This window comes from Bos javanicus, chromosome 19 (genome assembly GCF_032452875.1).
Source record: "Bos javanicus breed banteng chromosome 19, ARS-OSU_banteng_1.0, whole genome shotgun sequence".
Classification (NCBI taxonomy): domain Eukaryota; kingdom Metazoa; phylum Chordata; class Mammalia; order Artiodactyla; family Bovidae; genus Bos; species Bos javanicus.
Window position 1 is genome coordinate 43103855 of NC_083886.1, and position 69376 is coordinate 43173230.

Below are 69376 nucleotides of genomic sequence, written 5' to 3' on the forward strand. Positions count from 1 at the left end.
AGAAACTAAAGAGAGAGAGAGATTGTGGCTGAGACTGTGTCCAGAGTGACAGGAGCCCTATTCTGTGTCCAGGACTCTCTGGCCTCTGACCTCTACTCTGTGTGCTGTATTTAGTTGCTTGTTGTGTCCGACTCTTTGTGACCCCATGGACTGTAGTAGTCCACCAGGCTTCTCTGTCCATGGGGCTTCTCCAGGCAAGAACACTGGAGTGGGTTGCCATGCCCTCCTCCTGGGATCTTACCAACCCAGGGATCGAACCCAGGTCTCCCTCATTGCAGGTAGATTCTTTACCATCTGAGGCACCAGGGAAGCCCAAGAACACTGGAGTGGGTAGCCTGTCCCTTCTCCAGGGGATCTTCCCAACCCAGAGACTCGAACCAAGGTCTCCTGCATTGCAGGCAGATTCTTTATGAGCTGAGCTACCAGGGAACCTCTACTCTAGAAACTCCTAAAAGCCCCCTGACCCACTACTGCAGGCACAATGCCAGCTTGGGGGCTACAGAGCTGACAGGATGCTCCCTGACCACCATGACCCTAGTCTGGGGGGCAAGGGGAAGAGGGAAGATGCTGCTGTGGGAACAGAAAACACCTCCACTTTCCCCAAGCCCACCTTGGACAGCACCAAGTTCAAAACCAATGGTTGAGTTGTGGCTCCTTCTCTGGTGAGAAGAGATCTCCACCCTCAAATGAGCCTCCATTTGGAAGCTAAGGTTCTCTGTGGGCAGAGACCCAAGAAATCAAGCCTGAGTCTCCTCTACCCAGCTCTGACCTGTCCCTCTGACGGAGAAGGCACCACCTGTCACAGTGTGCCCAAGGACCCCTACTCCTCTGAGCTGGTGTCAGAAGTGCCAGGGCCCGCAATGCTCCAGCGGCAATATCGGAAGCAGAACAGTGGACCACGTGGACAGCCAGCTCACTGGGCAGCACGAGGGAGTGAGAGCATTCAGAAAGCCCAGTGACTGTCTTTCTTAGAGTGTCCTGGTGGCCTCGGCTTCATCCTCCTGGTTTTCTCCTGCTCCCTATCCCATCTTTGGCATCCAGACACGCAAGTCCTACAAATTTCCCACCATAAGAAGCATCTAAAACAGGCTGACCCGGTCTGTGTGTTCACCTCTTTAGACCCCTACCCAGAACCCACCCAGAAACAGGGACACCCCCACTGATCTCATCCCCCTCAACACAAGTGCTTTTTCCTTGGAACAAAAAATTTGTTCCAGGGACCAAGTACTCAGGATTCCTGGCTCCTCCCTGAAAAGCAGGGTGACTATATATTCTGTGTCAAGTAACTACATCAAAAGCTCCTGCCAAATCTGCCGCCAGCTGATGTTAGATTCTAGTACAGACAGGCAGGGACAGGTCCACAAAGCTGGAGGAAGCATTATGAGAGAGGCGGGGAAAACCTTCAATTATGACATTTTGAGCCACCAATTTAATTTGTCCAAAGAATCAGAGAAAGGTCTTGCCTCTTAGGTTTTGATGGTGGAAGACTCAGGGCAGTTAGCAAGTCTGCTGAGGGTAGGGTGGCTAGATTCAGCAAATAAAAATACATGCAACAGTTAAGACATGCTTATACTAAAACATTATTCATGTGTATTTACAATTCCAGTTTAACTAGGCGTCCTGCATTTTCTCTGATAATCCTCCATAAGGAAGCATCACTGGTGGAGAACTTTGGCCCAAGAAAACACAGCTGTCCCTTCCCTCCTCCCCCTGTGACTTGTCACCATGACTGGCTGGTCTCAGGAACAGACATATCCAGCTTCCCCTGGAAAATCATGACTTTCTCTCCTTTGTACCCCAGTCTCAGTGGCTGCCATTTTTGCCTTCACCAGCCTGGTGAGCAGGACTCAGAAGAGGAGAGCTATGGTGTCTTTTCTCCCTCGTGGCCACCTCAGTGACATTCCACCTGATGGCAACTGCCTTCAGCCAGCTGACTCAGACCTTCCTCAGCAAGATTTGGCAAGTCCCTCTCTGCTCAGTCCCTCTCTAAGATCAGTTCCTGCTCCCCCAGCCTGTGCCCCAAACTTGTACATACCCCTGCTGTCTCCAGGCCTCACCAGACTCAGGGCACACGATCAGTGACTATGGAGGTCATCCCCACCCCCTGGCCACCCCTCTCCAGGGCCCAGAGCCTGTGCTAGGGGCCTCAGGAGAGCAGGCGAGGTGACTCTTGGTTCCTCCCAGACTTAGGGCTCTGCCAGGCTCCTGGGCACCCAACATCCCAACATTCTGCTCTGTGAATGATTCTGAATCCCCACTGGGCCAGGACCCAATCCTGTTACCAGGCCCAGAATCACCCTGGAACAGCCCCAGACACCCTCATCTCATACTCAGGGTCTTCTGCGGACCCTTAAGGCTGCCCCCCAAAACAGAGGGACATTAAGCACCCAAGGGGGTCTCAGGGATGCAGCTCTGCCCTCAGACTCCCTGCTGCCCAGCTGCCTCCCTAAGGGTTGGAGACTGGACAGGGTCTCATGTTGGAACTCGCATCTCACCCAAAATACAGAAGTACTTTCTCTTGCCCTGGAATATGGTTTTAACAATTGTCTAGGAATCTGCTCCAAATTGCTCTTGCCTTGCTCTCTGAGCCTCCCTGACCCCGATCTTAAGCCATACCTCTCCAGTTCTCTCACACCAAGCTCTGCCTTCCACATCCTAGGCCGTTTCCATCTTGCCCACGGGCCAGCTCTTCTTGCATGGCCGCACTGGCTGACCGCTCCTGTCCAGAAGAGTCCAGAGTCTCTTGCTCAAATCCACTCAGTCCCTAACTCCCCCCACCCAGCTTTTATGGAGAATTCCAGAGCTGTCACTGCTCTCCTTGAAGTCCTTGGAGAATCTGTGGTTTGTGGGAGACACAGGGCCAGACCCAATAGGAGAGATGCTGGTACCACAGTCTCCTGCGTCCCCTTGATTCAGATACCACTTAACTGGACCACAAAGCAAATTCCTCAAACACCCTGTTTGATTGGATTCCAGCGTCTGCATTTACAGGGGCTGATGTGCAGCCGGCCTCACTCTCTTCCTGCTAACAGCGTGTCTGCAAAACAGACTGTGGGCTCCAGGCAGTAATTAACCAAGCTTTATACTGGGGGTTCTACTTTCAAACTCATCTGAGATCCTCAGATGAAAGAAGCCACAGAGTTATTATGGTTGTTCATAAAAATGGGCCAGAAGAGTGAATATCAGCTCTTTGCCAACTCCCCCGAACCCTCCCCCCACCAACAGGTGCCCACCCACCTGATCCTTCCCAAGCTCTGCAGGAGGATGGAAAAGTCTGATGTGTGCTCAGCAATTTGAGAGCCCCTCCCCCGAGACAAGCTGCTCAGAGTGATGCATCCTGCATACCCTTCTCCACTCCAGCCCTCAACAGCCCTAGGAACACCTTCCAGCAGGCGGCAGGTCCCAGCCATCCTGAGATGCACTGACCCAGGCCAGAAGGAAAGAAGGGACCAGTCATTGACATGGGGAAGCTGGGACAGTGCATCATCACACTCCCCACAGCCCTCCCATGACATCTCTTCTCCCACTTTCCTCAAGTGAGACTCCCCTTGCTAGGAAGCCCTGGACACCCTCATCTCATATTCAGGGTCTTCTGTGGAGCCTTAAGGCTACCCTCCCAAACAGAGGGACAACGGGCATCCAAGGGTCTCGGGGCTGCAGCTCTGCCCTCAGCCATGCCCTGCTGGCCAACTGCTCCACGAAGGGTAGAGAATGGATAGGGTCTCATACTGGGATCAGGCCAAGTGCCCTGACCCTCCACTCTGTGTCCCAGCCAGTGGCCAAAGTGGCATGACCAGCTTTCTGGAGTGAGCCTGCCCCCTACAGGGCCCAGGCAGGATGCACAACCCCATTAGGGAGTGTGAGGTATTAGGGAGGGCAGAAGTGCACTGGTCCCTCCACCCAGGGCAGAGTCTTTGGGAGAGGGAGGCACCTCTCGCTGGGGATGTGACTGTACAGCCTAGAGTCATGCAGCAATTAGAAACCTTTGTGCATCACTGCCATGGGGAGGTGCATCCTTTCTGAGCTCTGAGGCACAGGGATGCCACGGGCACGTTCCACGGGACATCTTTGACCCCTAAGTGTTGGGGCTTAGGTGAGAGTTTGGCTTCTGCCCCAGATTCCAGACCTGAGTGCTTGACTTTAACAAAGGGTCAGCCATGGTCTCAGAAAGCATGTTGGAACATGGATCCCAGATACCCTGCTGAGTAGGTCCCTTAACCAGTCTGAGCCTCAGTCTTCAGATGTATAAAATGGGTACAATTGGGCCAACTCAGGTTTTTGTAAAGATGAAACAAAATAAATGTTAAAAAGGTGCCTTAGACAAATGCTGGACACATTATTACTTTCTCCTTTATTAGCATCCTCTGTGTTTTGGCATCTTTTGTATTAACTGTGTTCACTCCCAATCACTGACACAGAGGTTAGTCAGGCTCCATGGATAGGGCTGTTCCTCACAGCCACAGCTCTGGGAAGCAGGGTGTGAGCCTGGGGGAGCGATGGGGCAGGTGGGCACCTGGCCAATCCCTGGAAGGGGCAGTATCGACCAAGCAGACCTGATAAAACTGACCTCCCTTGAGTGGTCACCCCATGCAAATGACTGAGGGAATGAAATGAGTCCTGGATACAAAGAGCAGATTGCCCTCCCCTCCCCCAAGCCTCTCCCACATCTCAGTGGTAAAGAATCTGCCTGCCAACGCAGGAAGATGTAAGAGACGCAGGTTCGATCCCTGGGTCAGGAATCCCCTAGAGGAAGGCACAGCAAATCTTCCCACTATTCTTGCCTGGAGAATCCCCATGGACAGAGGAGCCTGGCGGGTTACAGTCCATAGGGTCACACAGACTCAGACACAACTGAAGGGATTTAGCACACTTACACCCCCAAGCCTCTCCCACATCTCAGGCCAGAGCCCTGGGGTGACTATTCCTGTCCAGCTCAGGAAGGCTCTCGAGTCAGCTTTGACAGTAACACCCTTCCCCCTCCCTTCATGCCCCCTCTCTTCAAGCCCCCTCCCCTGACCTGCCTCTCAGCTTCCTCAGGATTTCTGATTGGCCACAGAGTTCCTTGGATGGAGCCCAGCTTCTCAATCTCCTCCCTGGGGTCTGGATGAAAGGGTCAGGCCAGAGCCCCTGCCAGGCCCAGCGTCCAGCTCATTTCACTGTTTCACGTGGACAACTAACCCCACACCCCACCAGACCACCCAGCACTGGCTCAGAAAAGGAAGAGGCTGCCCCCAGACATCCTTGGTCTGGGTCTCGGGGAGAGGGGCTGCTCCAAGCCCAGCAAACCTGGGATATGGACCCCAGGGGCCCCTGCACCAGCGACGGGGCTCAGCTCTGAGCATCTCCTCTGGTCCAAGCCCCTTTCTCATGCCTGCAGGACAGAGTGCTTGCCTACCTCTTTATTTCCCAGAGCCTATCTTCATTCAGCTCTCATTCCTCCATCCAACACGTTTACTGAGCTCCTATAACATCCTAGTTAGGAGAAGGAGGAGGATGAAACCATCCCTGCCCTGAAGGGAAGAGGATGACAAAGCTTAATTTATTGACCACTTACTACTTACCGTGACTGTTCTAAGCATTTGAATTTCATAACTTCCGAGGGAGGTGGTACTGAACAGGGAGGAAAGTGAGCCCACAGGGGTAAGTGGCTTGGCCAGGGTTACACATGGAGCCGGCGACAGTCAGGATGCCTGCCAGGGGAGTGTGGCTCCAGAGCCTGTGGACGTCACAGCCTGCTCTCCTGAAAGGACCGTGATGGCCATCAGTCCAGGGAGCCTTGGGGATACACTCAGGAGGCTGGTAGTGGTGGGGAAAGAGCGGAGATCTGTGGCAGAAGCTGAACCCTGAACTAAGCTTTGAAGATGGAAATAATTTATTGCTGCGGGCGTCACCTCCTTCTGCCTGTCAGTCTGTGAACTCCCTAAAGACAGAGGCTGCCTTTGTGTGCATCGTTCTCTCTGCTGGATCCAGTATAGCATCTGGTACATGGTGCACTTCATAAACAGCTGCTGATAAAATAAATTAACAAAAAAAAGTAGCCGAGTTTTGGGAGTGGAGGTCATGTCCTCTTCCTCTTTGGTGTCTGAGCTCCTAGGACAGCTCTGGGCGTGTGGAAGAGAACGGAACCACACCTCATTCCACAGTGGGGGTGGGATCTGGGATGAGTGGACGGCCACAGCTTTCCCCTAGCTTAGCGAGCTGGGCGGGTCACCTCTGAGTGACCACTGCGTACTAAACCAACTGCCCGGAGCTCAGACAGGCTCGGGGTGAAGGAGGAGGAAGAAGCTGATGAATGAGAGCAGTGACTATAGGAGGAGAGGACGCAGAGGGAGAAAATGAAGAGGGAGCAGAGAACGGGCAGTTGGCAAGAGTGCCGAGCACCCGTACCTTCTGGCCTACAACCTCACGACAAAACTCAGATGGCATCTAAGAGGCATTCCCCCAGTTCATTCACTGGTGTCTCCCTTCAGTAAGCATTGGCCAAGCCCCAGCAGTTGGCTGGACACAGCCCTGCCCCCTCGGCACATGCGGTCAACAGTCAACTCTGGGATCAGGGTGGAGGGGGACGCAGATGTCCAAACACCCGAGTACACCCCACTCTCTCCCTGCACCACAGAGGAGGGGGTGGCCATCTCCGTCGGAATGTTGAATAAAAAACCTGGTCGTGTCATGCTAAGTCACTTCAGTCGTGTCTGACTCTTTGCGACCCTATGGACTGTAGCCCACCAGGCTCCTCTGTCCATGGGATTTCCCACTCCAGTGGGTTGCCATGCTCTTCTCCAGGGGATCTTCCTGACCCAGGGATGGAATCCACGTCTCTTATGTCTCCTACACTGGCAAGGGGGTTCTTTACTGCTAGGGCCACCTGATCTCCAATAATAAAGAACAGAGGTGGAAGATCAGATTAGACCGAGATCCCTCACTGAACAAGGGCCTGAGAGGTCCAGCCACATGGCTGGGTCACTGAGAGCAGTTTGGAGTGGCAGGACCTCCAGGTGGACAAGGGGGAGGCTAGTGTGGATTTCAAGGTCAGAGAGAGGCCGGAAGAGGCCAGAGCCAGGTGACCTCTTGGCTGGTGAAGAGTCTGGGCTTTCCTCAGTGACCCATGGGCAGCTCTTGCAGCATCTCTAAACCAGGAGGGCTTTTCATTTCCAGCAATCGCCCCAGCTGGTATATGGAGCATGGATGAAGGGGGAGCTCAAACCAGAGGCAGGGAGGCCATAGCAACCTGCCCAGCAAGTTAAGACCAGACAGGTGATGAGGACATTACAAGTAAAGCAGGGATGGACTTGTGAAGGAGGTGAAGGAAAGAGGGAACCAAGACGACTCCCAGGCCCATGATTTGGGTCCCTGGGTCCTCTGAGATGGAGGAGCAGGAAGGCCCAGAACTGGGAGAAGGAGGGGTGCTCCTTCACCAAGTGCATCCAAGGAGGCAGTGGCCGACTCACTTGGGCATGTGAGACGGGAACAGAGAAGAGGGGCCTCTCTGGAGAGTCAGCAGGACACACTGTGACTGCAGATGTGCTCCAGATGCCCCACGGGGCAGAGGGGTGAAGAAGAAAAAGAAAAAAGCGCCTACATCAGAACCCAGGAGACCAGTCCCAGTAAGGAGTTAAGGGGAGCCAGTGGAGGCTGCTTATCTGAGCCGGGACATCCAGAGAAGCAGGGGGAGGAGGTCAGTATCAGCACGGTCTGAGGTCCCTCCTTGAGTTGTGCAGCGGGTCACTTAGTGACTTGGAATGGTAGGAACTTGGGGTGAGCCAAGGGGTGGAGGGACTGCAGGCCTGGGCACCCATTATCTCAAAGGAAGCTCTCTCTGTGGGAAGCAGGGAGGCAGTGTTTGGAGCTGGAGTGCTTGTCCTCAGCCTCCTTCTCCCTACATCAGCCCTAGCCCCTTGCACCCTGCCCCAAACCCTGCATACTTCTTTCCTGAATCACGCCATCACCTGACCGTACTAGAACCCCATCACTTCCTTATTACCGGATGTCCTCTAGGGTACCAAACTGGCCCGAGTACCCCTGCAAGTCCACATTTACAGAGTGCCATCATCCATGAGCCACCTGTGTCCCTGTGTTTGTCAGCCCGGGTGCCTTGTGTCCTTCCCAGCTCAGAGCTCTCTGGGCCGAGCCTCCTCAGGGTGGGCCACTCGGCCGGACCACACCTGCCCCCCCAACCCCCACCATCCCCAGCCAGGGCCTTGGCAGGCGCCACCCCCAGAAACCAGGCCAGAGTCAAAAATACGTTTGCAAGAAGCTGGGAAATTTTATTGAATTAGCTTTTCTTTTCAGTGGAGAAGCTGAGGAATCAGAAAGGAGCCAGGTCAGGGAGAAGAGCAAGCAGACCTGGGGGGTGGGGGCAGGGCAGGGCAGGGAGCGGCCACCCTCGGAAGAGGGGTGGCCGGGCGCAGAGTGGCCGAGGCCCCTTGCAGTGCCTCCCTCGCTCCTGCAGGGAGCCGGCAGCTCTCTCCTCCTCTGGGTGCTGAAGACAGAGGGAGGGACCGCCTGGCAGATTTAAGGCCTACTTTCTGGAACCCGGCGACTGGAGTTGCCGCCGGAGTTTCCTGGAAAAGGAAGGAGGCAAAAGACCTTCAGGCTGGAGGAGACCCATCTCAGGCCAGCCTGGGCCCCCCCAGGAGGGCCCCAAACCCCGAGTAGGTCAGGTCGGGGGGTAGGTGATGGGCATTCTGTGTTACTGTCTGAGCCCCATGCATCTGCGGGGCAGCAAGGAAAACGGAGGAGCAGGTGACCACTGCTGCTCCAGCCCCATCCCGCTCCCTACACAGGGGAGCCCAGCCCTGCCTCCTGCCTCCCCCCCACCCCCACCCCAGGCCAATGAATAGGAGCCTGATGGCCTCTGCCACTGGGTTGTTTTCTTACCTCCTGTGGTGAAACCGATCAACCTGGGAGAGAGGAGAGAGGCAGCCATGAACGGAAGGCAACCAAGAGCAGCCGCTTACCTGTCCTCAGCTGGAGCCACTCAGGAGCCCTTGGAGCCCCTGAGTTGGGCTCTTTTCTCAGCTGTGCCCCCAGCCCACAGGGCAGCAACATCAGGTGAACCCAGACCTGTCCTGTCTGTCTGTCTGTCTGTGAAGCCTCAGAAGATGCTGTTGAGCATTTGCTGGGAGTTTTGTCCTCCTTTTGTTTCACTGGACCCTCTACCCTTCCCTTGAGCCTACAAGGATGGCCTGGCCCCTGCAAACAGTCTGAAGGCAGTTCAATCTCTAGTTTAATAGCTTTGTTGGGCTGTCCTGAATCCAAGCTCATATTTTCTTCATGGTCCCTAACCCTGCCAAGTCTAATCCAGAGGCCCAGATGAGAAGGTTAAAAGAAATGCCCCCACAGTCTGATGCCAGAAGACAAGGAAAAAGCTCTGGTCCTGGATTTTGGTCCAAGCTGTTAAAGTGCAGACAGATGCCCTCCCCTCCCAGACACGATCCCTAAGACCCTGCCTGCTCTGAAAGCACAGAGTTCCCCAGTCCCTTTCCTGTGGGACCTACTTGGAGTCCTGGCCCTCTAGCAGGCTGCGGTAGGTGGCGATCTCCTGCTCCAGTCGCGTCTTGATGTCCAGCAGCATCTTGTACTCCTGGTTCTGGCACTCCATCTCACTGCGGAGCTCGCTCAGCTGGGCCTCAATGCTGCTAATGAGACCCTGGATCTGCTGCAGCTGCAGGGCGTAGCGGCACTCCGTCTCCGCCAGCGTGCTCTCCAGCCCGGCTTTCTGGTGGGACAGCAGAGGAGAAGGTCTGAGGGATGCCAGGCCTGGGGGAGGGGCCTCGAGGGGGCAGCCACAAGGCAGAGGGCAGCCGGTGTACCATGCTCAGCTGAGACTGCAGCTCAATCTCCAGGCTCTGGAGTGTGCGCCTGAGCTCGGTGATCTCTGTCTTGCTGGTCTGGATCAAGGCCGTGCTGGAAGTCACCTCCTTGTTCAGCTCGGCACTCTGGAATTCAAGCAGGACAGAGGTGACGGAGGAGCCCAGCTGGATGGCCCAGGCACCCTCTGGCTCGGCCGGGTGAGACAGCCAGGTACCTTGCTGTGGAACCATTCCTCAGCATCCCGGCGGTTCTTCTCTGCCATGGCCTCGTACTGCTCCCTCATCTCTGCCAGCACACGGGTCAGGTCAATGCCCGGGGTGGCATCCATCTCCACGTTGACCTGGCCGACCATCTGTTTGCTGAACTCCTTCATCTCCTGTGGGGATGGGAAAGGAAGACACGTGAAATTCCTCAGCCTGCCTTTCCTCGGCTCTGAATGCTACCAGAATGTTCCAGAAAGTGCTTCAAGGTTCCACTGTGGAGGGCTGAATCTGACCTCAGCAGAGGGCTCCCCGTTCTTACTGGAGGTAATTCAGCCACAGCAGGCCCAGCTCCCCCCTCTCACCTCCTCATGGTTCTTCTTCAGGTAGGCCAGCTCCTCATTCAAGCTCTCAATCTGCATCTCCAGGTCTGTCTTGGTCAGGGTCAGCTCATCCAGCACCCTGCGCAGGCCGTTGATGTCGGCCTCCACGCTCTGGCGCAGGGTCAGCTCGTTCTCATACCTAATATTTTTTTTAATGAAAAACAACATAGAAAGGGTATTAGGAATTGAAGGTTTTGAGCAGAAGCCACACATTGCCCTTGCTTGGCTCTGCAATAAACCTTTCTCTGCTCAAATTAAAAAAAAAAAAGAAAGAAAGAAAGAGAGAGAGAGAGAAAGGGAAAGAAGTGAAATTGGAGACACCCCTACCCTCCTCTGAACTCTGCTCCTTCCCCAAGACCTTCACTCCTGGGATGCTAGGATTACATTGATCAGAGGAACATTTGTCTAAAACAAGAACTGCTGAGTAAGCGGAAGGAGGGAAATAAAACTCACTTGAGCCTGAAGTCGTCGGCAGCCAGCCGGGCATTGTCAATCTCCAGGATGATCCGGTTGTTGTCAATGGTGGCTGCCAAGATCTGCAAAATACAGAAAGTGACCACTGGAGGGTCCACGAGCTCGGGGAGGAGGACTGAGAAAACATGGATTGGACGGGTGGCTGTGCAGCTCTGCCTGCTCCCTGTCCCTGCGAGCTGGGACAAGGCACTTCTCTTTGGGCCTCGGTTCCTCTCTGTAAAGTGAGGGATGAGATAGGTCCCCCTAGATTGTTCTGTCACTCCGGCGTTCTGTGTCTGGTCATGGTGATCTGTATGTGCATTGCAGGGGAGCGACCCCAACAAGGATGTCTGTGGTTAGTCATGTCTCCACAGCCTCACACTAGCAATCTGATAAAGTCACAGTCTTGAGCCCCTTCCTTCCCCTTAAGATCAGGAGAGGGGACTTCCCTGGTGGTCCAGTGGTTAGGACTCCGAGTTCCCAGGTGGAGTTGGGTTCAATCCCTGGTCAGGGAATTGGATCCCATAAGTCACAATTTTAAAATCCCCTGTGCTGCAACTGGGACCTGCATAGCCTAATTAATTAACTAATTTTTAAAGATCAGGAAAGAATCCGCCTCGCTCCCTACAGTTCATAACTTCACTGGAGCTGGCCTCCCCACTGAGCAGAGTGGAATTTCAATAAATATCCACATCCATTTGAATTTCCTGTCTCAACTTTTGTGTTCCAAAGCACTTAAAATCCACCCCACATAGCTGGGACCCAGCCCAGGCAGGTGGATTTCTGTTCCAACAAGCTGGCCTCACAGAGTGAGAGAATCTCAGCATAGCACTGCCTGCATATCCCCCACCTGGTTGAGGCCAGTTAAGAACACTAGTTTAAAGGGGGGCCCTACAAAACAAACCAGTGTTCCCAGACCAATGAATGAACATGTATTCCTTTCTCTGTTGATTTTATCCATTCTTAGTGACTTTTAAAGCTGTCACGGTTTCCAAATAACCCAGTGGGTTAGGATTATAGAGATCAAGTCACTAACAACATAACTGTTTGGAAAGCAGTAAAAAACAAACAAACAAAAAAAATGTTGGCATGAGTAAGAACAATAAAAATGAATAATGAGAGAAAACTCGTAGCATGAGAAAGACCATCTGGAGTAGAGATGCTTGATAGGCAGTAAAAGCCTAGATTTTCACCCAAAGGAAGGGTAAGAACTCCATCTACACTGCATCTGCTGGTCCCTGGGGACCCTGCATTTCCTGGCCATCGAGTCTCTGCCCTGCTCGCAGGAGAACCCTGCTCAACCTACAAGGGCTCACCTTGTCCCGGAGTTCATCAATGGTCTTGAAGTAGGGACTGTAGTCACGCTCTGGGCTGGTTGGGGTCTGCTTCAGGTGCCAGTCACGGATCTTCACCTCCAGGTCGGCATTGGCCTCCTCCAGGGCACGAACCTTCTCCAGGTAGGAGGCCAGGCGGTCGTTGAGATTCTGCATGGTGATCTTCTCATTGCCGGAGAGGAGGCCGCCATCTCCACCGCCGAAGTCACCGAAGCCTCCACCAAAACCCCCACCAAAGCCACCTCCGAAGCCACCTCCGAAGTTGCCTCCGAAGCCACCCCCATAGCCACTACCGGCCCCTCCACCGAAGCCGCAGCTCACACCACCCCCAAAGCCCCCAGCAGATCCCCCAGAGACAAACCGGGTTGAGCAGGTAGAGATACTGCGACCTCCTCCGAGCTGGCAAGAGCCACCCCCGAAGCCACCTCCATAGCTGGCGGAGGAACTCTGCAGGCGGCAGCTCATGGTGAGAGTGAGATGGGCAGAGAGCAGGTGAGGCAGGAGCTTGGCTTGGTCTGGCCGAGGACTGTGGTTCTCCTCTGGAGTGGATGCCTTTTATACACCTTCCAAGGGGTTGGACGATGGCCCTATCTTCTCTCCTCCCTTCCCCACCCTCTGACTGGTGCCAACTGCACCTATGTTTCCCACAAGCTCAGTTACCTCCGTTCTCCAGGGTGGGTTGTGCCTCTGGGGGAAGGGGCCTTTTTTTTTTTTTTTTAATCCTTAACAAAAGGGATGATTCAGAGGGAACAGTGTTCTCCTTGAGACTACCCTTTGACAACTGAATTCTGTCTCACCTCTCCACTTAGGGAACTCACTCCCATCGGCCCCACCCAATGTTAGAACGGGGACTGAGCTGCACCTGCCTGCCAGGGAGCCTCTGCAGAGGGAAGGAAGCTGCAAAGTAGCCCTCTGCCTCCCTTCGTCCTATTTCTAAAAAGCCTGACTGAGATGCTCTGTGTGCTTTCTCGGCACTTCATCTACTCCATTGCTCCTAGCAACAATGATAAACTTTGCTTGGTCCTGTAGAATCAATGACCTTGAAGGTGTTTGGGCTGAGAAAAAAAAGTGGCCCCAAGACCATCAGATAAAGTCACAGTGGCAAGGAACCTTAGGGACCATCTGACACAGCTGGGGAAAGGGAGGCATAGAAAGAGCAAGGGGACCCACACGTGGTAAGAGCTAACACCCTCAGATCACTTGCCATATGCAAGCGCTGGGCTACAAATTTTATGGCGACTGCCTTGTTTAAGGGGCTTCCCTGGTGGCTCAGTGGTAAAGGATCCATTCTCCTGCCAATGCAGGAGACTTGTGTTCAATCCCTGGGTGGGGAAGATCCCCTGGAGAAGGAGATGGCAACCCACTCTAGTATTCTTGCCTGGGAAATCCCATGGACAGAGGAGCCTCCTCGGCTACAGTCCATGGGTTCTCAAAGAATCAGACATGACTTAGCAACTAAGCATGCACACCTTGTTTAATCTTTGCAGTGGCCCAGGAAAGTTGACCCTACTATTATCCCCATTTTACAGAGAAGGAAACTAAGCCTTCAGGGCAGAGTCAGGACTGAAACCCAAGTCTGGATCTGTTTGACACTAGGCTCATTCTTTTTTATTTTTTTCATTTTTTTAATTTAATTAATTAATTTATTTTAATTGGAGGCTAATTACTTTACAATATTGTAGTGGGTTTTGCCATACATTGACCTGAATCAGACTAGGCTCATTCTTTAGGCATATTTTTTCCTACAGCAAAATAGACAAATTATAAGCATCCGGCTTAATGTGGGATCTAGTTGTGGGGATCTTAATGTGGGATCCCCAGCTATGAAATTTTAAGCTACCACTCAGAACATTTCCAACTCCCTATAAATCTCATTGTACCTTTTCCTGGTCAATTGCCATCCATATCCCCCATTCCCCTAATATAACAATAATTCCAACTCCATTACCATAGATCAATCTAGAGGTTCTCAGCCAGGGGCTATTTTGCTTCCCAAGGGACATTTCATAGTGTCTGGAGACATTTTGTTCGTCACACCAAAGGGATACTGTTGGTATCTGGAGGACAGAGACCAGAGATACCGCTGAATACCCTACAGTGCACAGGACAGCCCCTGCCACCAAGAATCCTCCAGCCCAGAAGGTCAATTGTGTCCAGGTTGAGAAGCCCTAGGTCAGCCTGATCCATGGATTTAATGATTTCATTACAGCAGCAGCCTCAGAGGCATAGCCAGTTCCAAAAAGGAAGTCTTGTAATACTGAGCTCTTTCTAGTCCCACAACCACGTGATGCCTGACTCAGCCTGTGTATGTTTGACCAAGAGGCCACATGGAGGATATGACCTAGGGCCCGGGGCCAGGGTCCCTGCCGAGGAGCCTGGGGTGTGCCTGAGACTCAGGGTCCACTTAGGAAGCCCACCAGAGGAGGCCTCACCTTCACGCCTAGTCACTCAGTCATGTCCGACTCTTTGCCACCCCATGGACTGCAGCCCGACAGGCTCCTCTGTCCACGGGATTCTCCGGGCAAGAATACTGGAGTGGGTTGCCATTTCCTTCTCGAGCCAAAAGTAAAGGGCCTTGAGCTGGCCTCTCAGAAGCCCAGAATAGAAAGAGAGGTTCCAGGGCTGAGAATGGTGGACCCAGGACTCAGGCTTCCAGGTTCCACTTACCAAGGAGGCCATGGTGGCCGTGAATGGCCTCCTGGGAGCTGCCCTCTGCCCACAACAGCCTGAGGGGCTTGGTGGGATAGGCCAGGGGCTGGGGTGAGGTGACTTGAGGTTGTCCTGGAAACCCTTTTGCTGATTCTGCAATACCAGAAAGGAAAGTTCTGAGTCAGGGCTTTCTTGGCCTTTGTTGTCTTCAGGTGGGAAAGTGGGCCTGCATCTCCCTTTGCAGGTGTCAGCATCAGGGAGAGAGCCAGGGTGGGCCGCGGTGCTCCAAAACCTGGTGAGACCAGGGATTTAGCCTTACCCCTGACCCTGCCCAGCTCTCCTGCCCCAAACTGATGGCTCAGCTCTCTCGCTGAAAAGGTGTGATTCAGCCCAAAGCAGGAGCCCTCTCTCTCTCTCAGTGGGGATCAAAACAGACAAGAAGGTGATTAATGGAACCTGCCAGGCCTGGAATGACGATCCTCCCGGGGCTGAAGAGCAGGTTCAGCCAACGCCCCTCAGAGGAACAATAATCACAGGTCCTCTGGAGGCCCACGGTGGCCAGGACATGCCTCTCTCACAGGGTCAGGGCACAGCCCCTCCCCACCCCTCCCGAGGAGGGTATGTGATGCCTTGACACAGGAATGCCTTCCTCTGACCATGAAGTGAACCCCAGGACCCACAGAGCCGGGGACACCTGCCAGCCTTCCTAGAGAGACCTGGGCAGAGAGCCATATGGGGGACCCTGTTTCTCCTCTCTCAGCCCTGGGTCAGATGGGACAGGACCCAGTGATGGGGCTGAGGCCCTGCTCACAGGTCTAAAGCTCCCTTCTTTGCTTTCTGGCAAAACTACAGATTTAGTCCCTTCCTCTATAACATTTCCAGGGAGGGGGAGGGAAAGGCCCATGTATGAGTAACCCTGCAGAAGAGGCTCGTCTTGACAGGTTGTCACTGAGTCTGCACAACAACAGGTGAGGGGTTTTATTTGGCCCCATTTTATAGATGAAGCAGCTGAGGGAGACGAAGTCACTAGTCCAAGGTCGCCGTGAAGTCAAGATTTAAGCTGGCATCTGGCTCTTGCTACCTTACCGGTTGGTGTCTCCAAGCCTTGCTGCAAACTCAGTGTCTGATCTCTGAGTATCCCATTCCATATGTGTTAAAAAATAATAGAATAACACTAGCTAACATCTTGAACACTCTGTGAAACGCATTACAAGCATGACTTTATTTGGTCCTTTTAACAACTCTACTATTTTAATCATATCCTTTTTGCAGATGAGAAATTAAGGCCCAGAGAGGCTGACGGCATTGCCCAAACCTGACTATGTCAGAGCCAAGATTCAAACCTCTGGCTCTAGGGTCTGCACCCTTAACCATTGCCTGGTTAATCCCTTTCGGACCAGTGCCAGCACTGTCCCATCCAAAGACGAGCCTCTGTTGCTCTCGCCATTCTCAGGCCTCCTCTCACCCAAGACCCACCTGGTGGATGGTCCTGCAGCCCACAGAGGTTAGGCCTGTGAACTGATGGCCGGGTGGTCAGCCTGTCTGCTGTCTGACCTGATTTCTCAGGTACTTCGGGGGATTTCCCAGGTACTCACTCAGTGCAGAATGTCAAAGCCTAAATCTTTGTAGAAAATTTCCCATTCAACCCCCTCATTTCACAGGTGGGGGAAACTGAGACTTGGAATGCAGAGACCCAGGGCAATGGGAAAGAAAGAAATACGTGGATTTCTAGGTCGACCGCTGATTCATTGGGGGCCTTCCATTGAGATGACTACTAGGTTTCCTTCAGCAATGCCCTCTGGGGCTCTGGTTCTCAAAGATTTATCCAGAGTCACCAGACTGTTCATCTGCAGAGCTGAGGCCTAAACCCTGCTTCCAGCTCCTAACCAGAGTTCCTCGCTTGAATCTTGGATCAGGCTCCTGCCTCCTTCTGTCTCTCCCGGGACCACAGTGGGTCTGGAGCCCAGACTGGCTGTGCATGCATGTGCATGCTCAGTCACTTCAGTCGTGTCTGACTTTTGCGACCCCATGGACTGTAGTCTGCCAAGCTCCTCTGTCCACAGGATTCTCTAGGCAAGAATACTGGAATGCGTTGCCATTCCCTCCTCCAGGAGATCTTCCTGACCCAGGGATCCAACCTGTGTCTCCTGTGTCTCCTGCACTGCAGGCAGATTCTTTACTCACTGAGCCACCTGGGAAGTCCCCAGTCTGGTTGACCACCTCCCAAAGGGTCTTAAGGTTCCCCGACAGGAGAGAGTCACCTTGTAAAAGGCAGACCCTGCCCAGATGGTGGACCCAGGCCCTCTGGGCATCCTGCATCCTCAGAAACACCTGCTTGACACAGCAGGCCTCAGGAGCCTTCTTCAGATTAGCCTCAAAGTCTCAGGGCTTTATATTTCTACATACTCAGCTTTCTAAAATCCCTGTCATTACCACCCGAGTTCCCCAGAAACCCATAGAGGCCAGTACAGGCTTTGAATTAAGTGGACCTGAGTTCCAACCCTACGTCTGCCATAGACTGGCTGTGTGACCTTGGGAAAGTTATTCAACCTTTCAGTGCCTTGGTGGCCATAACAAAAACAGGCATCAGACAATGAGTATCTGAGAAGCACCTGACATCCAGGAGCTCCCAGAAGGCGGAAGGTTCCTCTCCCCTCCCTGTTACAAATGAGGAAATGCAAGCTTCTCATTGTTAGATGACCCATCAGAATATTCTTCGGTCCTCCGTCCTGTACCAACTCATTGCTTCGCCTCCCTCTCTGGTTCCTGCAGCCAGCATGGCACCTGCAGCAGCCAGACAGGAAACAGCTGGTGGCATTCTGGTTTTATTTCCCCCACTCAGTCTTACATTCCCTGAAGACAGGGGCTTTGTCAAATATATCTCTGAATATCTTTCCTGGCAGAGGGCAGCGCTGGCCAACTGCCTGAAAAGTTGTTTCAGAAACACGTCTGCTGGCTTTAAATGAGAAGGAATATGTAGCAGAAATTGTATCCAGTGAGGTCACCCCAGCTCCAAATCTCATGGGAAAAGCTGGCATCATTTTATTTTCCTTCGTGCAGCCAGCTGCCCATGGAGGGACAGGTGACCCTTAGGTGGGCACAAACCCAAGACACCAGTGAATGTCCAGAGCCATGCCTAAGGCAGGAAGGAGCAAAAGAGAAAAAAGTTCATGCACTCATGCAATAAATATTTACTGAGAGGCCCCGCTGAGGACTCAGCTGTGCATTGAGCAGACACCACCCCTGCTGCCACAGGTCTCCCAGGTCAGGCTCCCCTCTGAGGTCTCAGGATGCAGAGCAGCTCATCGAGAACCTCAAGATCATCTTGTCCAATCAGAATCTTCCATGTAAAATGGGGAGATTGAGACCCAGAGGGGGACAGGGACTCAGAGTCCTCAGTGAGAAAGGTGAGTATGCCCCATGCCTGCTCTGAGAAGGCCAGCCTGAACCCAGGACACTCCCAGAGCCCTAATCCCTAGTCCCAAAGCTGCCCTCTCAGCAGCAGAGGGAGGCCTGCTGCCTGCTTCCTGGATTGGCTGGAAACTTAGCCCAACCTCCATCCAGGGACAGGCAGGAGGTGGCTGTCTATGCCCGGAGACAATTTAAGGACTCAGCCTGGCATGCACTCTCCCTGGGAGTGGGCATCTCACTCCAGGGTCAGGCAGGGGACAGAACTTGGCAAGTTGCAAGGGCCTCTCCGATAGCCCATCCTTGAATCCCAGCAGAGCAGGCCAGCAGAGCAGGCAGGGATGCTCCAAGAAGAGAGAAGCAGCCTTCTTCCCACTAGCTCAGGGTCTGGTCTCTAGAGGAGGCTCACTGGATGAGGGACAGCTGAGCCCCATTCTGCCCTGCACTTTTGCAGACGTGGTTATTTTTACAAACAAAGAAGACTCTTCTGTGGCTGTTTAGGCCTGAAACCTCTCAAAAGAGACCTGGATATCAGTGATGTAAGAGCAGTAACCCAGCTACCAGCGTCAACAGTGGGGTGGGAGAGTGTCCCAAAGGAGCCTGGCTGAGCCCCAGGATGTCAGGGACTTGGCACCTGGTGCTCTGGGCTTGAACCGCAGCGTGAGAAACCAAGGTTCCTTGTGAGGACAATCTTTCTGACCATATTGGCTGTGTGACACTTGAACAGTTTGCCCCTAGAAGTCAAGAAATGAGTTTCAGACCAGCACACCCTCTAAGGAAGGTGTCGCCGGCTTCTGTCACACCCCTCCACACCTCCCGGCATCAAGGGAAAATCAAGGGTGTGGAATCAGAGAGACAGTCGCAGACCCAGTTTCACTATTCCCTAGCTTGTGGCTTCATGCGTGTGATTTAGCTTCCCTGGGCCTCAGTTTCCTCTTCTGAAAACTGCTGCTCAAGTCTGGCCTCAATTTCAAAAGCTTTTGGGAGAGGAAATGAGACACCATCCATTGAATGCCCTGTCCAGAGCCTGGCAGGGTGCAGTGTTAGTTGCTCAGTTGTGTCCGACTCTTTGCCACTGCCTGGACTGTAGCCCGTCAGACTCCTCTGTCCATGGAATTCACCAGGCAAGAATACTGGAGTGGGTAGCCATTCCCTTCTCCAGGGGATCTTCCTGACCCAGGGATCCAACCCGGGTTTCCTTCATTGCAAGCAGATTCTTTACCATGGGAGTGTACAGACACTAATAAAATCCCTTTCCTCCCTCTCCCCCCTCCCCCTCCACCAGCCCCAGGGAAATCTGGCCTTGAAGTGTGCATTCGGGAGACACATTCTAGATTAAATCCCTCTTAGAAAGAACGGATGCCACCTTCTTTCCAGCTAGGGTTGCTGGAAGAGGAGTTTCACCCAGTGAGACCCACGGGGTGCCTCTCAGAACACCTGGCCCTCCCCACAAATGATCTGATTCTCAGGAGAACAGCAGCGCCTCCTATGTGATCTTCCCAGCAGGACAAAGAAACCGGTTCTCCCTCTCCCTTCTCCCTCTCCCCTCAATCCTCTCCTGAGCCCAGTCCAACCAGGGCCCAGAGTTCTCTACTTCCTCATTCCCTGCCCTCTATCAGGGGCTATGGGCTTCTCTGGTAGCTCAGCTGGTAAAGAATTCATCTGCAATGCAGGATACCCCGGTTTGATTCCTGGGTTGGGAAGATCCCCTGGAGAAGGGATAGGCTACCCACTCCAGTATTCTTAGACTTCCCTGGTGGCTCAGATAGTAAAGAATCTGCTGCAATGTGGGAGACCTGAGTTTGATCCCTGGGTTGGGAAGATCCCCTGGAGGAGGAGATGGCAACCCAGTCTAGAATTCTTGCCTGGAGAATCCCCATGGACAGGGAAGCCTGGCGGGTTACAGTCCATGGGGTTGCAAAGAGTCAAACACAACTGAGTGACTAAGGACAAGCACATCAGGGGCTATGGATTCCAGAGGAACAGCCCCAGAGCGGAGGCAGCAAATCAGGTGTGTGTGGATGCCACTGCTCTAATGAGCCCTTAGGTAGAAACTGGGGACAGGGGAGCAGGATTTGGATGAAGAAGGGCAGTAAGGGCTGGAGTTGCTTTGGACTTGGAATTAGAGAAATCAGGGAGGGCTTCCTGGAGCTGGTGTCTTTCCCTCTTGGCGCTTTCAGTGCCTTGTAGGGAGATGGCATCTTTGGGGGGATGGGGGCCAGGTTTGCAGGGGGACAGAGATGGGAAGTGGCTCAGCCACTCTAGACGTCAGGTGTGCCCGGCTGGAAAAGAGGGGAAATTAGGGAGCATGTGGTGAGAGCTGGAAGCAAGGGGGAAGGTCCTGGCAATTGGCTGTGAAGAACCAGGGCCTGGGATCCCAGAATAAGCCGTGAACTTGGAGTCATACAGGTGTGGGGCCCAGCCCTGCTACTTACCGTCCAGCTGTGAGGCCACTGGACTAATCATCAGCCTGACTACCTCATTTGTAAGTTTCCCATCTCAGCCCTAAGTTCCCTCATCTCTAAGATGGCATAATAAAGCCTGACCACCAGCAGTTGTATTAAATGAGACCCGTGAGTGGGTGTGCCTAGCCCAGTGCCAACCATACAGTGGTGAACCAGAGCCGTCTACGCAGTCAGTCATCCAGTAAGTGATTAATCAATGTCTCGATGTGTTTACTTTGTGTTAAGTACACCACACCACTCTAAGGAACCCTGTTTCCTGCTTCCATGATCACTAAATGGGGTCAGCCAGACAACAAGTCATCCGATCAGCCTGGCTTGTCCGAGGCGACCCAGACACCCCAAAGAGTGACTGTGCAGGGAAGAGGTCAAAGTCAGGGAGAGATGGCAGCAGGTGGGCCTTGGCCTTTCTCAGAGGCCACCAACAAGAAAAACTGGACATACTACTGAGGGATATTTGCAAAAGGAAAAGCAAGTCTTTATTGCATGGACATGGTACAGACCATGAACTTGTTATACAATACAGCTGTTTCTCGCACCTCCCTGCTCTATCGGAGGCAGGAAAGCTGGAGGGAGCAGGGGAGAGCACGGGAAGCACCCAACTAAGAAACGAAGGACCCCTTGGACCAGACCCTCTGAAAGCAGAGCCTGGAATTTGCTTTTCCGGTCCCTCTGGCCAGCTTTCTGCTCAGCCTGGGGAGGGCAGGGGTGGCAGGGGCATCTCCCCTGCACTGGGCTGTTAGATTTCTCTCTTTCTGGAAGAAACCACCTTCCCGTCCACAGACTCCTCAACGTTGATGCGGACCTTGCCGCCACCGCCACCTCCCAGGGAGGCTGTAGAAAGAAGGGGCAAGTTTGAGAGTGGGAGACGCTCCCTGTACTCCCTCCCAAGGGGGCCAGGGCCTCGGCTGAGCTCTGTGAAGACTGAACAGCACCCCTGAGAATGGCCATCAGCCAATCCTTCCAGAGCTGCCAGGACGACTGGTGCTGAATTACTCATCAAAGAGATGGGCGGGAGTAGTGGCAGGTATGCCCTGCAGTGAGCAAGAATGTCAGATCTTTTAAGCTGCTCATAAACAGGAAGTAATCGTGGGCATCTATCCATAAGTACGGGGCTTCCCAGGTGGCACTAGTGGTAAAGAACCCGCCTGCCAGTGCAGGAGACATAAAAGACATGGGTTTGATTCCTGGGTCGTGAAGATCCCTTGGAGGAGGGCATGGGAACCCACTCCAGTATTCTTGCCTGTGGACATGAAAAGCCTGGCTGGCTACAGTCCATAGGGTTGCAAAGAGTCATACACGACTGACACGACATAGCATGCTGCTGCTGCTGCTAAGTCGCTTCAGTCGTGTCCGAATCTGTGCGACCCCATGGACTGCAGCCCACCAGGCTCCCCCGTCCCTGGGATTCTCCAGGCAAGAACACTGGAGTGGGTTGCCATTTCCTTCTCCAATGCATGAAAGTGAAAAGTGAAAGTGAAGTCGCTCAGTCATGTCCGACTCCTAGCGACCCCATGGACTGCAGCCCACCAGGCTCCTCCATCCATGGGATTTTCCAGGCAAGAGCACTGGAGTGGGGCGCCATTGCCTTCTCCACGCATGCATCCAAAAGTACATGAAGGTGGGGCCTAGGCAGGAGCTATGCCCCGGATAAAGTTTGCTCATCCTGGAAGGTTCTCCATAAATCTTCAACCCCAACCCTACCAGGGACTGACAGAGGTCCCACTGGACGATGAAGTACCTAATGGAATGGGCATCCAAGTAGGGTGGATGCTTGGTCTCTTTCTCCTTCCTCCCCATTCCAAGGGTATTTGTGACTTCAACAGTTTCTCTCCTCCCTCAACTCAGGAAGAGTTAAGCCTCTTACCTTCTCTGGTACCAATGCCAGCCATCCTGCAAGAGAAAGGGAAGCAGATGTAAGCAAAGGACAGAAGCTTAGGTCTGCCTACAGGGAGACAGCTAAGCAGTCTTCTCCACCCCTACCCCCATATCTGACTTCTCTAAAGGCTGGGACATCCTGCAAGCCCTCCAGACCTGCCACCCCCAAACAGATAGATTCTAATCTTTAATAACATCCATCTGTTTCCTGTAGGAAATGGAACCAGCATCAAATCCAAGACTACTAGCCCAATTCTATCATTTACAGAAGGCACACAGGACCAGAAAGGTGACATGACCTGCCCAAGTTAATAGCCGATGACCAGAACAGAGTCCAGAACCTCTGACTCCATGTTCTGCTCTCTTTTCACTGTACACAGGGCTATGCCCTTGAGATGACTCTCCGCCCTAACCCCTTACTCCCCCTCTGCACCCCAGCCCCTGCCTGGAGTCCTGGCCCTCCAGCAGGCTGCGGTAGGTGGCAATCTCCTGTTCCAGCCTCGTCTTGATGTCCAGCAGCATCTTGTACTCCTGGTTCTGGCACTCCATCTCACTACGGAGCTCACTCAGCTGGGCCTCGATGCTGCTGATGAGACCCTGGATCTGCTGCAGCTGCGCAGCATAGCGGCACTCTGTCTCCGCCAGTGTGCTCTCCAGCCCGGCTTTCTAGTGAGGCAGCAGACCAGAGACACCACATCAGGCTAGTCAGGAAGCCATAGTGGAACCTCCCCCAGAGGGAGCTTGGGAACTCCAATGCTTAAAGCAGCCATGAAGCGTGGCAGAGGTGAGGAGGGGGAGGCTTGGCAGGAGGAAGAGGGGCATAGCAGGGAGTCAGACCATGCTGAGCTGGGACTGCAGCTCAATCTCCAGCCCCTGTATCGTGCGTCTCAGGTCTGTGATCTCCGTCTTGCTGGTCTGGATCATCTCTGTGTTGGAGGCCACCTCCTTATTCAGCTCCTCTGTCTACAGGTCACACATAAGAGAAGTGAGCTCCATGGGCCTCCCAGGGCCTCAGGAAGCTGGGGAGAGGCCCACCAGTCAGACCCACCTTGCTGAAGAACCAGGCCTCGGCATCCCGGCGGTTCTTCTCCGCCATGGCCTCGTACTGCTCCCTCATTTCTGACAGCACGCGGGTCAGGTCCATGCCTGGTGCTGCATCCATCTCCACGTTGACCTGGCCAGCCAGCTGGTTGCTGAACTCCTTCATCTCCTTCAGGGTGGGGAGGGTGGGCATTCAGAGACAGAGGGCAGAAGCCAGAGCTAAGTCTGGGGTCCCACGTGCCAATCCTGGCTCCATCACTAATCACTGACACACCACGTGACCTCAGTTCTGCCCCGTACCCACCCTGGCCTGTTTCCCATGCCACATGAAGAGGTTTGATCGCACAGGCCTCTCAGCTCTGAGGGTCTCTCCTCCTCTCTAGTCTCTGGTCCTGCCAAGGGAGGACCTCAGACAGTAGGGCCCTTCTATGAGCTCATGAAACAGATCAAGACAGCAGTGCCCACCGGCCACCTGGCCTGGCGATGCATCAGAGAAGATAAGGAGTCTGGGTCACCAGTGATCCTTCCCTCCATGGGGACCTCTGTGTTGGCGGGTGCATATTTGAACCACTCAGCCCTTCAGCCAACTAAGAAGAGTCCCCAATGGCCCCACCCTGCCTCCCACCAGCCCCAGCCCCTGCCTGATCCTCACCTCCTCGTGGTTCTTCTTCAGGTAGGCCAGCTCCTCATTCAGGCTCTCGATCTGCATCTCCAGGTCAGTCTTGGTCAGGGTCAGCTCATCCAGCACCCTGCGCAGGCCGTTGATGTCGGCCTCCACGCTTTGGCGCAGGGCCATTTCGTTCTCATGCCTGGAAACGAAGAGGAAACCCAAGTGAGGAGGGTTGAGCGGTCTGGACCACTTGAGCTGGGAGACAATGCGGAAGGAGCGTACTTGAGTCTGAAGTCGTCTGCAGCCAGCCTGGCATTGTCAATCTCCAGAATGACCTGGGAATTTTTGATGGCAGCCGCCAGGATCTGCAGGATACAGGAAGCTGGTGTCAAGAGGGCCCCTCCCTCTTCCCTGTTGCTCTCCCTGCCCTGCACCTCACATTGGACCCCTTACTGACCATCTCCCCTCTGATACCAGCAACAGTAGGCGGTAGGGTCCCCAGGCAGAATCCAGCCATCCCATGCCACCCTCCTGGTCTCTGGGACAGGAAAGACCAAGGAGCCAGGGTGGCAGGGAATGCCCTGTGGGAACTGCCTGGCCAGGAGCAGGGTGACTTCTAGGGGTGCTCCACCAGCCTCTCCTGTGGACAACTCATGGTCGCTGGCCTCCTGCACACTTTAACACAGCCATGCATCTATAGAACATTCCAGTCAGCGGGAACCTGGAGGGCAGCTGCGGAAACTGGTGCAAGTGAGTGAAGGGTGAGTGAGGAGCTGGCAGAGTCTATGCCCAGTCCCAGGTCTCCTAAGGCTTTTGCCACCCAAGACATTCAGAGGGTGAGGCAGGCCGTCCTGGCGTTCAGGACTCCTAGGACCAGAGTTTCATCTCTGCACCCTTATTCTTGCAAAAGAAGCAAAGGAGCACTCTAGACAGAGCCCCACAGGTGGGAGCACTGCTCCCATCTCGGCCCCTACTGGTCCAGACCAGATTCGCAGGATCCCCAGCACTGCCAGGCTGAGCAAAGTGTGCCCCCACCCGCATCTGGAACGCATACCCCCCACTTGCCAAGGTTACACATCATTGCCTGGGCAGAAAAGGATTCCCCCTGGGGCAGCTGGTACCAGCTACCTGCTCCCCTCTCCCTAACCCCAGAGTCTTTACCTTGTCCCGGAGCTCATCGATGGTCTTGAAGTAGGGGCTGTAGTCACGCTCCGGGCTGGTCGGGCTCTGTCTCTGATACCAGTCTCGGATCTTCACCTCCAGGTCGGCGTTGGCCTCCTCCAGGGCGCGCACCTTCTCCAGGTAGGAGGCCAGGCGGTCGTTGAGATTCTGCATGGTGATCTTCTCATTGCCAGAGAGGAGGCCGCCATCTCCACCGCCAAAGTCACCGAAGCCACTGCCAAAACCCCCACCAAAGCCCCCTCCGAAGCCACCCCCATAACCACTACCGGCCCCTCCACCAAAGCCACCCCCATAGCCCCCTGCTGACCCCGAGGAGACAAACCTGGCAGAAGAAGCTGAGATAGTGCGGCTCCCACCGCCCCCATAGAGACTCCCCCCACCAAAGCCTCCTCCTCCAGCCAGAAGGGAACTCCCTCGAATAGAGCCACCCCCAAAAGTGGAGGAAGAAGTCTGCAAAAACGTGGTGGCCATGGCCAAGCAGCAGTGCTGAGCTCTCAGCAGCACGAGAGAAGCTGGCAGGAGGTGCGGGCTGGACTGAAACCTGAGGGCTGCGCCTGTCACCCCCAGCCCAGGGGCTCCTTATATACCCCTCCCAGGGGGGTGTGGGATTGCGTCTCCTCCCCCAAAGGGAAGCCAACTCCTTCTGCGTTCCTGACAAACACAGCTGCCTGCACACCTCACCGTGGCTGGTGTGGGGTTTTTCTTTTCTTCCTTTTTTTTTTTTTTTAAATGCAACAAAGGAGATGATTCAGAATGAATGGTGTTTTGCCCCAGGCCATGATTTTAACACTTGGATTACAGGTTCATCTCTACACTCCAGGAGAAAACACGGAATGTAGGAACCTTGCATCACGTCTGCCAGGCCTCCGCCTGCCCTGTTAGTGGCTCAGGCCAACTCCTCCCTCGCCTGTCCTCTGGTGCTTCCAGCCGGGGACCCTCGCCCCCAGGCAGTGGCTCCTGGCTCACAGTTTGGGAGTTCACTTCGCAGTGCTGCTCCATGTGGTCCTTTCACAGATCTGTGTCTAAGCCTGCCAGGCTCTGGGGATTGGTGGGCAAGGTGCATGGAAGAAGCCAGGGGCCGTGGGCATAAACTGAGGATAGGGGAGGGAGCCTGAGTCTGGTACCAGCTGAGGTGACCAGAGGGGCCAGCATCTGTCACTTCCCTGACCCTACAAATGGACTCTTCTCCTCCACCCTTCTCCTCCTCTCCTCCCCCATCCACAGACCCCTCCTACTTCTCCAGCTCCCCCCGGCCCCCTGTCCCTCTGCAGTGGCATTCCCACAAAAGCCAGCCAGCTCAGGGCTGACAAGGGGCTGATTGATAATCCCACCACCTGCCAACTACATGTCACTGAACCTTTACTTGCTCCTGGGACGAGTTGGGGCAAACCTCTGTAGATAAGATGGGAGCAAGTTCCAGAAAGCCCCTGCCTTCGCCAGTGAGAGGCATGTCGCTGCACAGCGGGCCCAGATTAACCCTGTTTGTCCTGTGAAGTGCCGCGGGGCTGGGGAGGGGCTCGACCCAGAGGGCTGTACATGCCTGAGCACTGCTGGGAGGGTGGGGATGGGGAAGCCTGGCAGGCGGACTGGAAGGCCCCTCCAAGATCTAGAAGGTCAAAGCACCACCTCAAAGAGCAGGCTGCTGAAGCCGGAGAGGGGAGTCCAGCACTCAGGAGAGCCCTCTGGTCTGCCACCAGCTCGGGGGCCTAGTGTGTGCGGAGACCTGTGGCAGTGCCACTGGAAGGGTGGCCTGGCCCTCTGGCCTTGGCTCTGGGGTTTAGAGAGAGCCAGGGGTGGAGAAGTGGGCCAGATCAGACTAGAGCACCAGGAGGAGAATTCCTGGCCCAGAGCTGCGGCATCATGAAGCAGACGGCGGTCTGGAACCCCTCAAACCCAGGTTCAAGCCCGGCTCTATCCGTCACTGCTTGGGAACCCTGGACTTGGAAATTTTCAAGTCTAAGTTTCCTTCTGGCAATGGATCCTCTCAACTCCCACTAACGGAGAAGTCCTGAAGCCCAAGAGCCTCCATCCTGTGCCCCATCTTCTGAGGGGCCGGATAGGGGCATGCACGTCCAATACTTAGGACTCCCAAGTACCCCTCACCTGGGGGGACTTTTTTTTTTTTTGCCCTTGGGCATTAGATCTGTGAGTGAGCATCTCACTCTTCCATATTCTTCCATAAACATCACCTATGGGGCAATGCAGATCATTGTCATCATTGCTCTAATAACAGTAATCGCATGCTTCCACTGCACACTTGATAATTTACAAAGCACTTCTACACCCATGCCTCCTCCAATCCTTATGACTCAGAAGATATTCCCTGCCCCATTTCAGAAGGAATGAAAATGGGACTCAGAGAGGGGAAGCCATTTGTACAAGATGGCACAGCTAGCAAAGGGGCATCAACAGGACTCAGTGGATCCTCTGACACTCCAATCAAACAGGGGACAGGAAAAGAAGGTGCTCCCCTCCTCTGCCAGACTCCAGAATCCTGCACCTGGGCTGGGCTGATGGAGGGGGATATCGTCCTGGTGGGGACGGAGAGGGGTCTCCTCCCTCAGCATCATACTGAGCCCGCTGCTGAGTGCTCTGCCCGGACAGTGTGGTATTGTCTTGTGGGTGAGAGGATCTTGTCTTTTCCTCTGAAAGAAAAATAATCAAACTCAGATCAGCCATAGCTCATTAAAGCCTCTGCAGACATGATGGCCCCAGCAATTACCACGGGAACAATTACGGGCCATCACCCTGGGGTGAGGGAGGGCTGGACCCCAGCCACCTTCTCTCTGCACCCTGACTCACCTCCAGCAGCCCCTCAAGGGGGCTTTCCCTACACACTCTCAGGCTCAGGCAGAGTGGAGCTGCCCTGGTCACAAATCCCTGGTTTCGGTCCAAATGGTTCCTATGAGCTCAAGGTCTGGGCAGCCGGGACCTCCTCATTAGCACCAGGAGGGGATGGCCAGGCAAGGGTGGAGATCAAGCTCCATTTGACTCCAGCACAGACTGCAGCCCCAGGCCCTGGAGGCTGTGCCAGTTTCTGTCCTTGGCCCACTCCAGACAGACAGGCGGTCCCCAGAACCAGCTTTCCCTCCTTGGAATAGGACAGGGAAGCCCAGTGGAAAGAGCCTGGGCTGGACTCCACCTGGGTGTGACTAAATAGCTCCGAGCCAGGTTCACAACTTAAAATTGGGTCATTTTCCCACTTACATGAGGTACAGGGAAGAGTCAAAATCATAATGGTGTTGCCAAGGGTGGGGAGGGAGAATGGAGCATTACTGTTTAATAGGTATAAAGTCTCATTTTTACAAGATAGAAAGAGCTATGAGGATGGAGGGTGGTGATGTTTGTACAACAATGTGAGAGTGTTTAATGCCACAGAACTGTATACTGAGAAATGGGTGAGATGGTGAAGTTCGTTATGAGTATTTTGCAACAATAAAAAAAAGGGGAGGGAAAAAACCCACTCACCCCATTAACACCGGCCCCAGCTACCGGTCCACAGTGAGCATTCGAGGCACAGGGGAGTGGGGGGGTCTTCATGGATGTTAGAATCCTCCCTCACCTTCTCCAGTCCCCAGGGAGATTCTCGGGACAGAGAGTGCATGCCCTGGGGCCTGGAGAATTCCTCATTTCTCTTTTATTAGTTATGTGGCTGTGGGTAATCAAGCCTCCTCACTCCGAGCCTCAGTCTACAGGTCGGAAAAATGGAAATAACTCCTGTCCAATCTGACTCACGATAGAGTAAGATGACAGACCGGAAATGCTTGCACACTGAAGTGATTGTGATGACCAACAGGCTGGGAAGACCCTCCCCTCCCCCAAATCCCCTCCACCTTCCTCTCTCTCCCTCTCCTCTACCCCAGCTGCTTCTCTCAACACAGTACCCATAGTTTCAGCTCCCAGACTGAGATGGGAAAGTGACCCCCACCCCACCCCCCCACACACAAAGGAAGGCTTTATTCCTGTCACTCAGACCTGAGACCCAGTCACCAGCCCCACCTGTGTGGGCCCAGACCCCGCCCCACAACCACATTCCTGGAGCCTCTGGGGCATAAGGGAGGGTTTCAGCTCTGACAACAGAGGCTTTCATGAACATGGGACAAATATCTCCGGGCAGTCCCAGCCTCGGGGTGCAGCCAGGCCTCTAGTCTCTAGCTCTGAGGCCTCCACAGTGAGGTGGGAGGAGGGGACCGTAGGTGCCGTTGTCCAGGATGTTGAGAGCGGGAAAAGCTGAGGAGGTGGCAGAAGGGGCTCCTGTCCCCTGGCTGCTGCAGGGGAGGCGGGAAGTGCTGGTCTGGGGTCACCAGTCTGTGATTTGAAGCAAGCTAATGAGCCCCCAAGTCCCATGGGAAATGGTGAGAAAAGCACCTCCTTCCAGATGAACACCCAGTGTGACGGGGTCCGAGATCTCCTCAGGGCAGTGCTGGGCACAGGCAGCAGCAAGAGTCACTGTGTCCAGAGGAGAGTTTCTGCCTCACTTGGCCCCCCCCTCACAGGGTTGGCCTGCTATTACAGACAGACCCAAGGGCCTGAATAGACCCGCTAAGCTTGAACCTCTTGGCTGGGGAAAGTGGGACTTATTTACCTTTAATTGGCCTTGGTTCTTGGCAGCTGAGCTATAAGCCACAGGGGCAGAACCATACCCACCCAAGGGCAGAGTTGTACCAGGAAGCTGGGACGTGTGTTCCCTTGTGGGCCCAGGACCGGCCCCAGGCAAGCCAGTTTGGAGGTCTGTGTGGGAGGCCTGGGTCACAGCTGGGTCCTATTCCAGGCTCCGGGCCCAGGTATGGGCCGGTGGCCGTAAGAGGTTCATACGGGCTGCCAGGGGATAGACGGTGTCTGCACACATGCACATACACGCCTTGGCGGGGCAGCCTCTCCAGCCTGGCTCTGAGCTGAGGCCTGCCCTCTGACCCAGAGTCCCAGTTTGTTTCTCCTTGAGTGTCAGGAGGAACTGCCTCAGGGGATCCCAGTTCTAGGCCTTCACACAGAGCAAGACTGGAATGTATTGAGGAAATGGCACAGGGATTATCATCCTAGGCATCAGGGGTACGGGGTGCACCTGGGTTAAGAATCAGGAAATGTGGATCTGGTCCTAGCTCTGCCATTGGTTGTTGTGTGGCCTTGGTCAAGTTATTTAACCTCTCTGAGCCTGTTTCCTGCTCTATATAGGATGTAACTTGTTAAGTCGTTTCAGTCATGTCTGACTCTTTGCAACCCTATGGACTTTGATTAAATGGCACCTAGCAGGTGTTCAGTAAACATTAATTACAGATAAACACACACCAACCCTTGGGGGCAGTTCAGTGGGAAAAAAGAAAACAATAAATCTAGAAGAAAAAAACAGTTTCAAATCCCACCCTCGCCTTGCATTAGAGCAGTATAGATACACAATAAACATACAAGTCCGACTCTGTGACCCCGTGGACTATAGCCCTCCAGGCTCCTCTGTGCATAGAATTCTCCAGGCAAGAAAACTGCAGTAGGTAGCCATCCCCTTCTCCAGGGTATCTTCCCAACCCAGGGATCAAACTTGGGTCTCCTTCATTGCAGGCAGAATCTTTACCATCTGAGTCACCAAGGAAGCCCTATCCTTCCATAATATGGTAGCAATGCTTATTTCACAAGCTTGTTTTAGGGAACTGGTGAGATAAGTGAAGACCTCTGGAAAGTGAAATTATGGTAATAGCTACACTTTGTGATAGCCCTCCCTTCCCTTTCCTGGGACATGGTGGATTCTGGTTCAAATGAAACCAAGACAATAAAATCTAAACAGTGCCAAAGCCGGGCCCACCTCCATGGACTGAAATAAAAAACCCAACATCCATCTTCCTTTGGGCCATAAAGTTTTATTGGCAGGTCAGGGGGAGAGGCAAAGGTAAGGGTCCCTCCCCTCCCATGCCTCTACCCAGGAGAATTCCTTCTGCAGCAGAGCAGGAAAGCCAGGAGGCCGCCAGACTCAGAGGGCCTTCGCGAGTGACAGGTCGTTGAAGTAGGCGTCCTGGCCCTCCAGCAGGTTTCGGTAGGTGGCGATCTCCTGCTCCAGCCGGGTCTTGATGTCCATGAGGTGTTGGTACTCCTGGTTCTGCCGCTCGGTGTCAGCTCGCACGTCACTCAGCTGGGCTTCGATACCACTGATCAGCGCCTGGATCTGCGCCAGCTGGGCTCCGAAGCGAGCCTCCGTTTCCGCCAGTGTGCCTTCCAGGGCGGCTTTCTGAACGCAGAGAGAGGGAAGAAGGCTCAGCAGAGCCTGATGCCCAGAAAGGGTCCAGGCAGAGCCACCGCCCAGGCTGCCCAAGGCTACAAGGACATAAGTGTGAATCCCACAGGGCAGAGGGCACCTACCATGCTGAGCTGAGACTGCAGCTCGATCTCCAGACCCTGGAGGGTGCGCCGCAGGTCGGTGACCTCCGTCTTGCTGATCTGCAGCTGCTCCGTGTGGCCAGCGACCTCCCTGTTCAGCTCCTCGGTCTGCAATGAAAGGAGGCAAAGGGAATAGCACTGAATCAGACCCTTGCCCGGGAGCATTAAGCCTCCTCTCCTTGCCACCCCTCCAGGGAGCACCTGCCTCCCCCTCCATACCTGGCTGATGAACCAGGCCTCAGCATCCTTCCGGTTCTTCTCAGCAATGACCTCATATTGGCTTCTCATGTCACTCAGGATCTTGGCTAGGTCGATGCCCGGAGCAGAATCCACCTCCACACTGACCTGGCCACCCACCTGGCCCTTCAGCACACTCATTTCCTGGAAAGATACAGCAGAGATGGGCATGTCAGGGCCCAGAGCCTGCTGGCCCTGAGCCAGGTCACTCCCCAGTACCCCAGGCCATAGCGGGAGAGGCTGGTTTTCAGGTGCAGACCTAGGACCCAGCACTGGGGGACAGACGGAGTCACCACCATCTGCTGTTAGAACTCTTGAGAGCCACAATCCACACTCAGGGTCAAGTCAAGAGGGCCACAAATGTGGCCACAGTCAGAGGATACAGGCTAAAAATGTCCTTATCTGGGGAACTGGGCTAGGGTGGATGGGATGCCCAGCATGAAACCCACCTCCTCATGGTTCTTCTTCAGGTAGGCCAGCTCCTCCTTCAGGCCTTCAATCTGCATCTCCAGGTCAGTCCTGGCCAGGGTCAGCTCGTCCAGCACCCGGCGCAGGCCATTGATGTCAGCCTCCACACTCATGCGCAAAGCTTGCTCCGTCTCAAACCTTTCAGAGGAAATAGTCGTAGTCATGCCAGCATTTCCTCTGCACCTCTGAAGATCTCCCCACCTCCCCTGGGCTCAAGGTCCCATGGGGGATGGAGAGTGCTTTAGACCAGCTAGGGTAGGTGAGGGAGGCATCCATTTCCCCCCATGGCTCTGAGCCCCTGAAGGGACTGCCTCCCCTCCCCTGCTCTGGCTTCTGCAGCCCCCAAAGTAGAGACACTCACTTGGTGCGGAAGTCATCTGCAGCCAGACGGGCATTGTCGATCTGCAGGACTATCTTGGAGTTCTCAATGGTGGCACCGAGAATCTGGGAGGTAGAATGCAAGAGGTTGGCACCAGCTCAGCATATGGGCAATGCCCACCCACTTTCTTCCCAGAGAAGCAAAGGAGTGTGTGTGTCCCCGGGCCCCTGGAGACCAAAGCTCCAGCAACCCCAGGCTGCCTGCTCTCTGGGCAGCCTTAAAATCGGTCCAGGCCTGAGAGCTGGAACAGGAGAAAATTACTACCAAGGAGGTTGACCCAGGGGGTAGGAGATGGGCAGGGGCAGGGGAGAGTGGTAAGCCTCAGAGGGAAAAGTCTCCAAGACCTGTACCCAGGGAAACTCTTAATGGTCTTAGGAAGGCAGCCTCTAGTGATCTGCAGACCAAATGCAGCAAGAATAGGGGTTACCCCATTGTCCCACCCCTACTCAAAGCACATTCTGCCTTTAGGGAAGGGAATTTCTTCTGTTGAGCATCTGTTAAGTGTCAGCACTTCGCATGTCCTCTTTGGGGTAAACTGTATTTCCTAGTGTAGGTCACTGTTTTACAAGTGTGAAAGCACTACCCTAGTTGTTTACTTTACTAACTCTCCTCATCTGGAGGACTGGTCTAGGCACCTGGCACCCATCAACAGGCCAGGCACAAGGTGGGTCCTGGGCTATGTTGTGGGGGCTGTGTGTTTGGAGATCCAACATGTCCGCCTACCAATGCAGGAGACACAAGGGACGTGGGTTCCATCCCTGGGTGGGGAAGATCCCCTGGAGAAGGAAATGGCAACCGGCTCCAGTAATCTTGCCTGGAAAATTCTATTGACAGAGGAGCCTGGGGCTACAGTCCATGTGGTCGCAACGAGTCGGACACGACTGAGCACACTCGCAAGCATGCACAGCATATGAGACTGTTAAACGTCCCACTGGCGTTTAACATTTCTTCTGGACGAGCTCCCAGCTCCTGCTCTTCCCCGTAGGGTGGGCGGAGACCAAGCCCCACCCTGAAGGATCCTGAGCACCGCCCAGGAAGAGGCTGGAGCTGGGACCTGTCTCCACCCACAGAGCATTGGGCCTCCGCACCCAGGTTCTCACGAGCTTGCATTCATCACTCTCACTCGGTCCAAGGGCCACAGTGAATGTCCCTCCTTAACCAGGGCCCAGAGGCGGCCTCTCCCATTCTTCCCAGAGGTCCTCGGAGTCCCAAGTGGCCCCCTGGGCAGAGGAGGCCTTTAGCCTGAGCGTGAGGGAAACCAGACGCCCCCCTCCCCGCCCCTGCCCGGAATAAAGGAATGCAGAGGGCCCCAACCGGGGACAGCAGGAGACGGGGCTGGCCTGGTGTGGACCGAATTTCTCCCTGGCCAAACTCTTGCATATTCCTGTTGTCACGGCAACTCGGGCCCAGACCTCAGGGCAGCCCACATTGTGCCCCAACTCCTGCTACTTCCGACCCCCTTTCCCAGGCCTAGCGGACCAGAGCGCCTTCCTCCTCCAGCCCTGCCACACTAACCCGCCCCGCCCTCCAGGCTTCACTTCCTGGCCCATCGTCCTGCCCCTCCTCACCTGCCGGCTTCGCTCAGCCCCACCCTGTGGGCCTCCCACATCCTAACGGGCTCGCTCCCGCCCCGCCGGAAGGTGGCTCGGGCACCCGCCGCCCCCGCCTCGGGCCTCGCCCGGCCCGCGGGGCTGGGTTTCCGCGGCAGGTGCACTTCCCCAAGCCGGGCCACCGCCCACCTGGTCCCGCAGGTCCTCTATGGTCTTGAAGTAGTGGCTGTAGTCGCGGGCGGGCCCGGGCCCCTGCTTCTGGTACCAGTCGCGGATCTTCACCTCCAGGTCGCCGTTGGCCTCCTCCAGGGCGCGCACCTTCTCCAGGTAGGAGGCCAGGCGGTCGTTGAGGTTCTGCATGGTGAGCTTCTCGTTGCCCGCCAGCAGCCCGTCGGAGGTGGCCAGGGCGCCCCCATAGCCGCCGCCGTAGCCCCCGGAGGACGAGGACACGAAGCGGGCGGAGGACACCGACACGCCGCGGCCACCTGAGCCCCCATGGATGCTGGGCGCGCGGAAGGCGCCTCCAGCCCCGAAGCGCATGGAGCCGCCGCCCATACCCCCGAAGGACGAGGTGGACGACGACTGGCGATAGCTGTAGGAAGTCATGGCGAAGCAGGACGAGGCGGCACCGGTCGGAGTGGCTGCGGTCCGTCGGCAGGAGGAGTGGCGAGAGGCCCTCACCTGGCGCCTTTTATGCCCGGGGCGGGCGGGGGAGGGGGAGGGGGGACGGTGTCAGGCGGCTATCTGAGCGCCCTGGAATTTGCAGGCTCCTGATTGCAAATAAGGGCGCTCTCCCCATTGGTCAGTTCCTGGCGGCTCAGCTTCCTCCTCTCCCCTCCCAGGGGCCAGAGGCTCCTGCCCTCCCGACAGCTGCCCCACCCCAGCCCATTCCGAGCCCCAGTCCCGCTAGCACACTCACACTTAGACACCCCCGCAGTTCACATGCTGCCCCCCATTAAGATCACCCTGAGTTTGACACCCCCCAGGAATTACAGTCCTTCTGAGAGTACAGATCACTCACTCAGAGTCCCCCTCCCCATCATACTCCGAGCCCCTTACTTATAAGCAAAATTAACCCCCCCCCCAAAAGTACATTCTCCTGATTCCTACATCCCCCTGGGAATTACCACCTCTCTGAAGCTGTCCCTTGGGTTCGCCCATGCCCTGGCCCCCCCTCAAGTACCCCAGATGGAGGTACTCTGAGCTGCAACCTCCCAGGCCTCCTGAGACAAAGCCACCCCACCCTATTATGGCTGGACAGGGCCCCAGGGTGACAAGAGGCTCCCGGGGACAGCTGTTGGGAGGGTATCTGCAACTGGACTGTAAAAAGCACAATTACCCTGACCCCCAACCTGAGGGCTGATCCCCCGTTCAGCGCCTCTCTCCTCCTACCCACCCCTCTACCAGGACAACCCTCTACCTCCAACTCCAAAGGCATACATTCTGAGCCTAAGCTAGTCAAGCAACTCACTCAGGAGACTTTTAGCACCTGCTGCCCAGAGACAGGATAGAATCCCTCTGTCCTTGTGAGCATCTCCAAGCAGGGTGTCAAAGGCTGAATCCTCTTGAGTCTGTTTGTCCTGTCCTAGTACCCGGATGAATAGATGGATTGCCAGGAAGGGCGCTCACGCTCACCATGGAGAGTTTGGGTAATAGAGGAAGGTGCCCCTCCACTCCACACACGGCCCCAAGCCCGCTCTTCACCCAGTTCAGTAGTTCCACCACCTTTTCGATCACCTTGGAGGCCCCCGTGCCAGACACTGCAAGGTCCTGAAGCAACCTCACCCCAATTCCTGTCCCCAGGAACCTCACTCCTCACAATTGTCCCCACAGTTCCTTCCCATCCTTATGTCAGAGGAGCCACCCAGTCTCAGGACAGAGGCCCCATGCCCTTTTGACAGGGTGGTAGGGACATGGGCCAGTTACTCTCATTTTCCAGTGAAATCTTAGCCCTCCTCTCTGCATATTATCTCCTGGGTCACTTGTGAGTAAATGAAGACTTGTCCCCTGCCTCTGAAACCTGTCCCTGATAAACTATCTTCTGACCACCAATTTATTCAAGAACAGGGGTAGCAACAACATACACACACACATACACACACACACATGCACGCACGTACGTACACACCCTCGCCCACCAGGAGCAGCCCCAGGAAAGCCAGTCTGAGGCTGTTTAAACCAGTGAATCAGACCTGCAAAATGGGTCCTGGGGCTCCCAGGGGGAAGAAGACTCGAGGCCAGCCCTGAAAACAGGGTGTGGCTGGGCCTTCTCAAAGGTTGTAGCCGCCAGAGCTGGTTTGATGTGAGTCACTGTTTGGCCCTGAGGAGGAGGCCTGCTCCTGGCGGGGGAGGGGGAAATTGGCCAGATAGTTGCTAGCATACCAAGCCCTGGCTGAAGTCTCTGCTTCTGAGCCTGATAGGAAGGTTTAGGACGGGACTTTGCATTAGGAAACAAAGAATGGGACCAAGAGTTCTCCAGAGATTAAGTTCACTGTACTTCAGAAGAGCTTACAGTCCCAGCCCCCTACACCAGAGCCATAAGAACAATTGACTGCAGGGTAGTACCTTTTATAAAGCCTTTTCAGATCTCATCGAATCCCCGCAGCCACCCAGTGGAAAAGGTATTCTGATCCCCATTTTACAGATGAGGAAACAGAAGCTTCAAGAGGGACAATGACTTGTAGGAGGTCCACAGCCAAGAGTGTTAGATTCTGGCTTCTGGCCTCTTAACCCTCCTCAGCCCCACGGCCTGAGTTCCTGGGTGCAACCGAGGCTGTGCTCTCCCTTCCAAGGAAGTCCCACCTCCAAAACAACTCCCTCGGATCCCTTTCCCCCAAAATCCTAGGTTAATTCCAAGGATAGTCAGGCCCAGTCTGAGCTGGACAGTGGAGTCCGGGAGAATCCCCTGCTCCCACTCTCTGGCCAGACACTGCCTAGCACCTTCCTATGTGAGCTGTGTGACTTTTAAACACTTCTCTGGCACATCCAGAACTCAAGAAAACAATCTGTTAAGGCTGCCCTCCCAAGAGATGGAACTGAGGAATCAAGCTGCAGTTCCCACTGGGTAAACAGGCTGCCCATGAGCAGAGTCCATGATCTGCCTCTGGCTGTGGGAGGGCAAGAACCTGCAGAACCTGATTGGACAAACTCCCTTCCCAAGCCCTGGTCTAGGGCCCTGGTCTAAGAAAAGATGATCTAGTCCCAGGAAGCTCAGAGAAGTAAAGTGATTCACCTGAGGTCACATGGCTTACTTGTGTCCAAGTCCTGAGGCCAACGGTTCTCTACCTAGACCTAATCTAGACACTTCTCACATGCTAAGTTGCTTTCAGTTCAGTTCAGTCACTCAGTCGTGTCCAACTCTTTCCAACTCCCCCCTGGACTGCAGCACTCCAGGCTTCCATGTCCATCACCAACTCCTGGAGCTTGCTCAGACTCATGTCCAGAAAGTTGGTGATGCCATCCAACCATTTCATTCTCTGTCGACCCCTTCCCCTCCTGCCTTCCATCTTGCCCAGCATCAGGGTCTTTTCCAATGAGTCAGCTCTTCGCATCAGGTGGCCAAAGTATTGGAGTTTCAGCTTCAGCATCAGTCCTTCCAAGGAATATTCGGGACTAATTTCCTTTAGGATTGACTGGTCTGATCTCCTTGCAGTCCAAGAGACTCTCAAGAGTCTTCTCCAACACCACAGTTCAAAAGCATCAATTCTTCGACACTCAGCTTTCTTTATATAAGTTGCTTTAGTCATGTCCAACTCTGTAAGTCCATGGACTGTAGTCTGCCAGGCTCCTCTGTCCATGTAATTCTCCAGGCAAGGAAACTGGAGTGGGTAGCCATTCCCTACTCCATGGGATCTTCCTGACCCAGGAATCAAACCCAGATCCCCTGCATTCCAGGCAGATTCTTTATCATCTGAGCCACCAGGGAAGCTTCCCAGGTGGTGCTAGAGGTAAAGAACCCACCTGCCAATGCAGGAGACAGAAGAGACAAAAGTTCAATCCCTGGGTCGGAAAGATCCCCTGGAGAAGGGAATGGAAACCCACTCCAGTATTCTTACCTGAAGAATTCCATGGACAGAGGAGCCTGGTGGGCTACAGTCCATGGGGTCGCAAAGAGTCTAACACAACTGAGCAACTAGCACAGAAGCTTCTAACACTGGAGCAAATGCAGATTTCAGTTCCCAGAGGAGAGTAATTAGAAGTAGGGGAGTTTTCATCATCCCTGAGGAAATCAAATAGTGTTTGGGACCACTGGAGAGAAGTAAGAGTCTTAGTCCTTGGGTAGAATGAAATGCTGTGACAACAATGACCATAATGCCAACAGGAATAATGATGATGAAGGTGATAACAATGACAGCCAGTCTACTGTGCCAGCCACTAGATTAAACACTTTGTATACATTATTTCAACTAGTCCTGTGAATTAAAGTGTTATCATCCCTATTTTACAGAACAAGAAAATGAGGCTCCAAAAATGTTAGTAACTTGACCAATCACACGAGTAATGGAGGCAATCTCAGTGAGGCAGCAGTGAGTGGTGGCATGAAATGAGATCTTAATTCCCTGCCCAGGAATTGAACCTGAGTAGCCTGGAAAAGAATTAGTAATCCTAGCCACCAGACCATCAAGGGCTAGAGGCCAGAAGTTATTTTTCCCTGGATCTTTGCCCCCAGTGAAAAATGTATTTATCATGGAGGCAGAAACTGGAAATGCAGGTATTAAAATTTATTATTAGAGATGTAGCATAACAACAAGTGGGAGAGCATATAGAGAAACAGTTTAGTTAAGACAGAAGCAAGGCAGAGATGCACACCCAGAGAGAAAGGGCGTGAGCGTTCCCCCTGTGAGGAGGAGCACAGTAAAAAGGGAGCTAAGTCATTTATATAGGGCAGTTCTTCTGGGTCTCTATCTTCCTTCAGGCCAATTATCTGGTTTCTTTTCCATGCCTGACCTACCCTCTGACTTTCCCCTGGGTGCACCTCAGCCTAGATGGATCTCGAAGTAAAGGCTTCTGAGAAGTCACGTTATAGCCTGGGGTTATCCCTTGACTTTTGACTCTCGAGGAGCCTTTCTCGGCATGTGTAGTTTCTCCCATGTCCCCAAAGAGGGAAGAGTGGAGACCCCTTAATCCTTTACTCAAAGAGGGTTTTGCCCCTCTTTATCCTTGCCATGACTATTGCCTTAAAAGTGTTTACCGGCTATTTACCGTTCCTGTTGTTAGTTCCATTTCAGAGGGCAAACAGGGAGCTGATTGTAAATGCCTTAACTGGAGCCCACCTATCTCTTGTCTCAAGAAATGCTGACAATTTTAAGCATCCAGCCTGAAGCCCACTTCTTCATACCTCATGAAATGCAAACAGGAGGCCAGTTGTCAGTGTCTAACCTGGAGCCCATCTGTCTCTTACATTGGACCCAGGATTTAAGCCCAAGTCTTTAACTCTCTAAAGCTATAGTCCTAACCGCAAACACTGTCCCCCCTCTCATGGGTTGGGGGTCAAGGTGCTTTCTTCCATTGGTCTGGAGAAAGGGTCATCAAGTTGGGAAAGGCAGTCTGTCAGGGGATTATAGAGACATTCGTTCTGGTGAAATATGGTAGACTGAATACCCACATTAATTTTTGCTCCTTCTTAAAACCCTATTTGGAGAAGGCAATGGCACCCCACTCCAGTACTCTTGCCTGGCAAATCCCATGGACGGAGGAGCCTGGTAGGCTGCAGTCCATAGGGTTCCTGAGGGTCGGACACGACTGAGCGACTTCACTTTCACTTTTCACTTTCATGCATTGGAGAGGGAAATGGCAACCCACTCCAGTGTTCTTGCCTGGAGAATCCCAGGAACGGGGGAGCCTTGTGGGCTGCCGTCTATGGGGTTGCACAGAGTCGGACACGACTGAAGCGACTTAGCAGCAGCAGCAGCAAAACCCTGTTAAGCTAACCATAAAGAAATAGTTTTTAAAAAAGAAGAGATGGAGAAGGAAATGGCAACCCCACTCTGTCCTGGGAAATCCCATGGACAGAGGAAGCTGGCGGGCTACAGTCCATGGGGTTGCAAAAAGTCGGAGAGGACTGAGCAACTAACACTCTCCATTTAAAAAAAAAAATTGCTGCAAGCCCTAGTTCCACTCTTCCACATATATTCCCAAAGAACCCCTTGTTCATATATTCAGGAAGGTATATAGAAAGATACGTTCTGAAGCATTGCTTATAATAAAGGAAAGCCACTCTGAAACATTGCTTATAATAAAGGAAAGCCAGTAAAAAACACAGGTAGGGGGACATTGAGTAAACTATGTACCATTCACATTGTGTGAGAAGAAATTAAACAAATGAGTCATGTCAATATTTAGTGATGTGGAGAATCTCAAAGAACCAGCTGTTGGGTAAAATAAAAGCAGCGGGAGAGCAATGCATATAACATAATTAATGCTGGCATACACTTAAAAGAGGACATCTTTACAGGTACATACGAGTATGCACCTAAGTACATAAACAGTTCAGTTCAGTCTCTCAGTCATGTCTGACTCTTTGCGACCCCATGAACCGCAGCACGTCAGGCCCCCCTGTCTATTACCAACTCCCGGCGTCCACACAAACTCATGTCCATTGAGTCAGCGATGCCATCCAACCATCTCATCCTCTGTTGTCCCCTTCTCCTCCTGCCCTCAATCTTTCCCCGCATCAGGGTCTTTTCCAATGAGTCAGCTCTTCGCATCAGGTGGACAAAGTATTGGAATTTCAGCTTCAACATCAGTCCTTCCAATGAAACCCAGGACTGATCTCCTTTAGGATGGACTGGTTGGATCTTCTTGCGGTCCAAGGGACTCTCAAGAGTCTTCTCCAACACCACAGTTCAAAAGCATCAATTCTTCAGCGCTCAGCTTTTCTTATAGTCCAACTCTCAGGAAACAAACCAGACTGACCTCAAGGATTTCCCGGAAGATAAGCTAATTGAAGGATAGTATTCAGGGGAACACAAGCTTGTCTCTGCTATTTTAATTTTTACAACAAGAATGTATTTACATATTATTTGTTAATTTAAAATGATTAATGGCTAATTAAAAATAATTTCTTAGGAAACACTACATGATGGACTTTACAACTGGGTATTTGTAATATGGGCTTCCCCAGTGGCTCAGCAGTAAAGAATCCACCTGCAATGCAGGGGCCACAGGATGCCTGGGTTCGATCCCTGGCATGGGAAGATCCCCTAGAGGAGGGTATGGCAGCCCACTCCAGTATTCTTTCCTAGAAAACCGCATGGACAGAGGAGCCCGGCATGCTATAGTCCATGGGGTCACAAATAGTCAAACATGACTAAAGCAACTTAACATGTATGTATTATAGTAAATCCCTCTTCCCCTCCCTGTACACACACCACTGACCTCTGTGTCCCCACTCATGCATGCTGACACTCTAATCTTGAGTTAGGAAAGAAGAGTGAAGTTTGGAAAGAGATCCCCCCACAAAAGGTTTCTAGGCTTCTGCACTTAGCCCAGGTCCTTTGCTTTGATTTTCCTTCTTTATGAGGCAAGGGGGTGAAAAGGGAAGAGAAGGCATCAGAACTTTTCCTTCTTTCTTTTTTTGGCTGCAATGGGAGGCATGTGGGATCTTAGTTCCCTGAGCAGGAATCGAACCCCTGCCCCCTGCAGTGAAAGCTGGGTGTCTTATCCACTGAACCATCAGGGAAGTCTTAAGACAGAACTTTTTAAGAGGGACTTGGAGAGAGTCTGGGTGCAGGAAGGCTTCTTCGGTTGGGATGACTTGGACCTGGAGGGAGCTCCTTCTGTTCTGGGTACTTGAGGATGGGAAACCTTAGGGACACCTTGGTGTCATCCTCTGACAGGGATCTAAGGATTCTGACGATGAGCAGGTAGCCTCCCTGAGTATTGCACGTGATGAGGACAGGTGGGCTGGACTTGGAGTGACTGCCCCCACCTGAGCCTGCAACCAGCAGCCAGCTTGAGAGCACATGGGAGGCATTTTGGGGCAACTTTCTGAAACAACTGGGGGGTTTCCAGAAGTGCTGGAGTGAGTGGCCACTATGTGGGCCACCATTCTAGAACTGTTGAGCCAGTAGCCATGTGGATCTCAAACAAATCATTATGATTGAGTGTGTGGGTGCTGAGAATTGTTCTGGAGAAGGGGCAGGTGGGAGCAACGGGAGGGAGCCCTCATGTCTGCCTGGGAGTGAGGTGCTTCACAGAGGGCACCACCCTAGAGCTAGAGGCTGAAACACCTCTTGGTGTCTGTCAGGCAGGAGGTCCTGGGAGAGTGGGATCACTGCTCCCGGGCCAGTGGTCATTTGGTTTGGTTGGGGACATGCGGGGGAGGAGAAGACCAGGGAAGAGGTCCCAGGTGCTGTAAGCTCAGCCAAGGAGTTGATTTATCCTGAAGACAGTGGAAAGTCATTTTAACCAGGGATGTGATGTGGTCAAATTCATATTTTAGAAATTGCCAAGGGTTCCACATGTTGAATGGGTTGTTGGGATGAGTGAGGCATGGCCAAGGGTAGGGAGAGCAGGTTAGGGCCTGTTGAAATAGTCCCCATTAGAGACAAAGAAGATCCATCAATCCTGGAATGATGATGGAGGGTAACGCAGAGACAAGAAATGACTGGCCATGCTACGAGCAACTCAAGGCCTTGCTCAGGCCAGGTAGCTGATGTCATGGGGACCGAGGCCAACACTGGGGGCAGGAGCTCCCCCGAGTCCAGGTCCAGCTCCATCTGCAGCAGCTCATGGCTGTCACTTCCCCCAAGTGGGAACCCAGGGAAGGTGGGTCATGGCTGTCTGGGCCAGCATGACCCCTGGTGTTCCTCTTGAAGTCCCCAGGGGAGGAAAAACCAGCCTGACGGGAACCAGGGCCAAGCATGGGGAACGGCAAGGAGCGCTGAGTGTTAGGGAACTGCCTGAGGTCCAGGCCAGTGGGGGAGGGAGAGGGTCAGCCTCCCGCTACGTGCCACATTCCACACTCAGGAAGACAGGACTGGCCTCTCCCTGCCCTGTCATCCCCCACAGGGCTGAGCGTACTGACCAGGTTCAGCTCCTCTCCACACAGGGAGGGCACTGGCTGGTCACTTAGCCAGTGGTGCTTCTCTCTGCCTCTTCCCTGGCCCTGGGCTACCTGGGCCCCATTTGGGGCCCTGTGCCAAACCTCAGCCCATACCACATAGACTGGGGCCTGGGGAGGGCCAGACACAGAGCAGAGAGAAAGAAAACTGTCCCACATCTCCTCTGATTTCCCAGAGCCCACCGTGGTTTCCTGGGTGGGTCTTCTGCTAAATTCCCTGGCACCAACATCCTCAAGGGAATCGGCGCTGCCTCCCTAGGGGCAGAGACTCTGGGATATGGGATTCTTTCATTTCAGAATCCCTAGGTGAACCCTACTGAGCCCTAGCTGAGCTCTGCATGACAAGACTCCTGTGCAGGAACTGAAACTGTCTTCCTCAAAATCAGCTGTTTTTTTTTCAGCAAACAACTGCCGTGCACCAGAGGCTAACACGTGGGGGCCACATCCCTGCCCTCCAGGAGGGGAGAGGCCCTTCCTCAGGCCTGGAGCATCCTCCCTTCACACCGGCCTCCTCACTTTACCTGGATGCCAGTAACTCTGGTTCCTCTTTCAGTGCTCAGCCTGGGCATTATCTCCTCCGGGACGTCCACCTGATGCACTCAGACCAGACCAGTTTTTCTCAGCCACCCCTACCCCTGGCCTCCAGACTCGTCCCCTGGACTCACCCCTGCACTCAACCCCATTACACGTCCCAGCTTTGTCTCCGCAGCTAGACAGAGCCTGCTGGCTGCATCTAGCCCCAGGCCGACGCCAGCACAAGTAAATGCTTAATGATTGTTTGCTGGAAAAGATGAAGAAAAGGGAGACCTCTTTTTTCATTCAACCAATAATTACGGACTACCCTGTAGACTCTGTGCTTCTAGAACAAAATGGTCAAAAGCTCCCTACCCTCCTGAACTTTCATTCTGGGTGGGGCAGACAGTGTGATTCTAGGAGTGAGGGGCTCATGGGAAGAAGCAAAGAAGGGAAGGGGTGAAGGGTGATGGGGGGAGCCATGGAAGATGGGGAAAGAAGGTCCCCGAGGAGATGGCATGTGGACAGAGACCTGAGGGAGACAGAGAAGCCTCCAGATCCTTGGGCACCAGGCAGAGTGTACAGCAGGGACAGACGCCCTGAGGAAGAATGCCCGGGGTGGAGAGGTGTGTGCTGTGTGCCAGGGGTTGGCGTGCAGGAGGCAAGGCCTGCAAGAGGCCAACAGACAGGCCTGCAGTCTTATCAGGGAGAGGGCTTAATTCTGAACCTGCAGAAGAAAATGGCAACCCACTCCAGTATTCTTGCCTGGAGAATCCCATGGACAGAGGAGGCTGGCGGGCTACAGTCCATGGGGTCTCAAAGATTTGCACACGACTAACACTTTCACTGTTTTCTTTTTTGTTTGTTTTAATTGGAGGCTAATTACTTTAGAATATTGTGGTGGGTTTTGCCATACATTCACGTGAATCAGCCGTGGGTGTACATCTGTTCCCCATCATGACCCTTCCTCCCACCTCCCTCCCCATCCCTTCCCTCAGGGTCATCCCAGTACACCAGCCCTGAGCATCCTGCCTCATGCACTGTTTTCTTTTATTCTGACAGTAAAGGGGCTCTGTTGAGAGGAAACCTGGGATCCCTCTGGCTCTCCAGACCAGGACTCAAGGAAGGGAGCTGGAGATCTGATAAGAGATTCTTACAAAGGCCACGCAGAGAAGCTGGGGGCTGGTTCCAAGGAGATGTGCAAGGTTGGTGAGAAGTGGTCTGACCTGGGTTGTATCCTGAGGACAGAGGCAGGAGATGGGGCTAATGGAGTCACATGGAGCTCAAGAGAGGGAAGGGAAACCCGGAGGGCGCCTAGCTTGGGGCCTGAGCCTGGGATTTCACCGCAGTCGGCGGACTGGTCTGGAGCCTGACTTATCTGATCCCCTCTCCAGAAGGTCAGTGGTCACTCACCACCCCCAGGGTCATCCCTGGATCCGCTGAAGAAGTCCTGGTAGAATTAGTTTCTGATTGGGTTCTACTCACCAAGCACCCACTGTGCTCACGTCTACCGGCGCTGATGCCCACTATTGGAAGGGGAAAGACAGGCTGTGTCCATGCTGGTCCTGGCCCCACCAAAGCCCACAGTCAGGGCTGGGAGTAGGGAGGCTCCAGGAAAACCAGAATATGCATTTCCCAAAATTTCAACAGAGCAACAAAGATCGTGTATCAGCTCTATAATCAGGGGTGGAGGTGTTTCTATTTTTTCAGTTCTGACTTGCTCCAGGTTCCACCAGTCCCAAGTTGGCAAGTGGGACCCGGTAGATTGAGTGAGGATTGGCCAGGTTAGCCGAGTTCCTGGAAAAACTGCTTCTTCCCCAGAGGAGGGGTGGTGGAAGGGTGTGTGTTGGGGGTGGGGGGTACATTCTTGTGAGCAGCTGAAGTGTCTCCACTCTGGAGACAGAATGCTGAGCCTTGACCCCTCCTGGCTCCTCTGGACTCTTCCTGGCTCTTCCTGGCTCCAGCCGGCTACAGGATAAACATTCATTAAACAGAAACCACAAAGAATCCCATAACAAGGTGGGCTGCCAGACAGAAGCTGGGAACGAAGGAGTGCTGGGTTAGCTGGGGGAGAGGCCCTTTGCCCAGAGAGAAAACAGCTGAGGCCCCATCCTCTGCCGGGAGCCTAGTATCCAAGGGGCATTTTGATCAACAGACAGTCATTTGGGACGGAAAAGACACCCACAAACACACACATACACAGGCCAGTAACAGAGGACAAAACCTCACTGGCTCCCTTGGGCGCCTCACTGTCGTTCTATTCAGCACTATGGGGTGCCAGCCTCAGCCCTCACCAGGGCACCAGAACACCAGCCTGAGGCCTCCCAACCGCCACCAGGGAAGGCTGGGGATCAGCCCTGGAGCCACAGGGCCAGGAAGCCCTCCCAGCAGCCCTGCCTGATCCCCAGCCCCCTCCCATGGAATGTGCTGGGGTTGGGAAGGGGGTGAGAGCTTCCTCGGCAGGCTTGGTCCAGGATTAGGGCAGGGGCCTGTAGAGACCAGAACACCCAGGGAAGATATGAGTCCCAGCTCAGTGAACACACAGAGAGGCCCCCAGTACACAGAAACCGATGCCTTCAGGCACAGAGATCTGTGTTTGGGGTTTCAGAAGGAAGGGTTAGAGTCAGGGAAGGGGAGGAGTCGGGAGGCTCCGGAATCCGGAACTTGCCATTCCTGCCAGGCCTGCCATTACCTGCTTTCCGCCCCCCACCCCCCACCCCCATAATCTTGACCTCTAAGAAATACAGTCAATCTCTGCTACAGGCCTGGTGAAATCAGTCAGATGAAACCCCTACAACCAGTGGTACAGGAGGGCAGAAATCTTCTCGTTTCCAAGTCTGACCTGAGAGGTGCCAGCTGAGCAGACCTGCCGCTGACCATACACACTCACACGTTCACAATCACACACATATATACACCATCACTCACTGTCCCCCAGGTGAGTACACACTGGCTCACTCACACACCCATATATACGCACACATGTACACACTCAAACATGCTCTCATATACTCTCCACACTCAATCACATGTTCACACATACACACACACACACATGCTCACTATCACACTCATTCACTCACTCACCCACATATGCACACACCTTCACACATGTACACATGTGTATATACTCTCCAACTCATATAGTCACATACTCACATGCTCACACATACAGACACACTTACACACACGCTCCTCCACCCAAAGCAGCTCTGCTTTCACTGGTTTTGCACACCCAGCTTCCCATAAAGTTTTGCTTGAGCACAGGCTTCACCCTCTTCTAAAGCTCAAAGACTGGCGCTTTCGCCCAACTCTGTCTGTTTGCAGGTCAGGAGATAAGACAGGAGATGGACTGGGCCTGCCTGAGGTCACGTAGCTGGTTTTCCGCCAAACTGAGACCAGCAGGCAGTTACCCTGGATCCAGGCTGTCTGCCCCCAGGGAAGAGCTGAGCTCACGGAAAAGACAGGGCTAAACACTGCAGGCTCCTGACAAGAGCAGGTGGCAGGCTGGGGACAGAGGAGGGACGTGTATGAAGGGCTGATGGAGCTCAGGGAAGGAGAGCAGCCTGAGTGAGACCTGGGATGAGCAGACCCTTGGGTAAATAGAGTGAGGACACCAAGGTGGCAGATGGGTGGAAAGTTCCAGAAAGGAGCCTGTAAAAACAGCCCAAATGTACTGAGTCCTTACTGCATGCCTGGTTCTCTTCAAGTATGTAGCAAACACTGACTTTTTAAGCCATCAGAGCTCCCCTGGGTTGTAGATACTGTTGCAAACAGCAGTATTCCCATTTTACCCACCAGGAAACTGAGAGCAACTTGCTTAAGCTTCAAGTTTGGTAAGCGGCAGAGCTGGGATTTGAACCCAGGAGGTCTGGCCTTGTGCCTCCTAGTCTAACCTCTGTGCCAAAAGAGAATCAGAGGCTGAAGAACTGGCTAAACTCAGACAATGAAAAGCCTTGCAGCTCAGGCTACTAGATTTGATTTTTTTTTTTCCTGCAGAAGCCAACAATGGTTTTTGGTTCAGGAGGTGACACACGCGAAGTGATGGATGAGTCAGACCACTGGGAGCAGGGTCCCTGAAGCTGGGAACACAGGGCTGTCATCCAAGATGGGTGTCCCAGCACCTCTTTTACACCTTCCCTCTGCTGCCCCATCACCCTAGCCTCATCCTTCAAGTCCTAAGAACGATGGCCTTGCCCTCAGAGCGGATCGCCAGCAACTCTCCCCAGCACCAGGCTCACTGGTCTCAGGCCAGCTTTGATCAAGTCACACTGCTCACAGACCTTCAGCCTGTTCACAAACAAAAGCTGTGACTCTCAGAGTAGTTCTTAGATCCCCTGGGACAGCATCACCTGGGAAGCTTGTTTAAAGTACTGATTCCTGGCTTCCGCCCCAGGGTTGCTGAATCCAATCTCTACAGGTGAGCCTACATTTTTTTAAATTTTATTTATTTATTCATCTATCTGGCTGCAGCGGGAGAAGGCAGTGGCACCCCACTCCAGTACTGTGGCCTGGAAAACCCCATGGACGGAGGAGCCTGGTAGGCTGCAGTCCATGGGGTCGCATAGAGTCGGACACGACTGAAGCGACTGAGCAGCAGCAGCAGCAGCAGCGGGCTGCATCAGGTCTTCATTGTGGCACACAAGATCTTCACTGCAGGATCTTTCTTTGCGGCACGTAGACTGTCTAGTTGTGGCGTGACAGCTCAGTTGTTGGGGCCAGCAGATTTAGTTGCTCGGGAATGTGGGATCTTAGTTCCCCAATCAGGGATTGAACCCATGACCTCCGCGTTGCAAGGCAGGTTCTTAACCACTGGACCACCCGGAAAGTCCATACATTTTTTAGTAAGTCTCCTTTTTCAGTATGCTCCTCCAGGTGATTCTAAGTCTTGCTGAAGTTTGAGAACCACTAGCCCAAGAATGAGATCCCTCAAACTCCTGTTTTGAAACCACCTGGGAGATGCAGGAGAGACCAAGCCTAGCCATAGGCAACTTAACCTGCCAGCAGGGGAAGGCTCTGCTAACATGACCACAGCTCGGGGTGTGGAGTAAGAGACCCAGTTCCAGGCCCAGTTTTGCTGCTCTCTAACTGGATGACCTCGGGAGGCTCTGATGATCAAAGCCTCATTTTGCCCAGCTGTCAAACTGTCAAGAACTATAAGAATCTGAGATTTACTCTTTTTTGCAATCTAACAAGGTAGCCTGCCACAGTTCTGTGAACTCTGGCAGAAGACATGAGTTTCCCAGGTCAGAGACAAAGGATCTCATAACTCACAGTACAACAAGCCACTCAAGCTTCATATTTGCATTGATTCCTCTCGCCCTTCCCCCAATCTCAAGTACCACGGGGACAACACAAGGCTTAATCCAACCAGCTCCTACGTATGCAATGGGTTTGCATCATAGCTGAGAAACCCCAAGCTTTGGGAAACCAAGCCTCTCACAATGAACTACAAGCAAACCTGTGTGATCTTTCCTCCAGCGAAACTAGAATCATTTGTACAGAGCAGTAAAATTAAAAAAAAAAAAAAAAACTTGCCTCTGCTCAAGAGGGAAATGCTATCTCTATCTTCCAAGAAAGTTTACTGCTTTTTTAAAAAATCGAAGTATAGCAGATTTACAATATTGAGTTAGTTTCAGAGGCACAGCAAGTGATTCAGTTATACATATGTCAGTTTTTTTCCACTATAAGTTATTACAAGATATTGAATATAGTTCCTTCTGTGTGTGGGGTGGGGGGAGGGCAGGGGGGTTGTTCAGTCTATCAATCATGTCTGATTCTTTGCAACCCCATGGACTGTAATCCGCCAGCCTCCTCTATCTGTGGATATTCCCAGCAGGAATACTGGAGTGGGTTGCAATTTCCTCCTCCAGAGGATCTTCCAGGCCCAGAGATTGAACCCACATCTTCTGCATTGGCAGGCAGATTCTTTGATCACTGAGCCACCTGGGAAACCCAATAGTTCCCTGTGCTATTTAGTAAATCCTTACTATTGATCTATTTTATATATAGTGGTATGTATCTGTTAATCCCATCCTCCTAATTTATCTCTCCCTGCTCCTGCCCTTTGATAAACATGTTTGTTTTCTGTGTGTCTGTTTCTGCTTTGTAAATAAATTCACTTATGTTTTTCACATTTGACATATAAGTGATATCATATAATAGTCTTCTTTGCATGACTTATCTCGCTCAGTATGATGTTTTCTAGGTCCATCCATGTTGCCACAAGTGGCAATATTTCACTCTTTTTTCCTACCTATGTATATATTATCCATTCACCTTCTTTATCCATTCATCCATTGATAGATACTTAGGTTGCTTCCATGTTTTGACTATGATACATAGTGCTGCTATGAACACTGGGGTGCATGTATCTTTTCAAATTAGAGTTTTTGTCTTTCCAGATATATACCCAAGAGTGGGATTGCTGGATCATATGGCAATTTTATTTTTTAGTTTTTTAGGGAACCTCCATACTGTTTTCTACAGTGACTGCATCAATTTACATTCCCACCAAAGGTGTAGGAGGATTCCCTTTTCTCTACACCCTCTTCCAGCATTTATTGTTTACAGACTTCTTGACGGCCATTCTAACAGATGTGAGATGTAGTTTTGATTTGCATTTTTCTAGTAATTAGCAGTATTGAGCATCTTCTCATTAAAAAAAGTTTGGTTTCCCAAAGCTTGGGGTTTCACAGCTGTGTGCCTGTTGGCCACCTGTCTGTCTTCTTTGGAGAAATGTCTACATAGATCTTCTGCCCATTTTTTTGATTGGGTTGTTGGTTTGTCTGATATTGAGTTGTATGAGCTTAATTTGGAAATTAAGCCTTTGTTGGCCACACTGTTTGCAAATATTTTCTCCCAGTCCATAAGCTGTCTCTCTGCTTTGTTTATGGCTTTCTTTGCTGTGCAAACGCCTTTAAGTTTGATTAGGTCCCATTTGTTTCTTTTTGTTTTTATCTCTTTTGCCTTGGGAGCCTGACCTAAGAAAGCATTGCTACAATTTATGTAAGAGAACATTTTGCCCATGTCTTCTTCTAAGGGTTTTATGTATCTTGTCTTATATTTAGGCCTTTAAACCATCTTGAGTTTATTTTTGTTTGTGGTGTGAGAGGGTGTTCTAACTTCATTGATTTAAGTGTGGCTATCCAGCTATGGTTTTTCCAGTGGTCATGTATGGATGTGAGAGTTGGACTGTGAAGAAAGCTGAGCACCAAAGAATTGATGCTTTTGAACTGTGGTGTTGGAGAAGACTCTGGAGAGTCCCTTGGACTGCAAGGAGATCCAACCAGTCCATTCTAAAGGAGATCAGTCCTGGGTGTTCTTTGGAAGGACTGATGCTAAAGCTGAAACTCCAGTACTTTGGCCACCTCATGCGAAGAGTTGACTCATTGGAAAAGACTCTGATGCTGGGAGGGATTGAGGGCAGGAGGAGAAGGGGACGACAGAGGATGAGATGGCTGGATGGCATCACCGACTCGATAGACGTGAGTTTGAGTGAACTCTGGGAGCTGGTGATGGACAGGGAGGCCTGGCATGCTGTGATTCATGGGGTTGCAAAGAGTAGGACATGACTGAGCGACTGAACTGAACTGATCCAGCTTTCCAAGCACCACCGGCTGAAGAGAGTGCCTTTTCTCCACAGTATATTCTTGCTTTCTTTGTCAAAGATTAATTGACCATAGGTGTGTGGATGAAAGTGCATGACTAAAATACCCTTGAAAAAACAGACCAGAACAAAAACTGTCAGTGCCGTCAGTGCCTCCCCATTGCAGATGAGCACAAATACAAGAGATCCGTGGAGAACTGTCTCTCAATACTAACGAGAAAATCAAACTTCATTTTGCACGGAAATTATAAACTTTAAATCTGGTTATGTGAGTGAAAGTTTCTTGGGAAATGAGGGATAATTATGGAGGAGATAAAATAAGGAGGCAATAACTGGAGTCAAAGGTGTAAACTGATAAGCAGGAAGCCTTTCACTACAGAACTTGTGGGAACAACCAAGGGGAAGTATTTGCGAGCTATAACATGAACCCATGCCAACAGCCTGAAGACATTGAAAGAGTTCATATAAATAACCAGCTAAGAGATCAGCAACCCAGGAAGAAAAATGGAGCCAAGTATGTGAGCAAACAGTTCTCAGAAAAGGATACACAAATTGCATTTAGACATATGAAAATATTCAACCTCACTCCAATAAGACGAATACAAATTTAGACTATCATGATTTCTCATTTTTTACATGTCAGATTGGAAAAGATGAAAAGGATGGATAACTTCCTATTTGTTAAGCACATGTGTCTGTGTGTGTGTGTGTGTTTTCATGCACACATGCTAGTCACTCAGGTCCTACTCTTTGCAACCCCATGGACTGTAGCCCACCAGGCTCCTCTGTCTACAGGATTCTTCAGGCAAAAATACTGGAGTGAGTTGGCAGTTCCTTCTTCAGGAGATCTTCCCAACCCAGGAACTGAACCAGAGTCTCCCACATTGCAGGCAGATTCTTTACTGTCTGAGCCACCAGGGAAGCCCTGTTAGGCATATGGGGAACTGAAAAATCCACCCATTGTTAGTAGGAGGAAAATCAGTATAAACTCTATAAACAGTGATTTCCAACTTCCATCAAAATTTTACATATAATCCTTTGACCTGTCAACTTCTCTTACAAGTACTTACCTTTTGAGTATATTTTTGTACACATGCAAAATGACATGACATTCTAGCATATTCATTGCAGTGTCATTTATAATAGTAAAAGATGGAAACATCTAAATACCCATTATATGATACCTTGATACAATAGAAACCTGTGCAACCATCAGTAAGAATGAGGTAGCTCTATATGGTACTGATAGAAAGATCTTCCAAATACTTTGTTAGATGAAAAATTAAGATGTTAGAGCAAAGAATATAATTTGCTACCCTTGATATATGTGCTCCAGGGAAGAACTTGGACACACGTATATTTGTGTATGCACAGGACAGCTCCAGAAAAATACACGTGAAAGGGACAGCAAGGGAAGCTTCCTGGGAGGGGATCTGGGAGGCTGAAGTCAAAGAATGCAGGAAGACTAACATTTCTGTTGTCTGTCCTTCATACTTTTAAGTTTTGTACTGGAAGGGATTTCCCTGGATAAGACTGTCCACTCCCAATGCAGGAGGCCCGGGTTCCATCCCTGGTCAGGAAACTAGATCCCCCATGTTACAACTAAGACCTGATGCTGGGCCAAATAAATAAATATCTTAAAAATTAAAAATAATTTTGTACTATATTTTGCATGTAGTACTATGGGGTTGCAAAGTTGGACACAACTTAGTGACTGAACATGTACATACCTCTTCCAAAAATTGCATATAAAGTACATTTGTTTTAAAAAAAAAAAAAACAACTTAGACTTTCAGATCTGCTAAGAAATTTGGATGACCTAAGACCCAAGCCTGGGCCCCATAGGGCCTCAAGACTGCAGCGTCTCTGGACCTCGGTGGCTGCAGGTGGCCACCCTGACCTGTGTCCAGAGCCGTGCCCAGAAAGCATCATTCACTGTCTTATTCATCTGCTGCGTGTGTGCTCTGAGCCAGGCCCTGCACCAGCTGCAGAATACAGAGATGAAAGAGATCCAGGCCCATTCCCTGTATAGTGGGCGAGGTGAGGTGGGGGAAGGGAAGCTCTGTACAAATACTCCAGGACAGAGGCTAAGCAGGGCAGTGCAGCAGTTAAGATTAATCAGTGACTGTCTGGCAGGACAGTGACAAGCTGGCCTTTGAAACGAGCCACACCTTGATTTAAGCACTACTTATTAGCCCGGTCCAGTTGTTTCACCTCCCCGAGCTTCAGTTTCCTCCCCCATAAAATGTGGCCTGGGTTTTATTCACGGATCCACTATTTAAGGCCACATCATCCAAGGCCAGTTACTTGACCTCTCAGAACCTCAGTTTCCTCATCTCTGAAATGGGGCTAATAGCACCCAACTCAGAGTTTGTGGGAGATAAATAAAAATCATATATAATATAATGAACAGTGCTTGGCACATGCAGAGCCTTCTATAGTTGATGGAATGGGATATGACCCCCAGCCCTGCGCGGGAGGCTGCTCAGCCAAGCAGATTTTTGTCAATGAATGCAGGGCATTCTGGAGCTGGGAGCAGTTAGGTGCAGCTGGGGAGTACAGCTGGAGGAGAGAAGGAGGGAATCAGTGGTGTGGAGGCTGGGAAGGCCAGGTAGGGGAGACAAGCCCAGACCTGCACTTCTGCAGGGGAAAGAGTAGTGCTGATTCTAAAGCTCTCAGCCGTGGGGCTGAGAACAGCCACTGAGGGACAATTAAAAAGGCCAAATTGGCCAGGACTAGTCCCTCAATTGGAGAAGGCAATGGCAACCCACTCCAGTACTCCTGCCTGGAAAATCCCATGGGTGAGGGAGCCTGGTGGGCTGCAGTCCATGGAGTTGCTGAGGGTCGGACACGACTGAGCAACTTCACTTTCACTTTTCACTTTCATGCCTTGGAGAAGGAAATGGCAACCCGACTCCAGTGTTCTTGCCTGGAGAATCCCAGAGACGGGGGAGCCTGGTGGGCTGCCATCTATGGGGTCGCACAGAGTCGGACACGACTGAAGCGACTTAGCAGCAGCAGCAGCAGCAGCAGTCCCTCAGTGAAGCAGTCAGGCATGTGTGTGTGCTGTATCACTTCAGTTGTGTCCAACACAGTTTGACCCTATGGGCCATAGCCTGCCAGCCTCCTCTGTCCATGGCATTCTCCAGGCAAGAATACTGGAGTGGGTTGCCATGCCCTCCTCCAGGGGATCTTCCCGACCCAGGGATGAACCTGCATCTCCTGCATTGCAGGCAGATTCTTTACTGTCTGAGCCACCAGGGAAGCAGTGGAATGAACGCTTAACAGTGATGCTAACCAGCACCCAAAGGGCCCACCCCAGCCCCTCTATCCCTCTGGGGCAGTCTTTGCCCCTTCAAATCAGAGGTCATCTATGTTTATTTGGAAATGGAGCAGGCACTTTCAGCTTTTCCAGGCCTGTTCTCCCTGTTTCTGCAATCAGGCACAAGGCACCAGCAGCAGCTGCTTTTGTCCTCATGCCCCTGCCGCTGCAGGGCCGTCTCTCCACTTGCAGTGTCCTCACCCAGTGCCCACTGTGACCCTCCAAAGATGTCCAAGTCCTAATCCCCAGGAGCTATGAATATGCATCTCACATTGCAAACGGGGGGCATGCAGATGTGATTAAGTTAACGATCTTGAGATGGACAGGGTATCCTGGATCATCTAAATGGGCTCAGTGCAATCATAAAGGTTCTTATAAGAGGGAGGCAAGATGGTCAAAATCAGAGACAGAAGAGGTAACCATGGAAACAGAGGTTGGAAAAATGCACTCTGAAGGAGAAAGGGGCCACGAGCCAAGGAACACAGACGGCCTCTAAGCTAGAAAAGACAAGGAAACAGATCCTCCCCTAAAACCTCCAGAATGAACACAGTTCTGATAACATCCTTGATTTTGGCCCATAGGACCCATTTCAGACTTCCCACCTTTAGAACTATAAGATATTGAGTTTGTATTAAGATACTAAGTTTGAGGTAACTTTTTCAATAGGAAACCAAAATACCACTTCTTCTTTCAAGCCTCTGGGACCCCTGGCATCCTCCCCATGCTAACTCCTTCCCTCCTCTGAGCCTGTCTGGTGCTTTATCTGACCCTCCCCTGGGCTGTCTTCTCCCCATCTGATGAGCGGTTGTTGTTGTTCAGTCATTCAGACACATCCACCTCTTTATGACCCCGTGGACTGCTCCATGCCAGGCTTCCCTGTCCACCATCTCCAAGAGTTTGCTCAAACTCATGTCCGTCAAGTCAGTGATGCCATCCAACTATCTCATCCTCTGTCATCCCCTTCTCCTCATGCCTTCAGTCTTCCCCAGCATCAGGGTCTTTTCCAATGAGTCAGCTCTTCACATCAGTTGGACAAAGTATTGGAGCTTCAGCTTCAGCATCAGTCCTTCTAATGATTTTTCAGGGTTGATTTCCTTTAGGACTGACTGGTTTGATCTCCTTGCAGTCCAAGGGACTCTCAAGAGTCTTCTCTAGCACCACAACTCAAAGGCATAAATTCTTTGGTGCTCAGCCTTTTTTATTGTCCAGCTCTCATATCTGTACATGACTACTGGAAAAACCATATCTTTGACTAGATGGACCTTTGTAGGCAAAGTAATGTCTCTGCTTTTTAATATGCTGTCTAGGTTGGTCATAGCTTTTCTTTCAAGGAGCAAGCGTCTTTTAGTTTCATGGCGGCAGGCACTGTCCACAGTGATTCTGGAGCCCAAAAAAATAAAGTCTGTCACTGTTTCCAGTGTTCCCCCGTCTATTTTCCATGACGTGATGGGACCAGATGCCATGATCTTTGTTTTTTGAATGCTGAGTTTTAAGCCAGCTTTTTCAATTCTCCTTTTTCACCTTCATCAAGAGGCTCTTCAATTCTTCTTCACTTTCTGCCATAATGGTGGTGTCATCTGCATATCTGAGGTTATTGATATTTCTCCTGGCAATCTTTATTCCAGCTTGTCCATCATCCAGCCTGGCCTGTCGTTTCACATAATGTACTCTGCATATAAGTTAAATAAGCAGGGTGACAATAAACAGCCTTGACGTACTCCTTTCCCAATTTGGAACCAGTCCATTATTCCAAGAAGCAATAAAAAACTGTTGCTTCTTGGCCTGCATACAGGTTTCCCAGGAGGCAGGTCAAGTGATCTGGTATTCCCATCTCTTTGAGAATTTTCCACAGTTTGTTGTGATCTACACAGTCAAGGGCTTTAGCAGAGTCAATGAAGCAGAAGTAGATGTTTTTCTGAAATTTGCTAGCTTTTTCTATGATCCAACGGATGTTGGCAATTTGATCTCTGGTTCCTGTGCCTTTTCAAAATCCAGCTTGTACATACTGTCGAAGCCTAGCCTGAAGGATTTTGAGCATTACTTGGCTAGCATGTGAAATGAGTGCAATTGTGTGGTAGTTTGAACATTCTTTGGCATTGCCTTTCTTTGGGATTGGAATGAAAACTGACCTTTTCCAGACCTGTGGCCTCTGCTGAGTTTTCCAAATTTGCTGGCATATTGAGTGCAGCACTTTCATAGCATCATCTTTTAGGATTTGAAAGAGCTCAGCTGGAATTCCATCACTTCCACTAGCTTAGTTTGTAGTGATGTTTCCTAAGGCCCACTTGACTTTACACTCCAGGACATCTGGCTCTAGATGAGTGATCACACCATCTTGGTTTTCTGGGTCATTAAGATCTTTTTGTATAATTCTTCTGTTGAGAGGGATTTGGGCTCTTATCCCCTCTACTAGATGGTGAGCTCCTTGAAGGCAGGGCCTGGCTATTAATATTTGTGTCCCCATCAGCCTGATGATTCTGCATCCTTCCAGATCTATTCTCCACACTGTTTGGCCCTGCTTGTGCTCCAAAGTCTGATGTCTGGCTGCCACGTTGAATCAGCCAATGGGAGACATCTGCAGGAGGTGGACAGGAGGGAAGAGAGTGTCCAGGCATGTACTCCCCCACCCGGCAGCTGTGGTCACTGTCTCTGCAGAGCAGCCCCCACCAGCTCCCATCACATTGCCCCCTCCTCCACTTGTCCCTCCAGCTCCCATGCTGCCCTCTGGTTGCTACTCCATCCCTGTTCCTGTCCAGACCTCTGAAAATAGTTCTTTCTGGAAAATCCATTCAGCTGACCTCAAAAGCCATAGTATCCTGTGGGCACTCTGACCTGTGCAGGTGTGGCTGAAGCCCAAGAGGAAAGTCAGCTGCAAGGGGCCTGGTGCTCTTGTGGATGCTGACTCTGTCTGTCTGTCTGTCTTAGATGGTGACCCCACCTGGGAGGAGAGGCCCACAGAGCATCCTCCTCCACCGTTAGCCATACAGGCAGGAATAAAAGCTTTAGCAAGGGGGGCTAGCAGAAGGGGGTGGGCAGCAGGGGAAGGAAAGCAGACTGACCCTCACCCCCGTCGGGTTTCCAGACCCCACTCCCCACCATTCTCCCACACTTTGAGAGGTTCCAGGCCACATTTCTCCTTGGGCTCCACCCCTGCTCCTGAGGCACTGGTGGGGTGGGGCTGGCATGGTGCCATGGCCCAGCCTCCTCCCACAGGGTGGCCTTGTGCCTGGTACTGCCAGGCCTGGCTGGCCCCAGCACTCCTGCCCCTTCACTCCCAGCGTCTGAGCTGCTAAGTGACTCACCCTGTATCCCTCACATCCTGCCCTACCCCTGACCCCTCCAGCCCTGGCCTTTCTCAGCCCCATCTCTGCCCTGGCTCCAGCAGCCAGAGTGACACACTGGACCACGCTCTGCACCCCAGAGTCCAGGGAAGGTTGCTCCTGCTTCGAAACACAGTAGGGCTCTGATGTCCCAGCTTTGACCTGGCAGCACCCACATCTCCAGCATCCCAGGGAGATCATTACACCCATTTCACAGATGATACTGAGGCACAGAGAGGGAAGAGACTTGCTGAGGGCCACAGAGGCAGGCGGCAGTGGAGCTGACTCCAAAACCCCATGCCTGGTGCCACAGCATCCTTCATATTTACCATGAGCCAAACTCAGGGGAAGTCACAAGTATGTAGGAAAGGGCTCTGGATATAACATCCAAAGCACTGCATGGAGTCCCAGCACTGTCTTTCCACAGCCAGCTGGTCCTAGGCAATCCCTCAGCCCCTCTGTTTCCCAGTCTGTGTACCAGAGACAATGATCCTACCTACTGCGCCCCCCTCCCCACCGACCCCAGGCTATGCAGAAGTTCAAAGAGAAGAGGGGATTGCAAGGCGGAGCAGAGGCTGGCATCTGAGCAGCAAAAGGAGGAGGTGTCAACCCTGGAGCCAGCCACTGGCTTCCTACAGAATAGGCTGCCTGCCACCGGGCTGACTTAACAAACTCCTGGGGCCGGCAGCTCTCTATGTTCTCAGGAGGCTGAGCTGGCTCCGCCCGCGTTGACGCCCAGGACCAGGCCAATTCGGTGTCACAGCGCCCCCTGGAGGCTGCATGGGGACTCGCCGTTCTGTCACCAGAGAGGGCCCTCCCCTTTCTGCATCCCTGCGCTTAGTTCCGAGAGGGAAGGAAAGGCCCTGAGCAAGGGCAGGCCCGACTCTCCAGGCTACTACCTGGCCTCCCTATGGAGAGCAAACGGGCACTGAGCTGAGAATAGTACAGGAAGAAGAGCTGCAAAAGGGCTGGAAATCCAAAGACCACGGTTTTAGCTGTGTGGCCCTGGACGTGTGTCTATGCCTCTCTGGACAACAAAGGAGTCGGGGAGGCCATCTAAGAAAAGGTACCTCTCCTCCCAGTTCTGAAACTGTAATTTGTCTGACACTCCGTTTCCTGGGCTTCCCTGGTGGCTCAGACGGTAAAGAGTCTTCCTGCGATGCTGTAGACTCGGGTTCGATCCCTGGGTCGGGAAGCTCCCTTGGAGAAGAAAATGGCACCCCACTCCAGTATTCTTGCCTGGAAAATCCCATGGATGGAGGAGCCTGGCAGGCTACAGTCCATGGGGTCGCCAAGAGTCGGAGACGACTGAACGACTTCGATTTCCTTTCCTTTCGGTTTCCTCAAGAGCAAAATGGCCACAAGGGGCCGCTACAGCCTCGGCTGTAAAGGAAATTGACGCTGATGGATACTGCCTGCACTTTCGCAAGTGAACTACACGCCCCCACCACGCCCCGGTGGGCGGTCAGCCCAGCCATTCTCCTCCCACTATCATCCCTGATGGAATCACGTGTGTGTACTCAGTCGTGTCTGACTCATTGCGGCCCCATGGACTGTAGCCGGTCACGCTCCTCTATCCATGAAATTTTCCAGGCAAGAATACTGAAGATTTCCTACTGCAGGGAATCTACTCAACCCAGGGATTGAACCCTCGGTCTCTTGCGTCTGCTACGTCTCCTGCATTGCAGGCGGATTCTTTTACAGCCGAGCCACCTAGAAAACCCAGCTGAAATCACAGTGTAACCCAAATATTTACAACCTTACCAGAATACGACCGTCCCCTCGATTCCTAGTTCTATTGGGTGTGGAGCTTAGTAGGACTCTTAGGAGATGAAACTACAGAAAGCTGGGCAAACTAGAAGCGTAAATTCAGTGGGATTGGATTCCTTGCAAAAGGCTGAGACAAATTCCCAAAAGGAAATCCTATCAGCGATGGAATCCCATGTATGTGGGCTCAAATCCAGGAGGGTAGAGACTCCCCAAGTAGCTGTTGGTCCTTAGACAAGCCACTAAACCTCTCTGAACTTTTATCTCCTCCCAGAACCACCTGATAGGAGGAAACACCGTAGGTGTGGGGGGTCAGTATTTGAAGGGGGGCACCACCAAGCTCCCCTCACCCCCAGCAGTTGCCCTGCACAAATAGAAAATGTGGACATAGGCAAGGGGTTCAGAGCAGTCACTGAGATCACTCTAGAAATCTAACATTAGAACATTCCTCAGCCTGAACTTCCTACATTGTCAGTGGGAATGTAAATTGATGCAGCCACTATGGAGATCATAGTATGGAAATCACTCAAAAATCTTAAAGTAGAGTTGCCATAGGAGCCAGTAATCCTACTCCTGGGCGTATATCTGGACAAAATTGTAAACGAAAGGACACACGCACCCCAGTTTTCTCTTCAGCAATATTTACAATAGCAAGACATGGGAACAGCCTGAATGCCCATTGACAGAGGCATGGATAAAGAAGATGTGGTGCATGTATACACTGGAATACTACTCAGCCATAGAAATGAATGAAATGCCATTTGCAGCAACATGACTGGACCTAGACATTATTATACCAAGTGAAGTCGGACAAAGACAAGTATCATATGATATCACATATATGGAATCTAAAATATGGCACAAACGAGCTTTGAAATAGAAACAAACTCACAGACATAGAGAACAGACTTGTGCTTACCAAGGAGGAAGGGGCAGGGGAAGGCTGAAATGGGAGTTTTGGATTTAGTTCAGTTCAGTCGCTCAGTCGAGTCCGACTCTTTGCGACCCCATGAATCACAGCACGCCAGGCCTCCCTGTCCATCACCAACTCCCAGAGTTCACTCAAACTCATGTCCATTGAGTCGGTGATGCCATCCAGCCATCTCATCCTCTGTCGTCCCCTTCTCCTCCTGCCCCCAATCCCTCCCAGCATCAGAGTCTTTTCCAATGAGTCAACTCTTTGCATGAGGTGGCCAAAGTACTGGAGTTTCAGCTTTAGCATCATTCCTTCCAAAGAAATCCCAGGGCTGATCTCCTTCAGAATGGACTGGCTGGATCTCCTTGCAGTCCAAGGGACTCTCAAGAGTCTTCTCCAACACCACAGTTCAAAAGCATCAATTCTTTGGTGCTCAGCTTTCTTCACAGTCCAACTCTCACATCCACACATGACCACAGGAAAAACCATAGCCTTGACTAGACGAACCTTTGTTGGCAAAGTAATGTCTCTGCTTTTGAATATGCTATCTAGGTTGGTCATAACTTTCCTCCCAAGGAGTAAGCGTCTTTTAATTTCATGGCTGCAGTCACCATCTGTAGTGATTTTGGAGCCCAAAGAAATAAAGTCTGACACTGTTTCCACTGTTTCCCCATCTATTTCCCATGAAGTGATGGGACCAGATGCCATAGCCAATGCTAATGGTTATATATAGAATGGATACTCAAAAATGTATATATAGATATATTGTATAGCTCAGGAAACTATATTCAATATCCCATAATAAACCATAATAGAAAAAAAATTTTTTTAATGTTTTCACAGCCTAAACCCAGGAGTCTCCATGGATCACCCCTCCCTAGCATGACTTTCAAAATCCTCTGTGATCCAGCCCAGCCTGCTTCTCCACCTTCAACCCTTATCACTCTCTCCCGCCCACCATTTCAGTCCTATTCTGGCTCCTTGAATGTGCCAGACTGGCCCTTCCCTCCAGGCCTCTTTATATGCCCTCGCCTCCACCCATTCCACCACCAGCAGCACTTCCACTCCGCCTTCTTCCACCTGTGTCTGCCTCAGCCTCTCCCTGATCATTCCCTACATCGGCATTGGCAGCCCCTGCTCTGAGTTCCCCAGCCTGTATTCTTCCCCATCACAGGTTTCTGTTTATCTGTGTGTCCCCAGTGGATGGTGAGGTCCGTGGGACTGGGGGCTCAGTGCTCATGGAAATGTGCTAAGTGCATGGGTGACCTGGGGAGGGGATTGAGAGCCCAGTGTGGATTTACCAGTGGGAGCAGCTTTGGACACAGCCTCTCATGTTTTCCTTTACCCTTAGTCCCAAAAGCTTCACTCCACCTCACTGGGTTTCGGAGGCTCTGAATACTCCTTGTTCATTCCCATAAAGTCTTCCCTGGGCCTCCCAACCTTTCCTCTGAAAATTCCATAGCATCTCAGACATAAACAAGAGGAGAAGTGAAAAGGAAGAAAGCCAAGAGAAGAGAAAAGATGTTTTTATGTTCATGTTTGGACCTAGGAGAAAACTTAAAACAAGTTTCCCCTGCAGCTGACCAGGAGCCTTGACATTGGAGAGAGAGAGAGAGATGAGAGGCCCCCATAGGGAGGCAAAAGCTTGAAGAATGTAGATTTTCTTTGAGACTAATGAGTTTCAGAATCATAAATCAGTGGAACCAGAGGGTCCCCTGCCCTGGCCCCCATTTTTCCATCAGTCACACTTCCACATGTGTTCACCAAGCACAGACCTCAGCCTCTCCACAGAGAGGGGGCTGGTTTAGAAGTCTGCACAGCTGACTCACCTATATGAACCACTGTCATGTGAGAATTGGTAGGAAATCTTCCCTGCCACTTTGGAGCCAGGCTAGACCTTGTTACTTATATGCTAAGTGACCGTGGGCATGTTGGTGAACCTCAAAGACTCAGGATCTTGAGACAGCAAAAACTTCCTCAAATCGTGGTGGAAATTCATGAAATAACATACTTAACCTGACTAGGAGAGTGCTGGGACCTAGCAGAAGCTCCACCAATGAGTGTCACTTAGTTTTGTCTGTTTTTAGTCGTAATAGTAATATGGTTCTTGTAGCACATGTTGCAAGAGATAAGGTCCCCAGCTCAGGGGCTTACTTTGTGTGGTGAATATATCAGTGAAAACAAGGAAAACATAGTGTGATGAACTGACACAGACATCTGTTGGAATAACGACAAGGCTCTGCCTTGATAGTTGCTGGAAGGAGAGAGATTCCATGAGGTGGTGGTGGAGACAGGGAGTCTTCCGACCGTTCCCTATGCTCCTCGACTGCAGACTGAAGTGGAGATACAACTCTTTTCCCTCATCCCATCTGCCATAGGGCTGGAGTTTCTCAGAAACTCTGAGATGACTTGTGTCCCTCTTCAGTGGGGGCCCCTCCTAGAAGTTCTCTGCCCAGCTGAGGAAGGTGGCTTGGAGGACCCCAACCACACCATCAGCATTCTTTAGAGATCACCTGCTCTTCCCATCCTGCTGCTGCTGCTGCTGCTGCTAAGTCACTTCAGTCATGTCCGACTCTGTGCGACCCCGTAGACGGCAGCCCACCAGGTTCCCCCGTCCCTGGGATTCTCCAGGCAAGAACACTGGAGTGGATTCCCACCCTGGACTCAGCAAATTGATCAGGGAGTTCTGGCTACTGTCACCTCCTCTTGGAAACTCACAAAGCACTCTAAGAAAGCAAAGACTTTAAAAAGTCCTGCAAATACAGAAAACCATTTGACTTGTTTACTTCCGTGTTTCCCACTGGATTTGATCTCAAGAGTTTTGGTTGGTCGGGCAGAGGGGTGCGTATTTTATATTTGTTAACACCCCAGGGGAAAAATACATTAGACAATAGAGAGGCCCAAAGAATTTAGGAAGGGACTCCTATCAGGAATCATTATGAAGCAGATGCTTTGAGCAAGCTCACCCCAACACACATACGGACTTTTGGCACTTCAAACAATGCTATCTGCAATGGATTTTGAATTGTCTTTGTTTCCTTTGTATTTATCTAAGATCTGCCTGGGCTGACAGAAGTTCCCTTGGAAAACCCCAGCATGTCATGTCAAAGGGAACCAAAGGAAGGGATTTGGTTTGGTTCATGTTTAGACCTGAAAGAAAGAAGATGGTATGGCCCTGAGGCTGACAGAGTAGCAGCAACGCAGATGGCCAGAAGACCCCAGGAGCACAGAAAATTCAGAGAGATTATGAATCATGGGTTTCCCTGGTTCAGAAAGTCCATGGAGACCACTCACCCCAGTGCCCTCATTCCTTCATTGTCACTCTCTTACCGAAACGCAAGTCCGTGTGACCAACACACTGAGGTCAAACAATGCCAAACACGTCAGAGTGTAGAACAGAGAAAGGTTTATTACAGGTCCTTGCAAGGAGATGGGTGGCTAATGCCTTTAAAACCCCGAAAGTTTTCAGAAAAGCCCTTTTATAGGAAAGACGAGGGAGGGCTGTGGTTAGTTGTTACAGACTTCTTGGTGTCAAATCCTTTGTTGTTGAAGTCAGGTCGCAGTCAGGTAACCGTGTCCCTGTGAATCTCTGCCAAGCAAATGTTTTTCTCTGTTCTCACAAGAAAGGGCAAGGTCCCAAGGCACAACTTTTTCCCTCTGAGGTCAAGCTTCTGGCTAAGAGGAAGTAGATCTCAGTAGGCAACTCCCTTGGGGCTAGGTCCCCAGACCCTGCCTAGCTGTCATCACTGAGGGAGCCAGGCACCCAACCCAACCGACCCTCAGGCTCCTCAGGCCACCCAAACAAGGGTGGAGCAGGTCCCACAGACTGTGACCCAGAGCGATAGCCACTGCTCTTAGGTCAGAGACACGGAAGGGGAAGAGGTTCACCGCTGCCTCAAAGCCTGAGCTAAGGCCAGTGGGTGGCCTTGGTCAGGATTCTGGAGCCTGCGGGACAGAGCCCTCAGCCTGTTCCCTGGGCCCCCCAGCTCACCCGCTGGCCCAGGACTGAGTGAGCTGGAGGGCCCCAGGGAGAAGGCCAGGATCTGGGTCTTACCTCACTGTCCCCCTGATGACCACTATTCCACAGACCTTTGGCTGAATCCCCAACTAAGGTGGTCCTTCATTAATAGTTGCTTACTTGGGGGCGGGACCTACTGCAGGCCCAACCAATAGCTGAGCAGGACCACTAATGGTCCAGTGGTAACCATTGCCTAGAAGGGGCACTGGGGGAGTTGGGGGTGGTAACCATTGCCTGGTAGGGGGGGTGGTAACGGAACACAGCAATGGCCTGTCCTGAAGGCTGCACCCAGCAGCACTCTATTACAACTCCATTGGCGCCACACACGGAGGCCCTATAGTGGGGACACAGAGGCCCAGAGACAAGAAATAGCTGAGACAAGGACTCATTGTTCATCTGTGGCTGCTTGCTTCCTAAGAGGAGAATTTCCAAAGATTTCCTGCTCATGGGAGGTGTCCCTCTCTGCACTTAGTAGGTGCCTTGAGATCGTTTCAGGCAGCATGAGACTGTAATAGAGCACAGCTGTGGGTAACTGTTGGCACACAACCCTTGCTGATTGCTGCCACCCCATTACCAACCCAGATCCTTATGGCATCTCTCTGCACCTCAGTTTCCCGTCTGTGAAGTTGACCGGTTGTGGGAAATAAAGTAGATGACTTGCATAAAGGCCTGCCACAGAAGAGGTCCAGCTGCAGTTATGATGAGGATATGAGGATGGGGTGGAGGAAGAAGACAATGACCAGGAGCATTATAGTTGCTACCAATGGCACACAACCTTGGAGAGAGAGGAAGGGACCCAACTCAGGCACAGCTGCAAGCTGAGGGTGGGTCCTCACCAGCAGTGGGTGTAATGGGTGCACATATGGAGCAGTTGAACCCATGACACAACACAGCTGTGGTGTTCACTCAGAGAAAGCAGATGTCAAGACTTTGAAGGGTGATGCTGCCCAACTCTAGTTCAGCTTTTGAGCAGATTGGAGAGCACTTACCTTCTTGCTAGATTCATTCTTCACTGCTGCTGCTGCTGCTGCTGCTAAGTTGCTTCAGTCGTGTCTGACTCTGTGCGACCCCATAGATGGAAGCCCACCAGGCTCCTCTGTCCATGGGATTCCCCAGGCAAGAACACTGGAGTGGGTTGCCATTTCCTTCTCCAATGCATGCATGCATGCTAAGTCACTTCAGTTGTGTCCAACTCTATGAGACCCCATGGACAGCAACCCAGCAGGCTCCTCCTGTCCACGGGATTCTCTACTAGGAGGACTTTATTTGGAACAAATATAGAGGGCAGCATCAAAGATGGCAGCAGTTCTTGGCCAGTAGGGCCTCAACCCCCACACAGGATTAGGAAAAGGTGAGTGCAGAGAGGGCATGGGCTTATCTGGGGCCCTCAGGATACAGTTCAGCCTCCTCCCCTTCACCAAACAAGCCTTCTTCCTCCCAGCCCCGTGTGTGTGCGCTAAGTCGCTTCAGTCCTGTCCAACTCTTTGCCACCCTGTGGACTGTAGCTGCCAGGTTCCTCTGTCCATGGGATTCTCCAGGCAAGAATACTGGACTGAGTTGTCACGCCCTCCTCCAGTGGATCTTCCCAACCCAGGGATCACACCCGCATCTCCTATGTATCCTGCATTGGCAGGTGGGTTCTTTACCACTAGCACCACCTGAGAAACCCATCCCTGTCCTCCACCAGCCCACCCTTCCCTCTCTCTAGCCCCAGAAAGCGGATTCCATTTCCTCCATCAAACCACATTCAGTGTCACCTCCAGGCTTTGACAGATACAGTTGCTCTTACCCAGAAGACCAGCCTCCCCTCAGTACATACACACGCACGCGCACACACACACACACACACCCCGCCCCCATCAGCTTTCACCTGGATAAATCCAACCAGTCCTGCAGGTCTTGGCCCAGAAGTTGCTCCATGGAATGTTCTGATTCCTGAGACTGGGTTAGGACTCCTACTGTGTGCCCCAAAGCCCCCAGGCTTCCCAGAGTGGGGTTCAGCACCCGGGGTTGTGCTGCTGTTACTTGTTGATCTCCCCTGCAAGACTCTGGGGCAGAGCCTGTGTCTGCCTCAGTCCCTGTTACAGCACCAGCAACTGACACATGCCTGGCACAGCCCTGGCTGAGTGCATGTTGTGAATGAAGGGGTCAATGACTTGGTAAAAGTAGACAGGGGCTCCGAGTGAGCAGGAGGCTTGGAGGAGCCAGCTTCCTCTACATCTCTACCTTACCTTTGAATCTCAGACTTGGCTTTCTTAGGGGGTTTGTGTTTTCTTGATTCACCTTCCTGAGGTTCCTCTCTCTCTTGACGAAAGTTCCTCTGGCAATAGTCTGTGTGTCTTTCATGCTAAAGGAACAGATGAGGGGGTCATGGTTTATTAGGTCTGGCCTGAGTTAAGGTGAGAAGGGCAGGTCCCTGGGACTGAGTGTGCGTGACAGCAAAGATGAATGGATCGAGAGACTCCTGAATGAGAGATTCCCCGAAGCTCAGGAAGATCAAAGCCACCTGAAGAGGTATGAGTATCAGAACCAGACAGCATTGGGACAGAGGGGTCCTTAGGAGCTATCTGGTCCAAAGCCTTCATCTTCCTTTAGTGCTGTTCACTCATTCATTCCTTCAGTAAGCTCAGACAAAGTGCCTTCTGGGTGAAATTGAGGCCAGACATCGCTTAACTTGCTTAACTAAATATTTCCACAATCATCTCAACATAGCTCTTTTCCACTCTTCAAAAGCCCATCTCTGACCTTAGAAAGTGCTAGAATAAACCATAATGGAAAAGAATATCATAAATAATATATGTATGTATAACTGAATCACTTTGCTGTACAGCAGAAATTAACCTTGTAAATCAACTGTACTTGAATAAAATAAAAATTTTAAGTGCTGGAAAGTGTTAGAGGCCACATAGGCTAGGAGGGCAGCATTTGGAGCCAGGCCAGCTTTGGTGTGTGTGACTCGGGCTACTTACTTCCCTCTCTGAACCTCAGTTTCGAGACTTCCCTGCTGGTCCAGTGGTTAAGATGTCATGCTCCCAACGCAGCGGGCCCTGGTTCAATCCCTGGTCTGGGAACTAAACTCCTGTGTGCCACACAATGCAGCCAAAATAAACAAATGAAATAGGTATTATGAACCTCAGTTTCCTCATCTGTACTTGGAAGCAACAATATCTACCTCTCACAGCTGTCATGAGAGATGATGAGATGAGATGGACACTTTCTGTCCCACTCCTGCCAAAGAAGCCTCCCTGTCTGCCATTGTCGGATCAGGGGGTCTGCCTGCTCTCCCAATGCCTGTCCCCACCCATCACAGACTACACTCACCACACTGTGCGGCAATGACCAATCTGCTTATCTGTCCCAGCACTAGATTGCGAGCCCCAGGGGAAACAGACCTCATCTGTTTTGTTCACAATTTTATTGACTTCCAATCCCCGACACAGAAAAGGCACCAATAAATATTTGTTGAATGAACAGGTGAATGAATGATCTGAAGAAGGGATTAAAACAGATGGAGGCTCCAGCTAGAGATTTTCAGAGGTGGAACCTCCCCATTCACATACCTTTCCTCATCGTCTTTTAACCTCACACTGTACTGTTTTTGCTGGGTTTTATTTATTGCTGATGGCTCATTCCCTTGAAATTTTTTTTGGCCATGCCATGCAGCTTGTGGGATCTTAGTTCTCCTACCAGGGATCAAATCCAGACCCTCAGCCGTGACAGTGCAGAGTCCTAGCCACTGGACCACCAGGGAATTTCCTGAACTCTGTTTTTGGTTTCAAGAGAATCCCCTCAGATAGCTGCAGTGGTTCTCGGTCTAGTAAGAGTTACAGAGAAGGGAACTGATTTTGCTCCTGTTGGGGCCTGAGATAGAGAGAGAGCCTCAGGGCCCGGAGGCCAAGAGGGCCAGCAGCAGCCCTGACACGTCGGAGAGACCCAAAAGGGAGGGGAACTCAGGAAGATGAAAGCAGTCAGTGTTTATGAGTGTTGGGTAATAGATGTTGGAGCCAAAAGGATTCTCAGAGACCATCCAGCTGTCATTCGCATTCCTCCACTATCAGCTCAGTTACCCACACCTCCCATTAGCCGGCACAAAGGCAGGGCCTTCCAGGGGTTGGGGGGAAAACTGAGATCCCAGGAAAGAATCCACATGTGTGAAGTGACCCGTCTTCTTCCCAGCTCTTTGTAGAGTCACTGATTCCTACGCAGGGCGGCTCGTTTTTATTGGCTGAACTGGATCTTTATTGCTGCATATGAGGTTTCCCTAGTCAAGGTGAGCGGGAGCTATTCTCCGTTGGATGCACAGGCTCTACACTCATGGGCTTCAGCATTGCAGCTCATGGTGCGGCATGTGGGATCTTCCCAGACCAGGGATCAAACTCATGTCCCCTGCATTGGCATACAGATTCTTATCCACTGTACCACCAAGGAAGCTGATAC

General features: G+C 52.1%; 3 protein-coding genes across 4 annotated transcripts; all 3 read right to left on the reverse strand.

Annotated features, from left to right (window-relative positions):
• Positions 1–8239: 8239 nt before the first annotated feature.
• KRT13 (keratin 13) lies at positions 8240–12721 on the reverse strand. The gene is made up of 8 exons (XM_061391786.1): positions 12166–12721; positions 10850–10932; positions 10379–10535; positions 10028–10189; positions 9813–9938; positions 9498–9718; positions 8878–8900; positions 8240–8561 (listed from the first exon to the last, which is right to left on the reverse strand). Exons 1-8 carry the CDS (start codon positions 12646–12648, stop codon positions 8512–8514), a joined length of 1305 nt encoding a protein of 434 aa, XP_061247770.1. The 5' UTR covers positions 12649–12721; the 3' UTR covers positions 8240–8511.
• Positions 12722–21156: 8435 nt separating this feature from the next.
• On the reverse strand, positions 21157–26029 carry KRT15 (keratin 15). 2 transcript variants are annotated; one of them, XM_061391781.1, is made up of 8 exons: positions 25393–26014; positions 24514–24596; positions 24274–24430; positions 23629–23790; positions 23418–23543; positions 23026–23246; positions 22570–22595; positions 21157–21536 (listed from the first exon to the last, which is right to left on the reverse strand). In XM_061391781.1, the coding sequence occupies exons 1-8, from the start codon at positions 25882–25884 to the stop codon at positions 21442–21444; spliced, it is 1362 nt and encodes a 453-aa protein (XP_061247765.1). In that variant the 5' UTR covers positions 25885–26014; the 3' UTR covers positions 21157–21441. The 2 variants fall into 2 exon arrangements, with proteins under 2 accessions (XP_061247765.1, XP_061247766.1); XM_061391782.1 differs by lacking the exon at positions 23026–23246 and having other exon boundaries at positions 25393–26029.
• A 5213-nt stretch (positions 26030–31242) lies between these two features.
• Positions 31243–35084, reverse strand: KRT19 (keratin 19). The gene is made up of 6 exons (XM_061391787.1): positions 34600–35084; positions 32843–32925; positions 32463–32619; positions 31996–32157; positions 31759–31884; positions 31243–31627 (listed from the first exon to the last, which is right to left on the reverse strand). The coding sequence occupies exons 1-6, from the start codon at positions 35014–35016 to the stop codon at positions 31373–31375; spliced, it is 1200 nt and encodes a 399-aa protein (XP_061247771.1). The 5' UTR covers positions 35017–35084; the 3' UTR covers positions 31243–31372.
• Between the last annotated feature and the right edge of the window lie 34292 nt (positions 35085–69376).

What these genes read in the sequence shown, in the direction of transcription:
- KRT13 (XM_061391786.1), bottom strand. Translation starts at nt 12,648, where the DNA reads ATGAGCTGCCGCCTGCAGAGTTCCTCCGCCAGCTATGGAGGTGGCTTC. An exon ending in TGCAGTCTCAGCTGAGCATG is followed by an intron (nt 9,719 to 9,812) that starts GTACACCGGCTG and finishes CTGTCCCACCAG; the next exon opens with AAAGCCGGGCTGGAGAGCAC. An exon ending in CTAGAGGGCCAGGACTCCAA is followed by an intron (nt 8,901 to 9,497) that starts GTAGGTCCCACA and finishes CCTCTCTCCCAG; the next exon opens with GTTGATCGGTTTCACCACAG.
- KRT15 (XM_061391781.1), bottom strand. Translation starts at nt 25,884, where the DNA reads ATGGCCACCACGTTTTTGCAGACTTCTTCCTCCACTTTTGGGGGTGGC. An exon ending in TCGATGAGCTCCGGGACAAG is followed by an intron (nt 24,597 to 25,392) that starts GTAAAGACTCTG and finishes TGTATCCTGCAG; the next exon opens with ATCCTGGCGGCTGCCATCAA. An exon ending in TGGCATTGGTACCAGAGAAG is followed by an intron (nt 21,537 to 22,569) that starts GTAAGAGGCTTA and finishes TTCTTTCTACAG; the next exon opens with CCTCCCTGGGAGGTGGCGGT.
- KRT19 (XM_061391787.1), bottom strand. Translation starts at nt 35,016, where the DNA reads ATGACTTCCTACAGCTATCGCCAGTCGTCGTCCACCTCGTCCTTCGGG. An exon ending in TAGAGGACCTGCGGGACCAG is followed by an intron (nt 32,926 to 34,599) that starts GTGGGCGGTGGC and finishes TCTACCTCCCAG; the next exon opens with ATTCTCGGTGCCACCATTGA. An exon ending in TGCAGTCTCAGCTCAGCATG is followed by an intron (nt 31,628 to 31,758) that starts GTAGGTGCCCTC and finishes CTCTGCGTTCAG; the next exon opens with AAAGCCGCCCTGGAAGGCAC.